Source organism: Pinus tabuliformis, chromosome 2_1, assembly GCF_031772625.1.
Source record: "Pinus tabuliformis cultivar Carrire ecotype Pingquan chromosome 2_1, CPIR1, whole genome shotgun sequence".
NCBI classification, from domain to species: Eukaryota; Viridiplantae; Streptophyta; class Pinopsida; order Pinales; family Pinaceae; genus Pinus; species Pinus tabuliformis.
This window is the reverse complement of record NC_142299.1, coordinates 600418383-600490471: the sequence shown is the minus strand read 5'-3', so window position 1 is coordinate 600490471 and position 72089 is coordinate 600418383. Positions and strand designations below refer to the sequence as shown.

Here is a 72089-nt window from a genome sequence, read left to right as displayed (position 1 = left end):
AGGATCTTTAGTTTTCCAATTAAATAGGTTATCAATGTGATTATTTAGAATATGGTCTGGCATCTAATCACGAAGTTAATGAGAAATATAATTCCCTTGGTATCTTAGTATTTCCCTGTTTTAACTTATCTTTCATTCACAAAGTAGCTAGCTTTGCATTTTCCTTTTCTCTAAAGCTTCTTATCTGGCATCTCTCGAACAAAATTAATGAGAAACGTATTTCTTTTGGTATCATGATTTCCCTATTGTATATTCTCTTCCATTCCCTTAGTACTCTGTCTTGTAGCCACTGATAGACCATGGACTTAGAAATTTGAAATGTTGACGAAATATGATTTCTTGTCCTTTGTTTAACCCTTTTGGTGTTCTTTTGGGACATTTTAGCTTCTTTGGCCATGTTCTATTAAAAGAGACTGACACTTACTATTAATCAGTGTATATAATATCGCCGATATTCGGAAATATCGCGATATTTTCGGGGAGACGAGATATCACCGAGAAAATATCGCGATATTTTGTCTCCCTGAAAATATCGCGATATTTCCGAAATATCGGCGATATCTCGGGGAAATATCGCGCGACGAGCTAAAATATCGCCGGGAGACAGAGAAAAATGCCGCCGCGGCTATAAAAGTGCAATTTTGTTTTTTTTTTTTTCAATCATTTTCATTTCTAATTGCTGGAGAAGGAAGGGGAGAGCTATGTGCTTGCTGCCAAGGAGGGTTTGAGTGTTGAATAGTGTTGACACCTAATCCGAAACGGATGAGGTGAAGCCGGACAGTCATCTAGAAGATGAACTGATCCGTTTTGTAAATGTATAAATAATAATAGTCTAATGAATAAAATCATCCAGTTGTTTCTTGCGCTCATTAATTTCTGAGCTAACCTGGCCTGACATGGTATCAGAGCACAGGTCCCAGAAATAACACCTGCCTCTGCCAGGTTTCTTCTGTCTCATGAAACCTCTGTCCTGAGACTGCGCCCTTTGTCATGAGCGCCTCTGGTCTGACACTGGAATGCGCTGAGCGTGGAATGCGCTGTTGAATGTCAGGCTCTGCGCCCTGAGCTTCAGTTTCCTTGCATGAGGACTCTGTATTGACGTTGGAGAATTTGCGTTGAGAGAGATTCGGATTGTGCAGAGGTCGACGAAGGCTGTGAGAGATAGAGCTCCATACGAATTTCTGAGATGAGGTAGGCGCTGCCTGTATCAGTCCATGGTCCCATTGTGTTGTGCGTTTTTTGCTGCGTTTTTTGCTACTATGAGTGTTCCAGCTGTTGGTGCCTCCACGCAGGAACCAGAAATACAAACCCGTCTCCATAACCCGTCTCCATTGATGCTCCATAACCCGTCTCCATTGAAGATTATTCGAAGGCTTTAAAAGCCTCCAAGACCGTCAAAGGAATCTGCCGTCTGCCAAAAGGAAATTGTGTTGTGCGTTTTTTGCTGCTTTGAGAAAAACTGCTACATGTGTTTGAACTACTGTGGTATTGCAAAGACTGGTATTCGCTGCATATTTTTTTTTGTAAAGACTGTGTGCAGATACCATTCCTCCACAGCGCACCGGATAGAGGCGCAGCGGTTACCACAGCAACAATAGGAGCAGCTCTTACTGCAACAATTTGAGGATTTTATCATTGGTTTACCGCTACAATCATGGCCATGTGAGAGCCCTTTTTTTCGATGGTGAAAGAAAAGTCACACCGATCATCTTCTCTGCACTTGCAGCTCACCGTCGACTCGTCACGATCATCTTCCTTACGATTGAGTATCCAGTAACCGGGTTACAATCCTTAGTCTTGTTCAAACATTCACACTATTTTAGTACACTATGAATTAACCGAGTTTGTATCCTCTGTTGCCCAGATTTATCCTACATCAGCCTCTCTCTGATATATGTATATCGAGGTACAAGTTGCATTGGTTTTTGGTTCTTATCCAGGTTGGTCCCATTTTTCCGAATCCACTTCAGCCTGGGTGATTTACGGCATTTGTTGAATCGGGTTCTAAATTCTTGCTATTCTACTCGGTTCACCACAGGGTAGGAGTCAAATATTGTAGCAGAGATACCTTGAGCGCCCTTTTTTTTTTCCTCAAAACATAATATTGTGGAAGTGATATAAAGAAATGTTGATGATATGCTGATGCAAATGTTAGAAGAAGAATAAAATGCATAAGGCTATGATATAAGGAATTTTTTTTACAGAAGTTTTTGGCAGAGATATTTTTTTCACAGAAGGATTTTTTTTACAGAAGTTTTTGGCAGAGATATTTTTTTTTACAGAATGCATTCAATCATTTCTATGGTCGGAATAGTTCTCACTGGCAAGGAGAACTATTCTGAATGGTCCCGGATGGTAAAACACACCCTTATCTACAATGAGCTGTGGAAAGGAGTGTGTGTCGGAGAAGAAGACAAAGACCCTGTGCAGCTCACATTAGACAAAGAACTCGCCATTTGGGAAAACAAGAACAACAAAGCCTTTGCATTGATCGCAGCATCTGTAAATGAGGAAGTAAGTCGTCATATTTCATCCTATTCCACTGCCTTTGAAGCTTTACAAAAGCTGAAAGAACTCTATGATACACATTCTGCACTTAAAGTTGTTCAGCTCATGATTAAACTCTTCACTCTTGAACTGAAAAATAATGATCCTCTTACTCTTGCATCTGAAATAAAGTCTATAGTGCATGATATTAAATCCACTAAGGTTGAGCTGGATATCTCTCTTATTGCCTTTCTCAAAGCACTCTATCCTACCTACTCTAATTATCTTGAGTCTTTACAAGCAAATGGAAACCTTAAAGATATAACCTTTGACTCTCTTGTGAAAAAGTTTGCTGAAAGAGAGAAAGCCTTTGGAAAGAAAACAGTCCCTGAATCTTCTGAAGAGACTGTTTGCCTTGCTCACAAAGAAAAGCATCCTGCTCAAGATTCTGCAAGAGGAAGAGGTGGACGAAGAGGAAGAGGAAGATACTTCAGAGGCAGGGGGGCAGACATTCCCAAGCAGAAAAGGCAGATCTGCATTGCATTTGCTGCAAACGAAATGGATCACATGATGCTTCTACATGCAAGCTACCATGGGACAAGGTTGAGTAGAGAAGAAACCAGCAGAAAGGTAAAACTGATGACTCAGACAAAGGTAAAGCACCTGAATCCGCTCACTATATTGAGGCACAATGTAACATTGGAGTAAATGAAGATTTGTTTAATGCTTCACTTGCTTCTTCGAAAAATGACTGGTTGCTTGATTCAGGAGCAACCTGTCATATGACTCATAGGAGAGATTTCTTTGAAGATTTCACTGACAATGTTGATGGAGCAGTATACTTTGCAGATCAGTCAAAAATCAAGCCATCAGGGCTTGGCACAATCAGGCTTAAACTGCCTGGTCTTCCAGACTTTCTTCTGGATCATGTTCTATATCTCCCACAGCTGAAGAGAAACTTGCTGTCCCTGGTCCACATCCGCCAGCAAGGTCACTCCATTCACATGTTTGATGGCAAGCTTGAGGTAAGAAAGGCATCTGACCACTCACTTGTCATGAGGGGTATAGAAGAAGAAAGACTCCTTAAACTGCAAGGAACCTCTGCTCATGCACAGCATTTCTCATATATTTCTCATCATGAAGAAGGTGCACTTCCATCAAGTTTATTATGGCATGCTAGATTTGGACATTTAAACTATGATAGTCTCCGCTTGTTGAAGAAAAATGGTGTTGCTGGTTTGCCTACAATTCCTAGAAAACATAAACAATGTGATGCTTGCATTCTAGGAAAGCACAACAAACAGTCTTTTCATGATTCACATTCAAGAGCACATAGGAAGCTTGAACTTATTCATTCAGATTTATGTGGTCCAATGCCTGTTTCTTCTGCAAATGGAAATAAATATATCATGACATTTATTGATGATTACACCAGAATGTGTTGGGTTTACTTATTGAAGAACAAATCTGATGCTTTTCAAACATTCAAGAATTTTCATAAGTGGATTGAAAATGATGCACAATCTCATATTGGGTCTATTCGCACTGATAATGGAAAAGAATATACATCAAATGAATTTGAACACTATCTTCGCCAACATGGGATTAAACATCAAACAACTGTGCCTTATAATCCTCAACAAAATGGTGTAGCTGAAAGAATGAACAGAACAATTTTGAATATGGTACGATCCATGCTTTTCTTCAAAAATGTAAAGACAATGTTTTGGGCTGATGCTGTTCTATGTGCTGCATATATAAAGAATAGATGTCCATCTAGTGCTATAAGAAACAAGACTCCTTATGAATTATGGTATGGACATGTTCCTTCGGTAAAACATCTCAGGATATTTGGTTCCACCTGTTATGCTTTAATACCAAAGGTACATAGAAACAAACTTGGTGCTAGAAGTCGTAAGTGTATCTTCCTGGGGTATTCAAACACATCTAAAGCATACCGCCTTTATGATGAAGTAAATAAAAAGTTTGTTTTATCTAGAGATGTCATCTTTCTTGAATCATCCAAATTTGACAGTGTTGTTGAGCGGCAACTTGATCGCTTGGATAGATTCACAAAACCGAAATCATTTCAAGAGTTTGATAATCAGATTCCACATCTTGAAGGGGGGATTCCTATACTAGATCAACATGTGGAATCTTCTTCTGAAAAACAATCTCCCCTGCATGACACTCCAACAACGGATGATGCTTTAAGTGATGTAATTGATAGAATTGGGAGACTCAATCTTGATTCAGACCCAACTCAATCAACAGAACAGCCTGGACCATCTCAGAAAGGTCCCCCAAAGTGGCTGACAAAGACACTTGAAAGTGTTCATCCTGATGAAATTGGAAAAACAGGAACCAGAAATTCAAACCGACAAGATGGAGGTGATGTAGATAACTCTAATTCACCTGTTGATATGGATGTTACTTATGATTGTGAATTGAACTTGTCTACAGATTTTGAACCAACTTCCTTCAAAGAAGCTGCTTCTCATGATGAATGGAAAGAAGCGATGCAGAAGGAGTATGATGCCCTCATAAAGAATGGCACTTGGAAGCTGGTTGATCCTCCATTTGGAACCAAACCAATTGGCTGCAAGTGGGTCTACAAGAACAAGTACAAAGCTGATGGCTCACTTGACAAGCACAAAGCCAGGCTTGTGGCAAAAGGTTTTGCACAGAAGGAAGGGGTCGATTATGAGGAAACTTTTGCTCCCACAGCAAAATGGGCCACCATCCGGACACTCTTTGCACTAGCTGCTCAAAACGGTTGGAAAGTCCATCAAATGGATGTAAAAACTGCATTCTTGAATGGAGATCTAAAAGAGAATGTTTTTATGTCCCAGCCTGAAGGATTTGCTGTGAAAGGACATGAACAGAAAGTATGCAAACTTGTGAAGTCCTTGTATGGCCTCAAACAAGCACCACGAGCCTGGTATGAAAAACTAACTGAGCATCTTCTGAAACTCAACTTCAAACATTTTGATCTTGATGATGCAACTTTATTTGTCAAGAAAGTTGGCAAAACAGTTGTATATCTTGTGGTATATGTAGATGATCTTTTAATGACAGGGAACAATGAAAGCTATATTGCATCCATAAAGAAAGAATTAGGAAATTTTTTTGAAATGACTGATTTGGGCTATGTTCATTACTATCTTGGCATTGAAGTAACCCAACATCCAAAGTCCATATTTCTTTCTCAAAAGAAATACATTGGAGATTTGTTAAACAGATTTGGCATGACAGAGTGCAATCCCCTTTCTACTCCAATGGAACAAAACTTGAAGCTCACATCTATTGAAGGAAAGGAATTTGAGGATGCAACAAAGTATAGACAGCTTGTAGGAAGTCTCATCTACCTCACTACTACCAGACCAGACATTTCATTTGCTGTTGGAATCCTCTCCAGGTTTATGCAAAAGCCTTGTGAGGGACATTGGTCTGCTGCAAAAAGAGTTCTAAGGTACTTGAAGGGAACTCAAGACCTTGGAATCAAGTATACACAGGTGGACGACTTCAACTTGATTGGATACTCTGATTCAGACTTCGATGGAGACAAAGAAACTGGGGTATCTACTTCAGGATATGCTATGAGTCTTGGATCGGGAGCTGTCTCCTGGAGATCACGCAAACAATCAGTACCAGCAGATTCCACAACAGAAGCAGAATACGTGGCAGCAGCTGAAGCAACGAAAGAAATTGTGTGGCTCAGGAAAATTCTTGAAGATTTGCAAGTAAAACAAATACAATCTACTCCACTCATGATTGATAACACCTCTGCAATAAAGTTGGCCAAGAACCCAAAGTTCCATGATCGTACTAAGCACATCAATACTATATATCATCTGATCCGACATCATGTTGAGGCCAAAACAATCCATCTCCGTCATTGTTCCACAAACGAGCAAATTGCAGACATCTTCACCAAAGCGCTTGGAAGAGAAAAGCTTGAAAGATTCAGAACGATGCTTGGACTCACCAACATCCCTTCAGATTAAGGGGGGGAATGTTGACACCTAATCCGAAACGGATGAGGTGAAGCCGGACAGTCATCTAGAAGATGATCTGATCCGTTTTGTAAATATATAAATAATAATAGTCTAATGAATATAATCATCCAGTTGTTTCTTGCGCTCATTAATTTCTTAGCTAACCTGGCCTGACAAATAGCTATTATCGCCACCAAAAACGAAGATTTTGTTGATCTAAGCTTGAAGAACAGTGAGACAATTTCATTTCTTCCATTAACAAGTATGTTCAAATAAACCCCTATGTTAATAAATTTTTTAATAGTTTTAGGATTATTCTTGCTTGCCTATTTGCCTACAATCATTTTGCTTTTTTTTTTTTTCCATTTGCTATGGTTTTCATGCCCATGAGCAAATGCAAGGGTTTTCTCCATATTTGGAGAGAAAACTCCATTTTTTTTTGAACTTTCAAATACACCCTCTTATTGTCATTTATGGTTTTTCGTTGAATTCACATTGCAAATAATGTAGCAAAAAAATTATTTTGTAAAATGATGTGGTTATTACTTATTAATTCCAATTTTTTTTTGGGTGCCCTAGGTTTGAGTTAGCTCACTACAAACTTCAAATATGCCAAAAGCCTTGGACCCATTTTGGGAGTATGGGGACCCTGATGGTTGGGACAAATCAGGCATATCTTACATGCAAATTGTGTGGGACCAGGATGACAGGAGGGGTTACACGACTGAAATACCATTTGGCTAGACTCACTGGACATGATGTTGGGATTTGTACAGTTTCTAGTCTGGAGCTTATACAAAAAGCTCGAGGCAATTGATGAAAAAGACAGAAAGAAGGAAGAGACAGAAATAAACAAGGTTGAATGTGCAGGTAGATCTTTCGGGATATTTTCTCCTGATTTTGATGTTGAGGGTAGTGGGAGGGGCTCCATAACTGGCACAGCATCACCTGCTACTACTAGTGTGAGGTCATCATTTTTTGTTCCATGAACAGGACATGGATCACAACCTAGCATAAAATCGCTTGTTAAAAAAAGAAAAAGCAAGAAGCAGATAGAGTCATGGGGAGGTGTCTTTTTTGGAGCGACTTCCCTCTCAGCATCACCAAAACCAATCCATTTTGGCAGCCAATGTGTGATGCTATTGCTATTGTGAGCCTAGGGTACAAAAGTGCTACCTATGAGGAGTTGCGGGGGCCAATTTTTCAAGCAGAAAAACAGGACATCAACTCTAGATTGGTGGAGTTGAAAAAAAATTGGATGCATAGTGATGTCTGATGGTTGGACAGATAGGAAGGGTAGGACCCTTTTAAATTTTTTGGTACATTGTCCTAAAGGTACCATGTTTATTAGATCGGTGAATGCATCAGAACATATCAAAGATGCAACAACGATATGTGAGTTGTTAGATGGGTTCATTCGGGAGATTGGTGTGCAGAATGTAGTGCAAGTCATAACAGACAACGCAGCTAATTATGTGTTTGCTGGCAAGATGCTTATGGAGAGGCATCACACATTGTTATGGACTCCGTGTAGAACACATTGTCTCGATTTGTTGCTTGAGGATATGGAGAAACTCTCCTTCATCAAGGAGGCAGTTGATATGGCTAGGAGCGTCCCCAAGTTTATTTATAACCATGCTTTTGTTCTTAGCCTCATGAGGAAGTTCACTAGAAATAAGGAGTTGCAGCATCTTGCAATCACACGTTTTGCCACAAACTGTATTACTCTTTATTCTTTGCTTCGATGTCAGTTCGAGTTGAAGCAAATGTTCGTGTCTGATGACTGGTGTAATTGTATATACATCAGGAGACAGGACAGGAAAGCCATTGCAAAAATGGTGTACTCTGAGACGTTTTGGTGTGGAGTAGAAGAAGCATGCTCAGTTAGTGAAGCTATAGTAAAGGTTCTCAGATTGGTAGATGGGGAGAAGCCTGCAATGGCTTATTTGTATGAGGCCATGGATAGGGCCAAGGAGGCCATTCGTTCTTATATGTAGACAAGGGTTCTGCTGGCCTTGATAGGCATATGATTTTATAGGATGTGATTGATAGTTTGTGGACAAGGATGCTTCATCGACCCATTCATGTAGCAGCACTCTTCCTCAACCCCGCATTTTCATACAAATGCGGCTTTGATTTTGATGGCGAGGTGATGGAAGGGCTCCATTCCTGTATTCATAGGATGGTACCTGATCTTGAGCTTTGTAGCAAAATCAATCGCGAGATACAGTGTTATCGGGATTGTGTTGACCTATTTGGCTTTGATGATGCTATTAGGGAAAGGACCCTCTTCATGCCATGTAAGTGACAAGTCATCACTCATTAGAAATTAGAATTTTCAATTTAGAATTTCTTTACTTATAATTCTATTTTTTTTTAATTCAATTATGTAACTTTTATTTGAAAGTTTAATTATGTTTTAAGTTTTTGAATTTTTTATTTCTTTATTTTGTTGTAGATATTTGGTGGCGAAGCTATGGTGCAAGGGCACCAAATTTGTAGAAATTGGCCATAAGAATCTTGAGTCAAACATGTAGCTCTTCAAAGTGTAAGCGCAATTGGAGTGTATTTGAGAAAATACACGTAAAAAAGCGCAACAGGCATAACTTTGAGCTCCAGCCTTCAATTGAGCAATTACATTTATTGTAATTTTTAATTTATGACCTTCAAGTGTCAAGAGTCAAAACTCGTTAGTTTTTTTGACACTCTTACAGGTTGGAGTTCGCAGGCCTCAATGATTTAATGTATGTGCATTCCAACATCCGACTTCGAGTGAGGCAAATAGAAGCACCAATGGATCCAGATGCCATTTCCTTAGACAATATTGATGTATTGTCTCAGTGGAGGGTGGCGTTTGAGGAGCCCATCTTGGAGGAGTCACCGTCATGGTTAGAGCCAGATGATCCATTAGAACAGGGGCAACAAGAAAAGGAGGACTCGGAGGAGGAGCAGCACTCAGAGGAGGAGGAGGAGGAGGACACTGTGGGAGCATCATCATCAACACCATCTGCTATAGATATAGGAGAGCACAGCTCCATACCTAGCATTCATTATTTCACATTAGGTGTAGAGGCAGGGTCAGGGCCTTCTACTACTAGGGGCAGGCTTGGCAAACAACCCATCATGTTTTCCCGTAAAAGGGGGAGAGGGCAGTGATTTCAGATAGATAGCTGCTAGTTTTATTTGTTATGCTACATATAACTCATGATGATGAGATACTTTTATATATGTGATATTATTTTGTATTGGTTCTCCACATTTGAGTCCTTGAATGGACAATTATCAGGGATCAGTAGGTTTTGGTATCGCCTTTGATGTATCATTTCTATTTGACATCATATACATCTGTGCTTTCTTCATATTTATGTGCCAATGTGTTTATTTCATGTTGTTATTGCTTTATATGTTTAAAAATATGAAAAAAATGAATATATTATGCATTTTTTATGCTTGCTGATATTTGCCAATATTTTCGCCGATATTGCTGCTAAGATGTTTTCTGGACCCTCGCTGATATTTTGCCAATACCGATATTTTCAACATTGCTATTAATGGCCATTGGCCATCTGTAATTGAAGGAAGCCATCAAGTATTGGCTACGCCAATTATATTTGTACGTGTAACAGCCCTAATTTTTTGAAATCAATAATTACTTTTTGGGTGTTCTATAAATTTGTGATCTTAATTACAGTGTAATAATTTATGGCTAGATAGCCTTAGGATAATGTGGAAGCCAATAACTATCATTAAAATGAAGGTTTTCAAAGGCCAATGACAATGGACACAATATTCTGGTCGAAGCATAAGTTCTTTAAAACTGTGACAAACTTCCCATTTGAATCATGTTCCTTATCTATTTGATCTTCTGCCTGCCAAACTTGCTTTATATAACTAATGATTTCTGGTACATGTTCATTGTTGATGTTTCTGCAGTACTTGATGCATTTATTCTTGTTTCTGATATCACAGCTGTAGGTTGATATGAATGAATTAGATTCCTAAACTGATAGGTGAAAGCAATTATGAGTTTTCATTGTGGATGCCAATGGATATTCATATTTGAGGACTGTGTTTACAGGGTGTACCCTATTCCTCAGTACAAAGAAACAATCGGAGATGGCATGTTGATACATACTATTCCAGTTGGCGAATTCAGGCAGGTTGGCTTCAACCACTTCCTACTTTTGTTTTAGATGCCAGTGTTTCGGTCAAGGTTTTATCTTCCTACCATTCTACAAATAATTTTGTCTTGCCTTTTCATAACAGTGAAGTCGATAAAAGGAGATGGACAGTTAACTGCTTGTGAGGTGATCCTTTTTCATTATGAAGACATAGGAATACCCAAAGTGTTCGTCAATTTTGCAGTCCACCATGGAATGTGGCCACATGTTCAGAAAATATGTGATGGACTGTATGCCTATAAAATGAAACAAATGTCAGGGGCTTCCTTATCACTGAGTGCATCCATGGCTCGAATTAATACAAAGATACCAACCAATTGCTTGGGGACCTTGGGATTATCCTTAGATAAGGAGGTAGTTCAAAGTTGGTCAAATACACAAAGAGTAAACAGATGGAAATGGATCATTGTTTCAGGAGTTGTGGTTCTGGCATGTGGGATTGATAGAGGAGTTTTCTGCAAGGCTTTAGTATTTGGAGTAGCAAGAAGGCTTAGACATCCTAAGAAAAAGATCCAGACATGAATAAATGATGAATTTTAAGGATGATGCCATTCTGTCTTAGTGCAACACTGTTGGAAGGAAAACAATGCAGACTTTATTTAAGATGATGAATAGATGCAGTTCAGAGGCCAATGACCAAGTTCATCTGGTGTTTCTGATGTGGAATGTTTATCAATATGATGTGTTCACATTTCTTATGAATTTGTTGAGTTTGGTTCATTGTATCCTACATATTTGCTTGCCGAATTGATGTTGCTACCTAAGTCAAAGCAGTGGTTGACAGTGTTTAGCTTTATGTGTTCTGAACTTATTAGTGGTATGATTGTTTTCTTTGTTGGCAGGTACAAGTTGAGGCATTTTTAACCAATTTATGCAATTTTAAGAGAGTCTATACATGGATTAATGAGTTCCCAACGATGGTGCAGCTCCCCATGTTATTTAGGGGCTTTTCTTGATATAACTTAGTGTTTATGAATACTCATTTCAAGGCAGCACATGATCCAAGTTCATCTAATCATGTTTTGTCATTATTAAAATTGTTTAATATGTAATGTGTGTCTGTATTTCATGACTCCTATTGCAAGGTTGTTTGGCAGGCAATCTTTCAGGCTGCTTGTGATTGAAGCCCCTGCAATAGAGTTACCTTCACAAATGATAAGATTGTTGGAACACTGAGAGAGGGGGGGTGAATCAGTGTTTCTTAGCAATTAGCACTTTATTAATTTTTTTTTCAGAGCATTAGTTAATCTTCAATTATTATTATTATTGTTCAGAAAGAGCATTAAACAGCGATGTAAAAATAGAGACAGTAGGCACAATATTTTTAGTGGAAAACCCCCACCGGGTCAAAAGCCAACGAACGTTTTTCTAATAAGTTCTTTAATTTTTAGCCCCAACAGAAAAGAAAACTACAACCTCTTAATTCTCTAGTTCCCACTGGAAAGATGCTCCAACGCCCTAGTTTTATGAGCAGTCAACTGGAAGGATGCCCCAACACCGTAGCGAGCCCCAACTCACTTTAGCACCACCCTACCACCCTGAAGTGTTTATAGGCCCCAACCTGAAGGTGACTTCATTCACCAGCCTCAAACCACCCTATAAAAACAAAAATAAAATAAAAGTGTGGACTCCCGTACTAGAGACAATGATCCATATTACAATGATATTTTTCAATGAATTTTCCTTCACTAACAAACAAATCTAAGCCCTAATCCCTTGTCTCGACAAACAAGAACCCTTGTCCAATAGCAACACAAGCCCTTATCCCAAAACAAATTTGCCTTCTTCAAACAAATTTAAGACCTAAACCCTTGTCTCGACAAACAAGAACCCTTGTCCAATAGCAACACAAGCCCTTATCCCAAAACAAATTTGCCGCCTTCAACTCTAGGCAATGATACAGACTCTATACCAAATTTACAATATTTTATACAACAACTTGTTCTCTGCCTTCGTTGTTGACTTGAAGTTGAAGATGAAATTGATGTGTCTGATCTTCTACAATACTGAGAGATGCCAAACTGTCCCACAACAATCTACCTTTATTGAAAAAACTGCGATTCTATATTGAACTTGTCCTTATCAATTTATTGTCGTAGAGATCACTGCACGGAGAGACTTCAATTCACTGTCTAATGAGTAGATGTTGTAGATGTCTTGTGCCTGCAATAAAATATATACCCAAGCAAACCCCAACTTCCAAAACAAAACAAAAATACCGTGTACCAAAAAAGCCTGCAACAAGATAGACACAGACGGAATACTGGAACCAAAAACCATACTAAAATAAATGACACAGACGGAATACTGGAACCAAAAACCATAGTAAAATAAATCTGAATAGTGCAGTATGCAATTAATCATATAACATAATTTTATTTTGAAGAGGAAATATGAAACTATATACTTGTAACATCCTTGAACGATTCACTACACAAAAGAGAAATTTACAAGCAAAGCTTACCTAAAAATAGATACTTAACTTTTCGGTCTCCACCTGCAACAAAAGAATAAAGAAGAACAAGTACTGTAAAATAAACTCAACTTGAAATGCAATCCTCAATTCAATGCTCCTTTCTCTGTTCTTGAAAAAGAAAATTGTAAGAAGACTGTCCTGTACGTCTCACTGTTTGCTTTGAGATTGTTGTAGGTTTCCTTCACTGCTTCTCTGTAGAATTGTATACTTGATCATCGTGCCATCATTGTTGTTGTATGTCCTCACTATTTGATGCTCGAGGCAGATGCAAGAATTTTTTTCAAGGTTTCTGCAGTTAGGTCAGCGTAATGAATTCATTAAGACTCCATCATAAGGATCTTTTGTATAAGTGTCAAGTCTTGTTCACATGGCACTGAAATTTAACCATGTATAAACAGAAGGATGCCCTAGGAGGGCTGCAAGCATTCACTGCTTTGCTGGTCCGAAACGATAAACATATGTTAATTGGTTATTGAAGGTCGAAGCCTTGTTATGCTCACGGTAAATAGAAGGCCGTGGTATAGTTTGATGTCTTGGTACTTCACTTTTCTTATTAGATATATATAAATCTGCTTTGAAAAATATTAACAGTGGCCTTTCCTTCTCGTTGTCATTCAAAAACCACTGACAACACTTATAGCCGCAGAAGAGAAACACTTTTTCTTGTTGAAGAGATTATGGCTTAAACTTGTTGAAGAACATACCTGTAAGTTATATTTCAGATTTTTCTATGGATGTTGACCTTCAACGTATGGTAGTAATGCATGGATCCAAACTTCACTTCTTTGCTCGGTAATTTCCAAGGAATAGAACAAACTAACTCTGTTCCTTTACCGAATTCTGCGTTGACACTCAAAAGGGTCAAAATTTCAGAGCAAAATGCTTCACAAAATAGTCATTAAGTTCTCTCTCTTGGAAGGAGATAAGTATCTCTTTTATAAGAGAGCCTTAAAGTTGAGCATTAGAGAATAGGGGGGCCTTCAAGGATTACACGTGAAAGTCTAGGAGTTTAGTGATAACTTAATGTATGCTTTGTGTCGCTGCTTGCGGCTGGTCTGGTCACAAACACTTAGTGAGAAAATCCCTTAACGCCACAAGGTGTAGTTGGTGGCAAAACTAAAAGATGTGGTTGTTATCTATTCCCAACTCTCTCTGTTAAAAGATCTCTCTTAGGTAAATTAAGGGGTTGGTCCCCAAATGAAAAATTAAGTTAAAAGGTGATGTGAGGTTTCTAGGGGATGTCAAACGTGAATTTGGATTATTTGAGATTATGAGCAAATATAATGAACAATATGAAATGAAATGTACTTAAATAACCATAAACACATAAATAAAAGATGAGCCTAAAAATCAAGGCCTTCAATATTGCTTCAAAATAAATAATGTTTTCTCTAGAAATGAAATGTTTCAAAGTGAAATACAATAACCTTGTCAATCAAATAGATGTTAGAGAAAGATGATATCACTTGCAAGATGAAACAAGCTAAAACTTCACTTTGCGAAATGATCAATATGGTACTTGCCCAAGTGAGATAATCAATTCAAAACATTTTCATCATGACAAGTATATAAATAATTTTCAAGAAAAATAGCTTGAAAAGTAAAGTGTGTTAATATGAAATTCACTTAACTAAGGTTAGATGCAATTATTTTGATTAATTTTAAGCTAGATTCTTAATCTAAGTGAGAGATCTTTCTTTTGAACTCTTGCCAAAGGATAAAAATTGAGGTGACGGTAAAAAAGAGGGGTTGAGGACATGACGGTGTCATTAACGATACCCTTCCTTGTTGAATTTTCTAAGTTTACTTAGTTAGAAACTCTCCATGCACTTTATCTAATTTATTCCTACCTACTCGTTATTTTACTTAACAAGTTATTTGCAATGTAAATAATGAAAATAAACACTAGTGCATGCTCAACATATTACAGATCAACAACTAAAGGAAACATAAACAATCGCACCATATGACACCATTATTTTTAGACCAATGTCCCCGGAAAAATCCAATGTGGGAAAACCGGTGCAACCATCTAAGGGTTTTCTTATTAAGCAATATCAGAGTATAATCTAGGTGCCGAAACTGGCCTACCCAACAAAGAATTTCCTTGGCAGTAATACCTATTAGTTTCTGATAAATCTCCTCACTGAAACCCAGGATAAATCTTTCGGCAGCTACTCAGTACAAATCTGCCTCAGAAACCCCAGTGTCAACCTCTCTTTGGACTGCTTCAGCCCCTCTCTGACCAGCGCTGGCCTTGCGTCACCCCGGATGGGTCTGTGTCAGCCTTAGGAGGCCCTGTGTCAGCCCTCTGGCCCTCTGCGCCAGCAACGCTGGCCTCCTTGAGGCTCTGCACAGCTCCCGACTGCCTCTGTGTGGCCTTGCATGAGCGCTAGCTAGCTCTGCGTCACTCTCCTCGGCTATTGCGCTGCTCTCCTAGCACTATCTCTGTCTCTCTGTCTCTCTATACTCAAATGCCCTCAGCTGCATCACGCGATCACTAATTCTATCTCTTTTAGCAAACTGTGTTCCAGAGAATAGAATGGCTGACCACTCTAGTGCCTTTTCCAAGTGACCCTCAAGCCTCCTCTTATACTTTTCCTGTTGACATATCAACGACCGAGATTAAGTCCCTAATCAACAACAAATATTACATTTGGCTTGATCCATGTCTTTTGGACCATTCTAACATAGTTTCATATTAATCCACATTAATATTTTATTTTCCTTAAGTTTAGACTTAGGGACTCCATTAAAAATAGTAATTATTTTAATATCTCTTGAACTGCTTAGAATATGCCCAAACCCTTTCTGGGTATTGGATATCTCATGTGTCCCAACCATTCCACCAAATTTCGTGGCTAGAGCATGTTAGTGTCAGTATCTTCACACTTCCATCAGTGATCAAATTGCTCTTTTGCATGCATATTAGGTGTCTCATCCGATCAGCTGCATTCCATTAGGTCATGGATCAACTGATGGTAGTGGCTTCATGTCAATTTTCCTCATGACATTCACCTGCTGACCTGTTTTCACATTTTTTTAGGTCATTTACTATCATCCTGCTTCATTTCATTTACAAAAATCAGTTTTAGGGTTTTAGTCTCATTAGGTCTAGGGTTTGTCATCATGGTCATCCAAAATTGAATAAAAGGTCAGCAGGCACATGAGGAGAATTAATAAGTTCATAGAATCATAAATTCACTGTTGATATGCTCAATAAATATTTTTTACCTCAAAACTCTGTTTTGAGGTGAAAACAAAGTTTTTCCATTTTATGTACAAATTTAATGTAATTTAAGTGTTTCTATATGTAATAAGTTCAGTAGTTGCTTTTGGTCACCTTGCCAACTCTAGCCACTGCAAAAATAAAAGCACTAATGCATTAGTCCATCAAATGGTCAAGAAAAGTCAAATTTCAAATGACAAACTGAGTTTTTGAGAAAAAGTGACTAAGACTTTATAAAAATGGGTTTGCAATGAGGAAAAATTAAAGTGCATCCATTTATAAAGTGAATTGATGTTATTCATCCATTTCATTGTGTAAAACATCAAGTGAAGAGCCAAAATCGCGATTTGGAGGGAAATTGAGCAAAGGAGGAAGAAAACCCTGTTTTTGCAACAAGTTTGCCTGGCGCTGCACATCAGAGGGTTGGCGTTGTGCATCAGACCAACGCTGCACATCAGAGAGTTTCTGCCAGTATAAAAATACATAGGCGTTGCGCATCAGGCAGGCATTGCGCATTGGCCAGGGAGGTTCCAAAATCACTCGACTTCATCCTAAACTCTCCCAAATGTTGCATTTCACTCATTCAAGTAATTTTTTCATCGATCTTGAGCTAAATTTAGTCTTCTTTACATTTTCTTCATAAGTTTTGCTTCTTAAAATCAAAACCCTAGCTTGCCTTCATACATTTCCATCTCATTGCAAAATTTTCACTGCATTACAAAACCAATACCTTTTTTCCCTTTTCCACACTTCATTGCCCTAAATCTACCCATTAATTCCATTTTCCCTTTCCCATTCCCCTAAGAAAACTAACTCCCTTCATCAAACCCTAAGTCCCTCATAAGTCAAAACCCTAATTTCCTAAATCTGTCCCTTCATTCCCCTACTCCACTTCACATTTGCAAAATCTCTTCATACTCATCTTCTTTGTTCTCACCCATTGTCATTGTGCACCATACCATCATCACATCACATCCCTAAGACAAGCATCATGGCAAGAAGCAGTGAATCAAGTTTTGAAGAGGAAACACTTAGTGATGGCTCAAGGGAAAGAAATGTGCAGCCCAGGAGACCTCACAAGGGTGGACAAATTATTAGGGAGGAACCTATTAGCATGACTGAACTCCTTGCTTGCCCTCTAGCCACCACATGTTTCAAATATCAGTCTTGTTTTGAGTTTTGTGAAATGGTCGAGAGGGTCAAATATCACCATGAGTTAGTAAGACAGTTTGTCATAAACATGGAAACTAATGTGGTGCATTTTGCTGGGATCAATTTCACTCTTTCACCAACTATCATTGCAGAAGCTACAAGAATGCCAGATGTAGGGGAAAAGTGGAACAGAAGGAAGAATATCAGTAAACAACATTATGAACCTTATATCAAGGCCAAATACCATGGTAAACTTAGCAGAGCGTTTCCTTTTAAATTCTTGGAGGACTGGTATGTTCCACTCATGAAGCTTATCATCAAATACTTTACATGTGAGGGTAGGTTCTCCAGACTTTATGCCTACCACATCAGATTTCTTATGCACTTCACCAGGGTCAAAATGATGAGCATTCCTTATTTCATATGTAAAAACATAGAGAATATGACAGTGATTGCAAAAAGAAAATCATTTCCACAGCAGCTCAATAGTATTTATCATTTTTCTGTCATCAAAATTGTTGTTTTGCATCAGCTCACTTAGTTGGGAGTATCATGGGAAACCTTCATTGCCCATGAATGCTTCAAGGGGCCTCAAATATTTTCAAATCCTCAAGAGGAAGGTGAACCTTTTGGGAAACAAAAAGAGCCTGAAAGTAAAACAGAAGAGGCTCATGTTCCCGCGTTTGTTACTTATGAAAGAGGAACTAGGATACTTTTTACAGCTTCCAAATGAGTACTATCTCCACCAGGGGTGGAAGGGGTCTCGTTTTCTTCACCATACCACAAGCAAATGTTATCTTCACCGGGGGTGAAAGGGGTTTTGCTTTCTTCTCCAGCTAAACAGGTACAGGGCAGAGATAAAGGAAAGCAACAGGAGCATGAAGAGGGCCTTACTGAAGGGCAAGACAGGGATTTTGTTTCGGTTGAGGAAGATGCCATTGATTTGGGCTCTCAAAGCTCAAGACTCAAGGATATGATTATCAAAGAGGAGGAGGCTGAAATACAAGCCTTATCACTTGACCTTGAGAGAGCCAAATGGATCATCAACCTTCTTGAGCAGGAGAACAAGCAACTGGAAGATAAGCAAGCTATTATGGAGTTGCAAACAATTAGAGAAAATAGGCAAGTGGCAAAGAGACGAAAAATCAAAATGACATCCCTTAAGCAAGAAATTGAGGCTGATCGAAAATCATGGTTGGAGAGGATGAACATCCACCTTGAGAAGATGCTTGAGAAAGCTAACAAAGAAAAGAAAATGTTGCGCCATATGGCTTATCATTACTTAGCTCGGAATAAAATTTGCAAGACAAGGATAAACAACCTAAAAGCTAAGCTAAAGAGAACTTTGAGGGCCAAAATGGAACAAGATAAACTTAAAATTTTGGCTGAAGTTTCATTAGCTCAACAAAGCAGTTAGTAAGCTTGCCTCTTACCAAATTTGAAGAAGTTTTGGGAAATTTTTGTCATTTCACAATTTTATAATTGAAAACACTGGAATTTTCAGCTGGTGGCGGTGCGCATTGAGTTGGCTTAGTATTTTGCAAAATGGTTTGCATTTTTGGATTCCTCATGGAAAAATAATGAAACCCATAAAGTTTCATAAAATTTGGAGAAGATCTGGGTCACCTAAAGGGCAAAACACACCTAAAAAATGCCCTCTCTGCCACTTTTTGGACCCACAGGAACCAGTCTTGGGAGAAACGATTTTTGAAGGGTCAAATCAACTCTAAATCAGAAAATTCAAAGTGTTTTGGAAACTAGACAGGCAGAGCTTTCCAACAAGCTATCTTGGGCCTGATTTGGTGAAGTGGAAGGCCTCCAAAAGCAGCCTTGAAGTGGCGTTGCGCATCAAGCAAATTTTTGCCAATTTTGCCTAAAAACTCATAAATTCGCCCAGTTTGACCATCAGTTGACTTTTTCTTTTTTTCTTAGTAAATTTGTAATGGTTAATGATGTAATATGATGAAAAATGACTTGAGGGGGTAGATACATCAGTTAGAGGTGGTTTGAGGTTGAATGAATCAGTTTCCATAGTTTTAGAGGCAAGTTGTTCCATTGCCTATGTTCTAGTTCCTAGTTTAGATGTTGTTGAAATAGCTCATTGACTCATGGATTCGACCCCTGATGGCTAGCATAGGTGGTGTGAAGCCTATATTATGTATTTTCTTAGTCATTTGTAAAGGTTGGACTCTTGTGGATGCTTTGAGCTTCATTGTAAATCACTTCTGCAGTTTGGCAAGGAAATGAACCAGGGTTTTGCAGTGTTTTGTGGGATTCTTGTGGTAATGTGTCTTGGCATTGTTTCTTCCTTTGTTATTTAGTTTCTCTTATGTGTATATGTGCCAACATCTAGCTTTTTCTTCATAACTAAATGAATCAAGATAAATAGGTGGAATCCATTGATATTCAGTGCTCTGCCTTGAGGTTTTATTTAGTTTTTAATGTTTTCTATTGTTTGAAGAGGACTCATGAACCTTGCATGCCCTCTCCAACTGCCCATTGATTTTAGACTTACCATCACACCCAATTCAAAGTGCCAAAACACCTACCTACCACACCCCACAGAACCTCCTACAAATCTGAGTTGATTTCCTGGACCCAAAGTTGCCTTCTTCACTTGATCCAACAACCAACCATTAAAATCAAACAAAATCTTCTGACCTAATATACCTAGCCTAAAATCAGCATTTATTTTCAGTCATCTCAAGCCCTAGTTTCCATATTCTAATTGAGATTGACAAGGAGAGAGCCCTCTCCCGACTTGCTAGGGATAGCTACCAGGTTAAGCGTGGTTTGATGTTATCCTAGATCTACCTTCTTTAAGCCTGAGGTAGATTTAGGCTCTAACAGAGCACATCCGATGCTACCCCAAATCAACACTCCCTCTTAGCGAGGACTGTGCTCTAGCAATACTCCTCACTGAGTATTACTCTGATCATCCGACATCGGTCCCTGCGCTGATATTGGGCCTGCTGCCCACCATCCTCTGCACTGTTGTATCCTGTACTGCTGCCCATGGTTCTGCCATTGCCACTGCCACTATTGCATCTATACGACACCTCCCACTGCATCCGTGTTGCTGTTGGTCCTTTCTCCCAGCACTGCATCTACACTGCACCTACTCTCGTCATGCTGTATCGTGTTGCCCTCTGCTGCACTGCAACTCAGTTACTAAGAAGTAAGTAACTGATCTCCCAACTTTGACCTCCCTGTTGGGCTAGAGACACCCACTGATGTTGAACCTCCCTTTGTTGCTGACAAGTGCTCCCTCTTTGACCTTTGTGCTGCTGCAACAACTCCCTGTATCTCGCACCATTGCACACCTCTCTGTGCCATCTTGCATTGGTGCAACACTCTTGTGCCTCTCGCACTGTTGCAACCTGCTAGCCTCATGCTGTCTTGAGACTCCTGCACTGTAGCTCTCTTTGCTGCTCCATCTACATCCGTCTCTACCCGACTCAACTAGTCCTACTACTCCTCTTCAGGTCTCTCGTAGCAAGGTCTAATTTAAGAGGTTGGGTACCTTGAGGATCATGCCCCTCATCGCCTGTAGTTCGCTTGATTGTAGCTCGATGTCTCCCCACTTCCGCTCAAGTGGTGCGTGTGCACTCATGGCACAGTCATCGTCTGTCAAAACTTCCTTCTCTGCCCGTGATGGTGCTGCTTTAGTCTCAGAAGACTCTCCCTTACTCTTCTTCCTTGGACACTGTGTCGCATAATGACCCCGCTCCCCACAGTGGAAGCACTTAATCTTGGAGAGATCTTTCTTCTTTCGCTTTTCCTGCTTTCCCTCAGATGCTAGGGCAACATCTTCTTCCTCTTGCTTGACTTTGATCCCCTTATTGCTGCTACTCGTATTCAACTGCTCCCTGATCTCTTCTTGGTGAAGAGCTGCCCACATCTCGTCCCAAGGTGGGAGAGTCCCTCTGCCCAGTATACTCTGAAAAAATACCTCCCAGTCTTCTGAGACAACATTCAGGGTTGTCCTCACAATCAACTCCTAATCCGGTGTCGCTTCTATGGCAGTCAACTCATCTCGGATCTCATTTAGTCCTTCGAGGAAGGTGTTAATCGGTTCTCCCTTCTTCATCTGATACGACCTCAACTGATTCTCAAGTAGCATTCCTCTCTTCACAAAAGTATGCTGGTACAATTTCTTGAGAGCCTCCCACATCTCAAATGTCGTTTCCTTATCGGCTATGTGTGGTAGTACATGATCCTTGACCCCATCAAGAATGATGTTCTTGGCCCTCGCCATTGCCTCCTCGTACTTGTCGTTATCATTGGGGTCGACTAGAACAACTATTGCCTTCAAGGTGTAGTTCTTGACACGATTTCTGTCAAGTACGGATAAGATTCTAGCCTTCCAGACTGCGAATTTTGACGCTCCGTCCATTCTATCCTAGTCTCTTACTCCATGTAGTGCTATGATGCTCCTTTACTTCCCTCCTGGAAGTTCTCTGTTCGAATCCTCTGAGTCTCTACTTCCCGTTTGGAAGTACTATTCTGGACTCCCTTTGAGTCCTGATTTCCCTCCTGGAAATCCTTCTGCCGCTGTCGAGATGCCCCCTACTCTAATCCTCTTGTGCAACCACACCACTAATCCGGGTTCCTCGGCTAGAAACCCTCAGTAACAACTCCTCTTGGCCTTGCTTTGTTAGGTACTGTTCTAACTACAGTACCTCACCAGCTCCACTCTGCAATATTCCCATAGCCTTTTAAACCCTAGCAACTTGAAGTTGAGAGCTTCCAGGCTACGCGCAATCTTGGCACCAGCAACCCGGCCTCCTTAGCCAACTGTGTCAGCCCTTCCAGCAACTGCATGGCTCTACGTGAGGCCCCCATTTCCTTCCTTAGCCTCTGTGCTGCCTCTTTCCGGCTCACCTTTGATGATGCAGGCACTGCGTCACCTTTCCCTTGTTGCTGCTCTGCTAGAAACAACTTATGTCACCTCGAGACAGTTGTTTTCTGTTGTTATTGCTCCGCTCAGATGATGTCCTTAGTCCTCCTATGATCTACAATCACGCTCTGATACCATGTTCAAGTTTCTAAGTTTACTTAGTTAGAAACCCTCCATGCACTTTATCTTATTTATTCCTACCTACTTGTTATTCTACTTAACAAGTTATTTATAATGTAAATATTGAAAATAAACACTAGTGCATGCTCAAGATATTACAGATCAACAACTAAAGGGAACATAAACAATCACACCATATGACACCATTATTTTTGGACTAATGTTCCCCGAAAAACCCAATGTGGGAAAACCGGTGCAGCTATTTGAGGGTTTTCTTATTAAGTAATATCAGAGTACAATCTGGGTGTCAAAACTGACCTACCCAATAGAGAATTTCCTTGGCAGTAATACTTCTCAGTTTCTGACTAAATTTCCTGGCTGAAACCTTGGATAAATCTTTCGACAGCTACTCAGCACAAATCTACCCTAGAAACCCCAACATCAGCCTCTCTCTAGACTGTGTCAGCCCCTCTTTGCCCAGTGCTGGCCCTGTGTCACCCCGGATAGGTCTGCGTCAGCCTTAGGAGGCTCTGCGTCAGCCCTCTGGCACTCTGCGTCAGCAATGCTAACCTCTTTGAGGCTTTGCGTAACTCCCTGCTGCCCCTGCATGGCCCTGGCTAGCTCTGCATCACTCTCTCCGGCTACTTCGTTGCCCTCCTGACACTATCTCTATCTCACTATACTCAAATGCCCCTCAACTGCATCTTCCGATCACTAATTTTGTCTCTCTTAGCAAACCGCGCTCTATAGAATATAATGGTTGATCACTCTGGTGTCTTTTCCAAGTGACCCTCAAACCTCCTCTTATACTTTTCCTGTTGACATATCAACGGTTGAGATTAAGTCCCTAATCAACGGCTAAGATTAGATCTAGCTTGATCCATGCCTTTTGGACCATTCTAACACAGTTTCATATTAATCCACATTAATATTTTATTTTCCCTAAGCTTAGACTTAAGGACTCTATTAAAAATATTAATGATTTTAATATTTCCTGAACTGTTTAGAATCTGCTCAAACCCTTTCTAGGTATTGGAGATCTCATGTTTCCCAACCTCTCCACTAAATTTCGTGGCTAGAGCACATCTGATGCTACTCCAAATCAACATTTTCCGCAGTCTTACAAGCCAACATGTGTCTTCATTCATACAAGGGGACAAGTCACTTCCATAACTGCAGGGTCATACACACTTTACCTTACTTCGTACTAGTTGGAAGAATTTTCCAAGAAAGTATTTTATCTATAATGTCTATTAAGCAAGCTAATGCTTGGAGGTAAATTAGAAATGCAAGCTAATCTAAAGTGCTTAAATGAAATGCAAGTATGTTTTTTCAAAGAAATATTAAATTCGCAATGTTTCAAAGTAAGAAAATGGTGCTCAACAATATATTGCAAATATAACTTTCAAATGGCGATTAGCTTGTAAGTAAATTAGAATGATGTTATCAATTTGTTTGAGAAACAAAGTTGTTTCATGTAGAGAATAGAATGCTCCAATACTCAAGATAACAATGTAGCATTTAGAAATGAAGCATGAACTCAAGTATACATGAAACAATTTGTTACACTAAATGGAAATTAATTAGTAAACAAAATTAAATTTTGCTAGAAATTAAAATCTTTGCATGTGAAGAGTAGATTGATCAAAGTAAAGTGCTTGTAGCTCAAAGAAACATGTAAAATAGAGAATGAAAAACCTTAAGTTCAATTGTAGCAAACTTATCTTAAACAAAATAAAAATGTGATGAGTGAGGTTGTGTAAATTCCAAAATTAAGCATGCAAAATAAAATATGATGATGAGGTTGTGTAAATTTTAAGCATCCAATTAAAATGGAAACCAAGAGAATGTAAAAGTTAATCCACCTACATATTTCTCTCCCTAAATGGAGAGAGGATGCCATGGGTAAAACCCAAGCTCCCACAAGAAAAATATATCTTTTGTTATTTTTTTACAATGAGAAGACCCCTTAATGGGCTTCCCCAATAAAGGAGAAATTTACAAGGTAGAGATCCTTAGGAACTAGTGTCTCCTTTCGAGAAGTGGCAACCACAATGGTAATGGACAACACTTGAAATCTGAAAATTACAAGGATCAAAAGGCCCACAATCAAGCTAGTCTATTGTTGTCCCAAAATGCCCACGACCTCCTTGAATTCAATGCTCAAATGCTCTTGAGGTCCTACAAAAAATGGTTAGAGTTTCAAACTTTAGCTTCTTCAATCCTATCAACACAAAGGGTGAGCACAGTCGATAACTAAATTTGAATTTTCTGCAAAACCCACACTTAAACATAGTGTAAAAGAAAGATGAATGTTAACAAATATTATCTACAGATATTCTACAAAATTTATTTCTTTCCTTGCCTAATCTCTAACATGCTCTTCAATATAAAACTAAAATCGTTATTAGCACAAGAAATTGAGACAGATCATTTTAAATGAAATTGGATTTTGAAACAAAAGCTAAAAGACAAGGATCGCCGCAACACAAAATCGTAAGACTAGTCCTTGAGAGATAACAAATGTGGGTTCTTCAATGAACTTGCTCAAGAGTGGGATGATTCCTCCAAGAATTTTCCCTCATGTTTGAGGCTTGATCCAATATATGTCTTTACTCAACTTCAAATACACAGTAGATCCACATGGCTTAAAATAAGTACAATGATAAAAAGATCTTAGAGATTTATTAGAAAATCAACTAAAACTTTCTCTATCTGGAGAAAACTCTCAAAACTGAATGTCAATGTGAGATAGCTACACATTAACAAATCTTTAAAAGCATAATGAAAACTAATGAACACAATAGCATAAGTAGAAAATGAAACACAATGATCAAGATGTTACCATGCTCAAGAAAAACAACACCTCATATGTGAACCACAGTCTTTCATTGCAATAGAGCATGCGTGTACATAAGAGCAAATCTTTCCCAAGCACAATAGTTCATTTTCAATATGGATAACATAGTTTTAAAACTCAAACTCAAACTCAGAATTAACAGAGGGTCAACTCTGATGTTGAAAATAGCAACAAGAAATGCTAAAAATAGTATTGCTATAAATAGCATTTCAGGATATACTCCAACTCTGTTGAAAATAGCAAAAAATATAACTGCTAAAAATAGCATTGCTATAAATAGTATTTCGGGATAGATTCCAATTTTAATTAGTCCCTGAATTAAAATTCGAATTTAGTATCACCAGTTGTTTGAAAAATAATTCATTAATTCATCTTGAGTTAATTAGTTGGAGAAAATCAAACATGAAGTCTTTGTGAAGACATGCAACAGTTATCCCTTTGATTGAGGAAGTTATCCCTTAATTAAGGAGATAAAGATGAGTTGTATTTGAGTTGTAATTAGTTATCTCAGTTAACTGAGTTAAGTCCAGTTAAATTAGTTCCAAACATTTGGAGGAACTAATTGTGAGTTGAGTCGGTTAATGCATGCATGCATGCAACTAGTGTTATCTAGATAACTGAATATTATCTCATAAATAACTCATGCATGTCAGTTCCGAGAAAGACCCAGTTGAGATTAAAGGAAGGGACAATGTACTATCAGTTGGAGGATTTTTCCTATAAATGAAACTCATCCATGCAGAAGGAATTATCTCTTTCAGGATTACGCAGTTATTTCAGAGGTCTGAGCATGTGTGAGGGATTATTGCACACAGGTGGCAGCTTGAGGATCCAAGAGAAATTGCGCAAGGAAATAGGAGGCTTGGAGGACTGAAGGAAGGCATATGTGTTGTTTGTTCTGTCTATGAGTAGCAGTGAGGGATTGTACTGAGGGTTGGATAGCTTATGAGCTAAAGCTTTATGTAATTCTGAGATATTTTCACTTGTATGATAATACAAATAGCGGGGTTTTTAGCTGAGGCTTTCCCCAGAGTATTCATCTGTGATTGAATCTTCTTCTATATTATATGTGTTTTATTTGATCTTTCTTATAATTAATTAAGCTTCTGCAAGTTTGATTGTAGAAGTAGATTAAGTATTTTGCTTTAGTACATTGCATAATCAGTGTGATCTATGGTGAAATTTCTACTTCTGATTCGGTGTCGAATCGGATTAGTTGATTCCAATGACTCGGTCTTTATAAAAAGTCCATTAAATATTTAATTTTAATGAAAATCATATTTTTAAAGATTTTCGTTCATGTTTCCAAACTCAAAGCATTATAATAATAGAGAGAAGACAACACTTGATCCAAGCATGCTCATGAATATATCTATTATATCAAAATGGCACCGAGTGCACTTTCCAATACATGTAATATATACAGATCAGAACAAAAACACACAACTAAAGTTGCTCCAAAGATCGCCCAAGAACCTCCTCAATGCTGCTCCAAAAACCAACTCCAACTGCTCACAAATTCTCACATAAATGCAATGAGATAGTTGTGAGGAAATATGAGGGTGTTGAGTCACCTTTATAGGCATGAGAGAAGGGTAGAGGGGTCAGGAAATAGTTTAAAAAAAATGATTTCAAGTCCGCCCAACCCTCCTTTTTTCCCATTGCCAAGACTGACTGATTTGAGTCAGGCTTGGTCGGTCCATTACCAAACGGGTTGAATTGGTGACTAACTCAGTGAGTTTGGTAACAGACCGATCATCGAACTGGATAATTGACCTAGTCGGTCCGAGCAGGGGTATGGCTCGGTCAACGAGGCTAATTATGAGTCAAACCGACTTAGTTTTAAAACTATGATGGATATATAGTGAGAGCTCATGGCTCTATTATATAGAAGTTTGGGATTCAATCCCAAGGAAAATGGTGACAATTCCAAAGCAAATGGGTGACAATTCCAATGCTCCTTCGTGCAAATTCAAATTTTTCAAGTGGCATCAAGAATCTCTTAAGCAAAATCAAATTCTATGATGAATGACGAGTGTAGAATGGTAGGGACCCATGTGGGGACAATTTCCCACAAAATTTTCTACCAAGTATTCTCCCAAATCCCTCCAAATGTACATTAACTCTACAAATTCGAATTTTCCAAGTAAGCTACTTCCTCATTTATTGCCAGAGATTTGATTTCCTTGAGTGGGTCATGTATTTATGATGCAAGGTGCCAAATCATGATCCACTTGTCCTTTGACTCATTCCTTTGACTTGAGATAATTTCCAAGTCATTCTATGTCATTTTGTCACATGGAGCTACTTATTTTTCTCTGTTTAATTTATTTCTAGTTTAATTTATTGCCGGATTTCCCAGTAAACTTAGGAAAAGTGGGTTTTGAGAGTCTAGAACACATTTTTAACCCATCAAAGTATGTTATAGTAGAAAGTTGAGGATGATAGGTGTAATTTTGATCACACATACCCCATACAACTTCTCCATACATCATTTATTACATTTCATATACAAAATTTATTCCAATTTCCACTTTCCGAGAAATTTTAAAAATTAAAACATGACCCCCTAGACCTAATCAAATTCCACGAAAATTTATGAGATCTAGTATGGTAATATACAATGACTCTAGACATTAAGACTCACCTAATACCTCACCATCAAGCTGCACTTTAGCTTCGGGGTTATACTAGGAGGAAAAAACTCAATTAACTATTAAGTCTTCATAAAGATGTGATAATTAACCAAGTGAAAAAAACCTCCTAGGGTAAACTCACATGATAAAAAGGTCCCAATTTATTTAGGTTCATTACATGACTTGACTCATCATACTAGTATGACTTTTACATTACCCTAGTAGGGTTTGTGGAATTTGAGTACAACTGAAAAATATGAGGAGAAGAAGCTACAGTTTAAAAACTCTAATGATAATAAGAAATCTGATGGAACATTGAGGCCTTTGACATATCCTTAGGCAGGGAGTCTTCAAAAAAATCTCTAGGTGCCACTCTAATGGTCAACATTTGGCTCCATATGGGGATGTGTGCTAGATAGAAAGTAATAGCAAGCAAGGACCTAAAATCTGCATCCACCAACACAAGACATATAATTAGTAGCCTCCATTCAAAATATCATCATATAATATGAAATACAAAAATGACGAAGTACATGAATGAAAATTTATTCTAAGAGCATAAATGACAATTTATTAAAAAATGAAACTACTTAATAAAAATGACAAAGTATAGAGTTAAATATAATACAAAGATGCCCCATGGTATTAGATGTCTTCGATGAAATCCATCTTGAGAACTTGTCTAATCAACGATAGATCTATAGGTTATTTCTTTGACGTGCCCTGTCCAATTCTAACTATCTTGGGATTTTGACTTGCTCCAATGTTAACCTGTTTGTGGCCATCAAATATACCAAGCCTCTTTCTTTTCCCTTTTCGACTATTGATTTGTTAAGGCTTGATCCTGCTCAAAACTGGTGATTTATTTTTTTTCATTTTTTTTTTCACTTTTTTATTTTCTTCTTGGTTAACTATGATGATGATGATGATGCAATTACTGTCAACCCCTCTTCCTTGTCTTGAGAATGTTCTGATGGAAGATTCGAAGTACCTAAGCTTTTGGTTTTATGTCTAAATTCTTCATTTTGATTTTTCTCTATTAGGTGGGGATGGGGAGGCAAAGGAGAGGATACTGCCTCACTTCCTAGCTTTTATGACCCATAGATAATCTCATTGTTGGGTTTCCTTGGATCCTCGACATACCATCTTTTATCTAACTCCCGGTAAAGTTAGACAAAGGTACTATCTGACATGGGGATGGTGGCATATGATAGGTCCATCTAAAGGCTACCACCTATAGTTGAGGACCATTTTCTTGATAGGATCATTCCACATGAATCAGGAACATCTATAACAACGATATCCATATTCATTATTCTATATAGGTATGCAACTAGGAAAACCTGTAAATCTTTAATTATCCCACACACTTCAATTTTTTTAGAATCCATTGAACATATGTTGTGATAGGGTCTGAATACCGTTAATTCCAATTGCTCCATGACTTTCCTAATCATGAAATTTGATGAATCCCTTGAATCAAGCATGCATTTGTGTAATGGATGATCATTCACTATCAAAGAAACATAAAATGGTAGATGATCTTCGTTCCCCACATAACAATTCATACCTTTCAATATAATTTTTTCATCTTCTAGTTCATCATTAATCTTTTCTTACTTTGAGTAACATCAATGGCACTTAGTAACTTTTCCCTTTGAGATGATCTCGTTAAAAGCTTTGTCATTGGGATAGAAACCGTTGCATTATTTAACTAATTGCCCAAGTCAAAATTTAGTTATGAGGTAGGAGGAGAAAATTTTCTGTGATTATTCCAGTTTTGAATATCCCTTCTTCGATAAGTCATTCCTTTGTGTTTTCCATAGCAATAATCTATCCAGATGTAGGCTTTTCCCAAAAAATCTTAGTGACATTATAAAAATTTGCAATCATGTTGTCAACCCCAAGATTAATAGACCTATGGTTAATATTTTGATTTCTTTCAATGGTGTATACTTGATCTTCCATGGAGAACATATTGATTTGACCACTTGTTCCTACATGTTCATCTCTTAACATGCTACCATCCATGATTCTCTTTACATATGGGCATGTGGTCTCTTCATGAAACTCATCACATGGCATACAAAAAGGGGGAATCTGATCTACCATGTTGGTGGACTATAATGGATTTGGAGGCTTACAATCTTGTGGAGGGCCCTTATTCTTTTGCCATCTATCATTTAGCCTAGGTTGGAATCTTTGCACTTGTGATGTTTCCATGGCCACCAACCTATTTTGCATGGCTTGCATTTCCTTAGTGCAATTTTCTTCCATAGCCTTGATGAGTTGAGTTAATTCTTTGATATGACCATGTGTATTTTCTTCGTTGGCCTTCCCTTTGGAGTCATGTGACTTTGATGACCCTTTATTAAAGCTAGGAATTTCAGACTTTCTCGATTCATGCCTATCCTTTTCCATCTTCAAGTCTTCAATTTGAGCTGCACCCAAATTTGTAGGCTCCTTTCTCCTTAACTCATAGGTAGTGTCAACACCAAAAGCATCCAAATATGAGCACAAAAGAAATTTGTCAAGAGGCTTAATAGCAGCAGGTATGCTTTTCACTAAATCATTAAATCTCTTATTGAATTTCTCCGTGGTTTCATTCTCATTTTTCTTCATATTTCTAATAGCATTGATCAAGTGCCTATTATCTTTTTTCTTTCCAAATTTCTACATAAAAGTAGCAATGATAGATCTAAATTAGTCATAAGGGTTAGTGGGCTGCTCAGTGAATCAATCAAGAAAATTCTCTTCTAAGGAAAGGACAAAGAGTCTCATCTTTACATCCTCTTGGTTAGTAGTGTTACACCACCTAAAAATGCAAACATTGGAGTTCTTCACATGTGATGTAGCACTAATGGCATTATTACCTTGAAAGGAAGAAAACTTTTCAGTGGCGTTGTTAGGGATATTGTGAGGATAGCTTTTTATGTTAGTAAAATTACAATGAGCAAAAAGATCATTCATGATGCTTGGCTCTACTTGTTTTTGAAAAAAAATGGATATCAGAAATAGCCTCTTGCCCAAGATTAGCAAGAGTTCTACTATGAGAGAGTCTATTCAACCTCTCTCTAAACTCTCTCTAAAAACCCTTTCATACTCAAGGGTGGGGATAAGTAGACCACTTGGATGCCTCCTAGTAGAAACTCTTGTAGAATTTTAATTAAGTGGAGTGGCCACTTGAGCAAGAATCTAATCTTAAAGTCCAACGCAAAAACCAAAAAATAATGTTGATTTTCCAGGTACAAGATAACTTGTCCTCGACAACGATGCCAAAATAATGTTGTCGCCGCCTGTTACACACACCTAAGTTAGTGAAAAAATCCCTTAACCCCACAAGGTGTGGTTGGTGGCAAAACTAAGAGATGAGACTATCACCTATTCCCAACTCTCTTCACTTAAGCTCTCTTCTGGGTAAGCTAAGGGGGGTGGTCCCTAAATGAAAAGCTAAGTTAAAAGGTGATGTGAGGTTTCTAGGAGATGTCAAAGGTGAATTTGGATTACTTGAGATTATGAGCAAATATAATGAGCAATATGAAATGAGATGTACTTAAATAACCATCAACACATAAATAAAATATGAACATATAAAACCAGTTCCTTCAATATTGCTTCAAAATAAATAATGCTTGCTCTAGAAATGAAATGTTTCAAAATGAAACACAAGTAACCCTATAAATCAAATAGATGATATCACTTGCAAGATGAAACAAGCTAAAACTTCACTTTGCAAAATGAACAATATGGTACTTGCCCAAGTGAGATAATCAATTCAAAACATTTTCATCATGACAAGTATATAAATAATTTGCAAGTAAAATAGCTTGAAAAGTAAAGCATGTTAATATGAAATGCACTTAACTAAGGTTAGATGCAATTATATTGGTTAATTTTAAGCTAGATGCCTAATCTAAGTGAAATATTTTTCTTTTGAACTCTAGCCAAAGGGTAAAAAAATTGGGTGACGGTAAGAAAGAGGGGCTGAAGACATGACGGTGTCGTTAATGATACCCTTCCATTTAGTCTTACGAGCCAACATGTGCCTTCATTCCTACAAGGGGACAAGCCACCTTCATAACTGCATGCTCACACACTCTTTACCTTACTTCGTACTAGTTGGAAGATTTTTCCGAGAAATTCTTTTCCCTATTATGTCTATCAATCAAGCTTATGTTTGGAGGTAAATTAGAAATGAAAACTAATCTAAAATACTTAAATGAAATGCAAGTAAGTTCTCCCTTAGAAATATTAAATTTGCAATGCTTCAAAGTTAGGAAACAGTGCTCAACAATATATTGAAAATATAACTTCCAAATGGAGATTAGCTTGTAAGTAAATTAGAATGATGCAATAAAATGTTTTGAATTAGACAATAAAATGCTCCAATACTCAAGATAACAATGTAGCATTTAGAAATGAAGCATGAACTCAAGTATACATGAAACAATTCGTTACACTAAATAGAAATTAATTAGTAAACAAAATTAAAGCTTGCTAGAAATTAAAATGCTTGCATGCGAAGAGTAAATTGCTCAAAGTAAAGTGTTTGTAGCTCAAAGCAATATATAAGATAGAGAATGCAAAACCTTAAGTTGAATTGTAGCAAACTTATCTTAAACAAAATAAAAATGTGATGAGTGAAATTGTGTAAATTCCCAAATTAAGCATGCAAAATAAAATATGATGATGAGGTTGTGTAAATTTTAAGCATGCAATTAAAATAGAAATCAAGAGAATACAAAAGTTAATCCACCCACATATTTCTCTCCCTAAATGGAGAGAGGGGATGCCTTGGGTAAAATCCAAGCTCCCACTAGAAAACTAGATTTTTTATTAGCATTTTTACAATGAGTAGAAGGCTCCTTAATGGGATGCCCCAAAGAAGAAGGAGAAATTTACAAGGTAGAGGTCCTTAGGAACTAGCGTCTCCTCCCAAGAAGTGGCAACCACAATGGCCAATGGACAACACTTGAAATCTGAAAATTACAAGGACCAAAATGCCTATGGCCAAGCTAGTCTACTAGTGTCCCAAAATGTCCATGACCTCCTTGAAGTCATTCTCAAATGCTCTTGAGGTCCTACAACAAATGGTTAGATTTTCAAACTTTAGATTCCTCAATCCTGTCAACACGAAGGATGAGCACAATCCATAAAGAAATCTAATTTCTTTTCAAAACCCACACTCAAACTTAGTGTAAAACAAAGAGGAATGTTAGCAAATATTATCTATAGATATTCTACAAAATTTAGACTAAGGAATTGAAGAAGAACTCATTTCCTTGCCTAATCTCCAACATGCTCTTCAATAGAAAAACAAAATCGTTATTAGCAAAAGAAATTGAGACAAATCATTTTAAATGAGATTGGATTTTGAAACACAAGCTAAAAGCCAAGGATCCCCACAATACAAAATCGTAAGATGGGGCCTTAGGAGATGAGAAATGTAAATTCTTCAATGAAATTTTTCAAGAGTGGGATGGTTCCTCCAAGAATTTCCCCTCATGCTTAAGGCTTGATCCAAGATATGTCTCTACACAACTTCAAATACACATTAGATCCACATGGGTTAAAATAAATATGATGATAAATAAATATTAGAGATTTATTGGAAAATTAACTAAAACTTTTTCTATCTAGAGAAAACTCTCAAAACCAAATGCCAATGTGATATAGATACCCATTAACAAATCTCTAAAAACATAATGGAAACTAATGAAAACAATAACATAAGTAGGAAATGAAACACAATAATCGAGATATTACCACGCTCAATAACAACACCACCTCATATGTGAACCCCAAAGTTTTTGATTGCAATAGAACATGTGTGTACATAAGAGCAGAGCTTTCCCAAGAATAATATCCATTTTCAATATGGATACATAGTGAGAGCTCATGGATCTATTATATAGAAGTTTGGGAGTCAATCCCAAAACAAATGGTCATAATCCCAAAGCAAATGGATGACAATCTCAATGCTCCTTCATGCAAATTCGAATTTCCCAAGTGGCATCAAGATTCCCTCAAGCAAAAGCAAATTCCATGATAAAATGACAAGTGTAGAAGGGTAGGGACCCATGTGGGGACATTTTCCCACAGAATTTGCTGCCAAATATTCTCCCAAATCCTCCCAAATGTGCATTAACTCCACAAATTTGAATTTTCCAAGTAAGCAGCTTCCTCATTTATTGCCAAAAATTCGATTTCCTTGAGTGGGCCATGTAGTTATGATGCAACGTGCCAAATAATCCTCCACTTTTCCTTTGACTTGAGATAATTTCCAAGTCATTCCATGTCATTTTGTCACATGCAGCTATTTATTTTTCTTCATTTAATTTATTGCTAGATTTCCTACTAAATTTAGGAAAAATGGGTTTTGAAGGTCTAAAATGCATTTTTAACCCCTCAAAGTGTGTCATAGTAGAAATCCGAGGGTGATAGGTGTAATTTTTATCACACATACCCTATACAAATTTTCTAGACATCACTTATTATATTTCATATACAAAATTTATTCCAATTTCCACCTTGCAGGAAATTATAAAAAATAAAAAATGACTTCATATACCTAATCAAATTCCACGAATTTTTTTGTGTGATCTAGTATGGTAATATATAGTGAACCTAGACATTAGGACTCATCCAAGGCCTCACCATCAAGCCGCACTCGGACTTTGGGGTTATGCTTGGAGGAAAAAACTCAGTTAATTATTAAGTTCTTGTAAGGATATGATAATTAACTAAGTGAAAAACACCTCCCAACGTAAACTCACTTGATGACAATGTCCCAACTTACCTAGGCCTATTACATGACTCAACTCCTCATACTACTATCACTTTTACATTGTCCCTGTAGGGCTTGTGGAATTTGAGTACAACATAAAAAGATGAGAAGAAAAAGCTAGAGTTTAAAAACTCTGATGATAATAAGAACTCTAATGGTACATTGAGGCCTCTGACATATCCTTGGGCATGGGTCTTCAAAAAAACCTATAGGTGCCACTCTAGTGGTCAACACCTTGTATACAAAGTAAAGAGGATTGTTGGCCTTTAGGTGGTATTTTTTCTCTTTTAAGTAGTAAGAGCCACATCCTATGGATGGAGATATATAATGATACCCTAACTAAATTAATGTTATGTCAAAAATCGATAAGAACCCTTTAATTATTAGTAAATAATAATAATTGACTCTTAAGGATCATATTTAAATTGAAATCAATGTACATATGGTCCTACCTAGCTGTGAAGTCAATGCTTGATTTATTGTCTTTAGTTCTTGAAGATATTCAACTTATACACGATGATATTGCAAAGAGAATCATCGTCATATATTGACAATCGTAGGTGAATAAGGTGTCATGTCACTACCGCTGGGGTTTTAGCCCACAAAATTGGGTCTTCAACTTCAAACTCAATTTTCTCTCAAACCAGAAGGAACCACAGGGCATACCATATATCAACAGAAACATTTCATCGAGGAAAATATATCTAGAAGGATCATGACATGAGATTCCATGAATTGTCATGTCAAATTTTCCATCGAAGATCGAGTTAGCTCCTGGTGTTGCTTGGGTTGACATCAATGACAACCACCTATCAACAAAGTGTTGGCATTATGGCTAAAGTGTTGTCCTTGATGGCAACCCATTCAGGTGATAGATCACAGTACTTCAAGTCAGCAGCAGAGATTGATGATCAGCTATCAAATATTGAAGAAAATAAGGGGTACGCAGGTACACCTTACATAAGGTGCGTACACACAGGTCAGTGTTACATAAAGTGCGTACATACCCGCAGTTATGCCGTTCAGGAGGTGCGTACCCCCAGTGCACACATTTCAAGGCAAAGAAATTCACATGTGGGGTTTTCTTATGTTTTACTCTTGGTATTTAGCCGACGGTATTGTGTTATTATGGTGTCGGCCCGTGGTATTGATCCATGATTTAAGGAAGAGCTTTCCTATATAAAGCAAAGGAGATCATTTGGCTTGAGCATGTTTTTGGTTGAATATCTTATGAGGGCTAGATCTGAAATATTATGATCTCTTGGGAGTATGTCTAGATCTAAATAAGGCGAATCTACTGATGGATTGAGATCTCTTCGGCGCATGTTCAGATCTGTAGATCTGATTGTCTGGGTTATTTCTGAAGTCTTGAAATCATCTATGCCCGAAGGTACGCAGGTACAGTGAAAGAAAAGTGCGTACATACGCAGGAACGAAGCGTTTCAGGTGCGCCGGTACGCAGGCACAGAAGGGTTGCAGGTGCGGAGGTCCGCAGGCAGTTCAATAGACTCAGAGCGAGGTACGCAGGTGAGCAGTTGACTACAGTGCGTACGTAAGCAGGCGAGCAGTTGAGCAGGGTGCGTACATAAGCAGGCGAGCAGTTGAGCAGGGTGCGTACGTAAGCAGGCGAGCAGTTGAGCAGGGTGCTTACTGTAAGCAGGCAGTACATGGGTGAAGCTGCTTACTTCTCTTAAAATCTTTGTTTATCATTGCTGTGTTCTGGGTTTGGTCCTATTATTGTTGATCTGGTTACTACAGTTGATTGGGTGATTCTCTTGTACTTGATGATCATTTGATGCTTATGGATCCAGTTTGAAAATTTATGAAAAGTGGTCCTTGTAAGAAAAGAAGTAGGGGGTTGTAGCTCCCTTCCAGGAGAGACTGGAAAACGAGAGAGAGTTGTAGCTCTCTGCAGGTTGCAGCCTGCGTATTGGTAAAGGACTGCACCAGTACAAAACCATTGTAAAAGGAGTTTCTAATTTGAAAGAAGATAGAGACATATTGCAGCAGGTGGTTTTCACCCACATTGGGTTTCCACCTTACATCTTGTGTTCTTTGGTATGACTATCTGTTTTCTTTGTTCATGCTCATTATTTTATGGTACTGACATGCAAAACTAATTCAAAGAACAAATAAGGAAGATTTATTAAAAGAATTAGATAATACTGATTCACCCCCCCTCTCAGTATTATTTCCAACAATTGGTATCAGAGCAGGTCCTTCAGAGAAGCTTGATCGCTTGAAGGTAGATCGTTCATCATGAGCAACTACGAGAGAGAAGCATCAATCAGGCCACCGGTTTTTGATGGGGAAAACTTCAATTATTGGAAGGTAAGAGTTACTGCCTATCTTCAATCTCTTGGTACAGAAGTTTGGGACATCGTAGAGACAGGCTACACTTTTCCTTCAGCTACTCCTACAGATGCAGCCGAGAAAAAGAAGTATGAAACAAATGCGAAAGCAGTCAGTACTCTATTAGGATGTATATCTCAATCAGAATTCATGAAGGTAATGCACTATAAATCCGCAAAAGAGATGTGGGACAAAATTGTCACGAGCTATGAAGGAGATGAACAGGTAAAGCGTGCTAAACTTCAAACTCTCAGAATTCAGTATGAGACTCTCAAAATGTATAATGATGAAAGTGTGGCTAACTATTTTCTTCGGGTAGATGAGGTTGTTAATTGTATGAAAAATTTGGGTGAAGAAATAAAAGAGGCTATTGTGGTTGAAAAGGTTCTAAGATCATTGTCCCCCAAGTTTGAATCTAAAGTATCTGCAATAGAAGAAAAAGAAAATCTACGAATTCTTATTATGTCTCAGCTACATGGAATTCTAACTGCTTATGAAATGAGAAAGGGAGGTCCATCAGACAGAAGAGAAGCTGCTTTCAAGGCATCAGGCAAAGGAGATTATTATGAAGCAAGCCACGTCCCAGAAGAAGAGGAAGAAGAATCAAATTTTGTCAGAAATCTTCAAAGGGGTTCTGGAAGGTTCAGAGGTAAGTTACCTTTTAAATGCTTTGCTTGTGGAAGAGTAGGTCATTATGCTGCAAAATGTCCTTATAAGGATAAAGGAAAGGAACCTGCTAGATGGAACAAGAAACAGAACGCAAATAAGAAAAGCTACTACACTCATGAAGATAGTGATGGTCTATCAAATAGTGATGAAGATGAACAAGGTAATGAATATAAGTTGTTAATGGCATTTGAAGATGATGATTATATGGATGCTATAGATGTGGATAACCTTTATGATGAAATTACTAGACTCAAGAGATGTATAGAAGAAAAGAACATGATCATTGATACTCTACAATTTCAAATTGATGAAAAGGAAAAACATCTTGAAAAATTAGAAGGTGAAATTGTTGGTCTTAGAAAAGAGATTGAGAAAACAAAAGCTATTAATCTCAAGTTTTTCAAAGGATCTGAAACTTTGGATGAGATTATCAATGTGCAGCGGTCTCCACTAAACAAGACAGGTCTGGGCTATAATGGAGAAACTTCTCAAGCATCCACCTCAAAAAGTTATCTTGATGCAGCAAGAAGAAATGAGCAAAAGCACAATGAAGATCATCAGGTAAAGCAGGGACGAATTACAAACAGAAACTATCAGGGGCAATCCATCTTAAGGGTGAACAAAAGCTACAACCAGCCACAGGTAAAATCTTCTCAATTTGGTTCAAGAATAGATGACAATAGAAATTACAATCAATTGGCTGGTAGATTCGATAACCGCAGAAGTTTCTTCAATGGACAATGCTTTTCTTGCCATAACTTTGGTCACAAAGCAGCTCAATGTGTTGCATATAAAACAATCATGACTAGGGAAGCTCAAAAACAAAGAAGTATGACCGGGATTACAAAAAGGACCTATAACAACTTTTCGGTTCTTGAAAATGAAGTTGAATGTTCTATTTGCAATAACTTTGGTCATGAAGACTTTGAATGCAGGAGCAGGTTTCAGCAGAAAAAGGAACAAGCCTCAAGCACCAAAACATGGAGAATAAAGGAACCACAAACAGAAAGATGTGGGATAGCATTTTATGCAGAGGGACAGGAAAATCTATGGTACATTGACAGTGGATGTTCGAAGCATATGACAGGTGATAAAGAAAAACTTGAGTCATATTCTGCTCTAGAAAAAGGAAAGAAAGTCTCTTTTGGAAATGATACTCCTGCAACTATAAAAGGAAAAGGCATTGCTCAGTTAAAAGAAAAGGTCAAGGCTGGAAATGTTTTGTATGTTGATGGATTGAAGCATAATCTTCTAAGTGTCAGCCAGATGTGTGATCAAAGAACCGAGGTTATATTCAGATCAAATGGATGTCTTGTTCGTGATCTTGATACAGGTAAAACAGTGATCAAAGGCAAAAGAACTCCAAATAATCTGTACATATTTGAAGAAGGACAACAACAATGCTATCTGAGCAAGGATGATGAGCACTGGTTATGGCATCGGAGGTTGGGACATCTAAGCTTTTCACAAATAAGGAAAGCATGCAAATATCAGGCAGTTCGCGATCTTCCAGATATCAAAATTCCTGACAACACCATATGCAAATCATGTCAGTTTGGAAAACAAACCAGAACTAACTTTCCAGAGAAAGAAGGCTCAGCTAGCATGCCTCTTGAGCTAGTTCATACAGATACATGCGGTCCTTTCAGGAAAAGAACACCTCGAGGAGAAGAATACTTGATATTATTCATTGACGATTTCTCCAGGTTTGTCTGGTTAGGAATTATGAAGCACAAAGATGAAGCATTCGAAAAATTCAAATCCTTCAAAGCCTTGGTTGAAAATGAATCAGATCACAAAATTAAGTGCCTCAGATCCGACAGAGGTGGGGAATTTACTTCAAATGAATTTTTCGATTTCTGTGAAGAACATGGGATAAGAAGAGAATTCTCTACAGCAAGAACCCCTCAGCAAAATGGAGTTGTGGAAAGAATGAACAGAACAGTCCAACAAATGGCTCGTGCTATGCTTGATGAGTCAGGAACTCCCGCAACTTTCTGGGGTGAAGCTGCACATGCTGCGGTTGTTATTCTCAACAAAACAAATGTCCGGGTGAACAACACTCAAACTCCTCATGAGCTCTGGAGTGGTAGGACTCCTTCGGTAAAGCACTTCAAAATCTTTGGGAGCAAATGCTATATCAAGAATATTGATGAGCAGCTTGGCAAACTTGAACCTAGAGCAGATGAAGGCATTCTTCTTGGTTACTCTCCACATAGCAAAGCATACAAATGCTACAATAAAAGACTTGGCAGAATTGTTAACAGCATTGATGTAGTGGTTGATGAGAAGGGATACATTCCTAGGCAAGTACATCATGAAGACATCGAAGAAGATGAAGGCTACCCCCAACGACAGAATGATGAAGAAGAAGAACCTCAAGAAGAACCTCAAGAAGAACTAGAGGAGCAAACAAGAATAGAAGAAAAGACTCCATCCAGATATGTTCAGAAGAATCATCCAGAATCTCAGATTATGGGGCAGAAAGAAGCAGGTGTACAAACAAGAAGAACAGTTGCATAAGCTTCAAGCTATTTGGCATTACTCTCCTCTACTGAACCACAAAATGTGAAAGAGGCATGCAAAGATGAATGTTGGGTGAAAGCAATGGATGAAGAACTTGAGCAGATTGAAAAGAACAACACTTGGGAGCTGGTTCCTAGACCAAAGGATAAGAATGTTATCGGAACAAAATGGGTCTTCAAAAATAAATTGAATGAAAATGGAGAAGTAATTAGAAACAAAGCCAGACTTGTTTGTAAAGGGTATGCGCAGCAAGAAGGAATAGACTTTGAAGAAACCTTTGCTCTTGTTGCAAGACTTGAGGCCATCCGAATTTTCCTTGCTCTCTCAAGTTTTCAAAACTTCAAAGTATTTCAAATGGACGTGAAATCAGCCTTTCTGAATGGAGACTTGGAAGAAGAAGTATACATTGAACAGCCAGATGGGTTCATTCTTGGAAATGATCCAAATCTTGTATGCAGATTGAAAAAGGCTCTCTATGGTCTCAAACAATCTCCAAGGGCTTGGTACTACCGTTTGGACAAATATCTTCATCAACAAGGTTTTTCAAAAGGATCAGCAGATAGCAATCTTTATATAAAAGTTGAAAATGACAAATTGCTAATACTTGTTGTGTATGTAGATGACATTATTTTTGGGAGCAATGAAGAAGCTATGAGTCAAAGCTTTGCCTTGGTCATGCAGAAAGAATTTGAAATGTCCTTGCTAGGAGAACTGACATATTTCCTTGGTTTGCAAATCCAACAAAAAGAAGGAGGAATATTTTTATCTCAAACCAAGTATCTCAAACAGATTTTGAAGAAATATGGTATGGAAGATGCAAAACCAGTATGTACACCCATGGTCACAGGATGTAGCCTCAGTGCAAATGATGAATCTGCAGCAGTACATCAACCAACCTACAGATCTATGATTGGAAGTTTACTTTATTTGACAGGTACCCGACCGGACATCATGCATGCAGTTGGAATAGTTGGAAGATTTCAGGCAAATCCGAAGGAGACTCATCTTCAGGCAGTGAAGAGAATTTTCAAATATCTTCAAGGGACTCAAAATTATGGCTTATTGTATCCTAGAGATACAGATCTTACACTTCATGCTTATACAGATGCAGATTGGGCCGGAAGCGTGGATGACAGGAAAAGCACAAGTGGTGGTGCGTTCTTTATGGGTTCCAGACTGGTATCTTGGTTCAGCAAGAAACAGAGTTCAATTGCCTTGTCTACAGTTGAAGCGGAATATGTTGCTGCTGCATCTTGTTGCACCCAACTCCTTTGGATGATGCAGACTTTGCAGGATTTTCAAATCACTTGTACACCACCTATCCCCATCTTATGTGATAACACAAGTGCAATCAGCATCTCAAAGAATCCGGTTATGCATTCAAAAACCAAGCACATACCAATCAAGTATCATTTTCTCCGGGAACAAGTGCTTGAACAGAAGGTCAAGTTGGAGTATGTTCCTTCTAAGGAACAAGTTGCTGATATTCTCACCAAACCATTGCCCAGGGACACTTTTGAATACCTCAGGCAAAAGCTGGGGGTTGTTGATGCATCATCTTATTGTTGAACCTCTTCTCATTGATGGTACAGGTTCAGGGGGAGCATATAATGCATTGTTGGCATTATGGAGGATGTGCAGAAAGAGATCTTGGAAGTAGCTGCAATATGTCTCTATCTCTTTCATGGTGGATTATGGTTCTTCGTTGCAGATCTGGTTCATATTCAGGGGGAGCATGTTCTTAGGGGGAGCATAACCCTTTGCCCTTGATGTCAAAGGGGGAGAATGAAGCTGAAGTTTTGAGGTTGCCATCAAGTCCAAAGGGGGAGATTGTTGGCATTATGGCTAAAGTGTTGTCCTTGATGGCAACCCATTCAGGTGATAGATCACAGTACTTCAAGTCAGCAGCAGAGATTGATGATCAGCTATCAAATATTGAAGAAAATAAGGGGTACGCAGGTACACCTTACATAAGGTGCGTACACGCAGGTCAGTGTTACATAAAGTGCGTACATACCCGCAGTTATCTCGTTCAGGAGGTGCGTACCCCCAGTGCACACATTTCAAGGCAAAGAAATTCACATGTGGGGTTTTCTTATGTTTTACTCTTGGTATTTAGCCGACGGTATTGTGTTATTATGGTGTCGGCCCGTGGTATTGATCCATGATTTAAGGAAGAGCTTTCCTATATAAAGCAAAGGAGATCATTTGGCTTGAGCATGTTTTTGGTTGAATATCTTATGAGGGCTAGATCTGAAATATTATGATCTCTTGGGAGTATGTTTAGATCTAAATAAGGCGAATCTACTGATGGATTGAGATCTCTTCGACGCATGTTCAGATCTGTAGATCTGACTGTCTGGGTTATTTCTGAATTCTTGAAATCATCTATGCCCGAAGGTACGCAGGTACAATGAAAGAAAAGTGCGTACATACGCAGGCACGAAGCGTTTCAGGTACGCCGGTACGCAGGCACAGAAGGGTTGCAGGTGCGGAGGTCCGCAGGCAGTTCAATAGACTCAGAGCGAGGTACGCAGGTGAGCAGTTGACTACAGTGCGTACGTAAGCAGGCGAGCAGTTGAGCAGGGTGCGTACATAAGCAGGCGAGCAGTTGAGCAGGGTGCTTACTGTAAGCAGGCATTACATGGGTGAAGCTGCTTACTTCTCTTAAAATCTTTGTTTATCATTGCTGTGTTCTGGGTTTGGTCCTATTATTGTTGATCTGGTTACTACAGTTGATTGGGTGATTCTCTTGTACTTGATGATCATTTGATGCTTATGGATCCAGTTTGAAAATTTATGAAAAATGGTCCTTGTAAGAAAAGAAGTAGGGGGTTGTAGCTCCCTTCCAGGAGAGACTGGAAAACGAGAGAGAGTTGTAGCTCTCTGCAGGTTGCAGCCTGCGTATTGGTAAAGGACTGCACCAGTACAAAACCATTGTAAAAGGAGTTTCTAATTTGAAAGAAGATAGAGACATATTGCAGCAGGTGGTTTTCACCCACATTGGGTTTCCACCTTACATCTTGTGTTCTTTGGTATGACTATCTGTTTTCTTTGTTCATGCTCATTATTTTATGGTACTGACATGCAAAACTAATTCAAAGAACAAATAAGGAAGATTTATTAAAAGAATTAGATAATACTGATTCACCCCCCCTCTCAGTATTATTTCCAACACAAAGATTGGAGAGAAGTCTCTACTTAATTCACTCATTTATTGCTTTATGCACATTTCTATATAAATTTGATTGTTATGGAAATGTAAAAATAAAGTTATAATTGGAAATGTTGGATTATATATTGAAATGAACCTCGAGGAGTTTCAAAATGAGCTATAAAGTTCTATATTATTTTGAGTTTGTGCAAGGTCCAATAGATTGGGACAAAATGTGTAGGGACTTTTTTCCATTTTCAGGAGTTGAGGAAACAAAGCATTATTCTTCATTTGCTCAATAGTTGCTAGTAATCCAGGGATTTAGATTGTCCATGATATAATCCATTAACAAGCATTATTTTGTTATATACAACCCCACACAGAAGATGGAAAAGTCACACGAAATCCCTAGTTCACTCTGCCATTTTCAGAGAAAAATTGTCCACTGGTGTTGTTAAAAATATGCAACTGCGGTCAAATTCCACTTTGGACAATTCACTTGATGGAGATACTGACTGCATTGAATTCATCTTTTTGAGAGGACCAAAATCAACCTAAAGATCACTCAAATCGAATAAGGGAAAGTATACTTATGAAGAAAATCCCTCATGTGCACATTTGTCAAGGTCGGCCCTAAAGAAAAGTGGACCAGCTTGAAAGGCTATAAATACAAGTGCCCACTACCTCATTTGGACACAATAATGAGACACTCTTCTATCTTGTTTTTGGCTCACACAGATTTGAGGTGTGTTTGTGGAGGATCTAGTTAGGTCTGAGCTGAAATTGCAAGGTCTGAAGCTCGCATCTCTGATTTAGGGTTTTGGGCCCCAGTCGCAGGCACTAAACAAGAAGGATTCGACTATCGTTGCACGCATATAAGCTCATCCATGCAATGGGATCCTTCCAATTGCACAGAAAACTCTCCATCCATGTGACTGGGGGTTTAGGGTTTCTGCAGTCCAGATTTTACCCCAGTCGTTCGCATGCCAAGATTAAGGGAGTGACTAAGAAAGCTATAGTTGCTCGTATGACACCTCCTCCATGCTACCAAGATCTAAAAGATGAAATCTCAGTCTTCCAAATATTTCTCTTAGTGACCGCAGGGTTCAACAATTGGGTGCAGACAGTGACTATTCATTTCAGTCTTCAGAATTAGATTTTTGAGCATAAGCTTTGTTGGGTTCATTTATGAATGTTGTAGTTGTTTTGCTGGTTAGTTTCATAGATGAAGATATGGATAATTGTACTTTCTTTTTCTGAATCATTTGATGACAATCTAAAAAGTATAATTTGCAAGGGTTTTCCCCATATTGGGTTTTTCCTTGGTCTTCGATCAATCCTAGTGTCTCTATGTGTGAATGCTTTTATTCTATTGTTCCTTTATGTTCCACTGAATTGATGATGATGATATTGTTCTTTCTACATAGTTGCATATGTTGTTGAATAATGATATATATATGAATAATGTTATGATTTTATGGATGAACCTAATGTGTTAATGAAGAAATGCAATTATCAAAGAAAAGAACAATATAGCTCTATGAAAAAATCAACAAGTGTATCGGTGGTGGGCCAATTTTGAAGCTACTTTTTGGCTTCAATTTTAAACAGTGGATTTTGAAATCCCAAAATGGAAAACAAATCAATAGTAAATGTTAAAAATGACAAGGAAATTTCAAATTTTGTGGAAACAAATCATTTGGGCCAAGTCAAAATTACTTTAGCTAACAAAACATGAAAGTGGATTTGGGTAAATGCAAAACAATATCGAGGCATTTTAAAGCGCAGGCTTGCCCACTTTAATTGGGAACAAAGAAGAAGAAAACAGTCCCAGAGAAAGAAAACAAATAAGAGCAGCAAAAATAAAGAAGAGCCAGTAATTTATAGTCCCACATCTACACATTTTACTTGGTCATAAGATCTATATTTCCAAGAACTAATGAAGGCCAGGGCAAGGCTGGAAATTTTGAAAGCCAAAGAACAGGAAAGAGACCGCAAAATTTCCAAGAAAATCAATGTTTAATGGAAGGTAATAGAATTTTAAAAGAGAAAGTAACAATGTTACAATATGCTTTAAAGGAAGGAAAACGAGAATGGGAAACTTGAAGGTAGCATGGCGAACCAGGATTGAATCAATGGTAGCAAACAAGGATGTGATAATCTCTAAAACAACTCAGGTAGATACATAAATAGTCCAACAAGTAGTCCTTTCCAAAAAGAAGTCAAAAGAGAACAAGAGGACATACATTCCAAAAGAAATCAAAACTAGAGTTGAGGACACTAATGGTTACAAGATAGAGGAAAAGGAAGATGTAAGTTCTCGTAGATCGCAGGAAAGAGAACACAAAGAAAAGATAGGGACACAAACTTTATTATCAAGGGAATAAAAAACTATGGAAAGAATGAAAGAACTTTCAATTTGACAAGGGACTTTTTGAAAGAGAAATTACAGTGGAGAGGGAAAATTTTCCAAGCAAGGAGGGTGAGAAAGATATGTGAAGAGAGGCCTCGACCCATAAATTTCATCATGGAAACTGTGCAAGACAAACACCATATCTTAAGCAAAAATAAACTCTTGAAATTCTCACACCTTCCTAGATGAAGATTTAACTAGAAAGAAACAAGAAGAGATAAGAGAAAAAGTGGGGAAGTTAGAGCAATAAGAAACAAGGGTAAAAGAGCATGGTTGTACAATGGTAAAGAAGTTATTGTAGTGTTGTGCCTCATGGAAAAATAGGGCAACAGGTTGGAAGTAAATAAAAAACAGGTAATTTTATAATAGGGAGGAAAACAATAGGATCAACATGGATAAAAAGGGGTGAAGACTCAAATTTGAGTCTTGTGTGCCAAACCATGTAGAAATCAAATCCTACCCAGGTCTACCTAAGTCTAGTTTGTTGGAACTATAGAGGTTACCCTTGGAGGAGGGAACCTCGGATAGGGCCTATTATAGAAGGTAGAGACATAATTTGTCACACAAACTCATGAGCATGATGGTTGAAAAACTCCTATGTTTTTCAGATATTTGAAGTTAGCAGTTTGGAACGAGGCAGAAGAAAATGGCAAAGGGTATGGAGGAATACTTGTTTTAGTGAAAGAAAAAGAAGGCTATCATATTCAGTTAGTGAAAGAAGATACAAATAAACAATATTTATAGTTTAAAATAAGAAAGAATGAGAACCACATAAGAATTGCAACATGTTATTTTGCGCCTCAAGTATCAAAAACTTACAAAAATAAGGGGTTGGACAACAAAGATCCGTATGCAGCTTTAAAGCAAGATATTGCTGCATATTCTTAGTAGGGAGAAGTTATTTTAGTGGGAGATTTCAATTCTAGAACAACAAATCAACAAGCTAGTATTGTTTGTTGCAAAGAGAATCACAATCCTATTTGGCTCATTGAAGAGGAGAATCTTCAATGGTTGATATGTTCAGAAGATGACAAAGTTAGTAATCATTTTGGAGAGGAGTTGCTTACATTGTGTGGTGCTTTCAACTTAATTATCTGCAATGGTCTAGATAGATGGAAAAAGTCTAGGAACTTCACTTGCAACACATACAATGGGGCAAGTGTCGTTGACTATGTTATTTGTTCACAAAGCTTAATAGAAAGGATAGATGAAGTTAAGATTGGAGAGCATATTTGGGACTTAAAATCAGATCATAACCCAATTTATATAAAGCTATCTTGGTTAGAAGAAAGATAACATAGGAGGAAAACCCAATGTTCTCGACAATCAACATCAAGAGGAAACATTCTTTCAACACAAGAAAATTGCACTATCTTCAAAACAATGCTCGGGAGATCAATTTAGAAGGAGAAAATTGGTCCCCAAAGCCTCAACAATCATGAGTTAACAAATATAATTCATGGTGCACTTGAGAAGAGAAAAAAGGAAGAAGAAGAGGAAATTAGAATCAAGTTGTTTTCCTGTGAATGCTTGGTTCGATGAGGAATGCAAAATGGCAAGGAGAACCTTGAAAAAGGCAGGCAAGGAGAAGATGAATGCAAAGTTATATAAGCATATTTTTAAAATGAAAAAAAAATGAGTTCATGCAAACAAGGCGAGAAGAGTTAATATAACTAGGCAAGAATAACTCAAAGTTTTTTTGGCAGTAACTTCAACCAAGGAAGAAGCAAATTGAAAATAATATTACAGTCAATTAGTGTTTTGACTATGAAAGACAACTCTATGAAAAAGCATTAGAGGTTGAGCTTCCTCCCAAGATCAACACAACTACAAAGCTTTTCACATTACAAAAGGTGGAGGCAGGAATTAAAAAGTTGAAAATAGGGAAGGCAAAGGACTTGGTTGAACTTCAAGCAGAATATCTAAAGTGGGGAATGAACATTCTGGCACCGCACATCATGGAAATATTCAAAAACGTAATTTGGAAAGGATTCCCAAGAGATTGGACAACTAGTCTAGCAATCCCCCTTTTCAAAAGTGGAAACATTAATAATCATTCCAACTATAGAACCATTATGATAAATCCTTTTCTTGCAAAGTTTTCTGTGACATGGTAGAAAATAGAATTAGTAAGTGGGAAAAAGTAAATGAAAAGAGGGCAAAAGGGCAAGCGGGTTTTAGGCCGAAAGCATTCTACAATAGATCATGGTATTTCGCTGAGAAACATTATTGAAAAGGTTTGAGGGGACAAAGAAGAAGTATTTTGCTGACCAAAAAGGGCCGCATTTGACACGGTCCCTTGAGATAAGTTGTGGCATAGAATGGAAGAACTTGAAATTCCTTTGCAATATACAGTTGTTGTCCATAGGCTTTATGAAGAGGTGAAAGTCAAAATTAGAACTTTTGCAGGCATTTCAGAAAGTTTTAGAAGTGATATCGAAGTCAAGCAAAGCTGGCCTTTATCCCCTACCATTTTTGGTTTATATATTGAGAAATTGGAAGAGTGGCTAAAGCTCCAAGGTGGGAATGGTGTTCGGTTGGGGGAGTTTGTGATAAAGCTTCTTTTATATGTTGATGATATTGTATTGATTGATAAATCGGCCAATGGATATTAGATGCACCTATATGCTCTTGAGCATTTTTGTAAAGCAGTGGGGATACAAATCAATACCACTAAGACCAAAATAATGGTTTTCTCTAATAAAAGGAAGCAAAGCTAGCACAAATTCTTCTTTGAAGGCAACATTCTTGAAGAAGTAAATGAATACAAGTACTTCGGGATCGATTTCAACAACAAGCTTAATTGGGAGGTTTGTAGAAATAAGATCATTTTAGGAGGGTGGAAAACATTATATGCACTTCAAAATAGATGTAGAGAGGCAAAGTTATGGGATTGGAAAATGATTAAAGTCCTTTTTGGACTCCTAGTTTGTCCAGTGATATTATATGGGTGTGAACTGTGGGCTAGCATCATCCCTGTTTCAAAATGGAAACAAATTGAGACAATCCAAAAACACTTGATCATGAGCAAGTTCAAAATAAAAAGTTCAGTTCCTTATAAGATAATGTTGAGTGAAACAGGAGAAACTCCCATTAAAGCAATTGCAATGGTGCATCTTATAAGGTATCTAAAAAGAAATGAGAAAATGGGAGTAGGTAGATGGGTGAAAATTATCTTCAATGAAGGCATGAGTGAAAGAAAGAAATCATGGATGAGACAAAACAACAAATGGATGCAAAAATGGAATATTTACCTCAATGCATGTCTCAAAAATAGCAAGAGGTTAAATAATTTTGTTATGGATAAGTTTCGTAAGCATATATAGGGAAAAGAGTTGGGTAGAAAGAAGAAGTAGTATGTTCAGGAATTTAACCCCACTTGTGATCTCCAACAAAAAGAGTACATTGGAGCTAGCATTCCTGGAAAGAAAAGATTCTTATTGCTCAATTAAGAACTAACTCACATCAGCTTCGGTATGAAACAAGGCAATGGAAGAGACCTAAAGAAGTTTGGGAAGAATGGGTGTGTAATTTTTGCATTTTTGGGGCAGTGATATTGGAAAAGCATTTCAATTTGGAATTTGATGCTTTCAGGGACATCAGGGACAAGTATAACAGTGTGTTAGCATCAATTCCTTGGCATTGTCTTTTCAATGAGGGCACTGGTAGAAGGTTGGGTCAGCTCATCATCAATTTGAGTAAGAAAATGACTAAATTGCAAAAGAAAAAAAGCAGGGAGGCTAGTAGTCCCATAGGCTATTTTTAGTCTCGTGGATGTTAAAATATCATTCATTCATTCATTCATATTTGTGATCTCATGATTCATATCTTGACAACATTAACAATTTTATGAGTTCGGGTGAACAATATGAAGGAAAGATCACAAAATTCCTTAGAAATAGGTTGATACATTTATGTGGATAATTTTTATTAAATACGTATCTCAATATGCTTCCGTGCTTCTTTCTGGTAATGTAAGAACAATTATATACACATGGAAGGCAAATTTTCCTTCACAAGACTAATGGTCAATTATTGCCTTATCTTTACTTTGTGATGGCTTTATTGTGCCTGCTTCTACCTCTATTTTATGTACAACTATTCTCTTACGCGCCTATATGAGCCCGTACTTGGTCGTCTTTGCATGGTTCATGGGATGTCTAATTTCATTTGAAGCACTATTGGGGTTAAACAGGGTTGTCCATTATCCCCTACCCTGTTCGGGATCTATAGTGATGAGTTGGAGGCTTTTCTACACGAGCATATCCAGGACACTGATGGTTGCCTTCTTCACCAGGTCATGATATCTATTTTACTCTTTGTTGACGACGTGGTCCTCCTCTCCTCATCTTTAGAAGGATTACAGAGACAATTGGATGCCTTAGCTTTGTTTTGCGATCTTCGACAGTTGACGGTCAACCTGGGTAAAACCAAGGTTATGATCATCAATGGGGTGAAGAAAAATTCATACGTTCACTTTCTATTCAGAGGGGAGGAGGTTGAGATCACCAGTTCGTATATGTACTTGGGGGTGCAATTCGCAGGTCCCCGCTTCAGTTTGCGACTAGCTTTTCAGCCTTGGATCAACAAAGGATATGAATCCCTAGCCCTTCTTGAGAGACAGTGCTTTCGACATTACTTCCAAGACACCTCGTCCAAGATGAGCCTCATGGATACCTTGATTCATCCCATTGTTCTATATCGCTCAGAGATTTTGGGACTATATTTACTTGAGTCGGATTGGGCTTCAGTTGAGAGTGTCCAGACTCTTCTTGTCCTCGGCATCATTAGATGCAAACAGACAATATCTTAACACATTATCCTTGCAGAGTTTGGAGCTCAACCCTTTTGGCTTGAGACAGTCTTCAGTTTGGTTTCATTCTTGCATTGTGTCCGGGGATTTGCAGACTCAATAAAGAGTAGGGATCGTTACCCTTACTTGGCATATTTTTCTTCTGAGAATATTGCTCGTTCTACTCCATCGGGCGGGGCTAGATGTTGGTTTATAGGAGTTTCAGATCTCTTAGAGTTAGTGGGCATTCAATTGGATCATCTCCGTCCTTTCTAATATTCCTTAGATGTTCCTGGTCACCTTCTACCTACTAGATAAGAGTTGAACAAGATCATAAGGGAGGACATCTACAGGAAGTTAGTCTAGGTCACTTGGGTCAATCCTCTGGGAGGGTTGCACCCAAAGATGGCCTTCTACGTTGAGCACTTCTTGGAGTTGAGAGATGGGCTCATTATTCGACCCCAGTACACATTTCACCATTGGATGCAGGCTCTTCACAATCCTCTAGGCTAGTTCAGAGTAGGTTCTCATAGACTTCAGGTAGATATGAACCACCAGATTGATAGGCCAGGTAAAAAAAAATATAAATTAATTTCTTGATAGAAAAATATGCTGACAAATAATTTTATATCTATGTTACCTGTGATCAAGGTTTTCCAGATGACAACAAGGTTGTGGGGATGACTCTCCACCCAACCGTAGGCTCAATTGTGCAAGGATTCTGCTACAACTGGCCACCCCCGAGCCTCAATCAACGTACTACTGCCAGTGCTCCTAAGTCTTAGTATACCATTCTCCCAAGAGAATGAAAGATAGAATCTCGGAATGATAGAATGCCGGAAAAAAATTGCCTCTCATCTTCCTCGCCCTCTATTAAATAGAAGTCTCATGCAACTTTCTTTTGATTTCTTTCTTTTTGATAGTTTCCTTTTCTTGTTTTATTTCCTTCTTTTTGATAGTTTCCTTTTCTTGTTTTATTTCCTTCTTTTTGATAGTTTCCTTATTCTTATCTAGAGCTTTAGTATGGTTATTACTATTTTATTTATTTATTTTCTTTGTATATATTTTTAATCTTATTTATTATTTAACATTTATGATTTATTATTTTTATTATTATTAAGTGATTTATTTATTATTATTTATAATTTATTTTATTAATTATTATTTTTGTATTATTTATTATTTTTATTTATTATTAAGGGGAGGGATATTACATACTCTCCCACTTTAAGGAACTTCGTCCCGAAGTTAAGTTGAATTATTTATTATTTAATTTACTTCATGTTGCCAACACCCTCTGCTGAACTAGTATAACCAGCAGGCATCGAAAGTCCCCAACACCCTGGGAAATCTCAAGGAATCTCTGTCCTTTTTCCCACTTTCGGCACCAAGCTAAGCCTGACCCGGTCTGTATCCTAGTCCAAGGCTGGCCCCAAGGCTCGCGCCTGACTCAGACCTCATCTGCCCCAAGGCAGGCATCCGGTCCGGTACTCAATGACCCCGGGCATCTCGCAAGGCTGGCCCACTCCCTCCACAACTACTAAGGCGCACAGCCCCAGGCATTGAAGTCCTTTACATCCCTTCCAGACTTCGGCATCCCAATCCAATAATAGGCACCTAGCCTAGAACATCAGGCACTTGGCCTCCTCAAGATGATCCCATAGCTCTTCAAGAGCTATCCATCAAGAGCTATACACAAGACAAAGGAACCACTGGCATATGTAGTGTTGATTGAGTTTGTCCCCAGCCCATATGATGTTACTTATTCTCCCTCGTGCGTATGGGCTCGCACGAGATCATCAAATAAACCGGCCCTCTCGGCCCATTGTGGAGTCCTGTCAATCATCATACTTCAACATGCAACCAATGCATTAGATATACCATCATAGTATCATAGAAATTGCATTCATCATAGTTAATCGCAAATACATGCTTCATCTCAAGAAATACTATCATAAGTTATAACATCAACATCAAATACCTATTCATCATGTAGTAAATGAATATGTTAATATACTTCGACATAACATCATAATCATAAGGATACATCATCACTATAAGAACACATGTGCATCATTATTCCCTTACCATTATACTCAACATCTTAACAGTTCATTAAACTAAACAGAAATCATAGTGTATGTATCATAAATTTATTTAAAAAAGGTTAGATTTGTATTTATTTCTCTCAAATTTAGTTTCACTAAATTTTTACAAATAATATAATTGAAAAAAATAATTTATTATTTTTCTCAAAAATTTTACTTAGAAGTCACAAGAGTTGAAACCAGCTCTGATACCACATGTAACAATAAAAAAAAATATAAACTAATTTCTTGATAGAAAAATATGCTGACAAATAATTTTATATCTATGTTACCTGTGATCAAGGTTTGCCAAATGACAAAAGGTTGTGGGGACGACTCTCCACCCAACTGTAGGCTCAATTGTGCAAGGATTCTACTACAACTGGCCATCCCCGAGCCTCAATCAATGTACTACTGCAAGTGCTCCTAAGTCTTAGTATACCATTCTCTCAAGAGAATGAAAGATAGAATCTCGGAATGATAGAATGCTGGAAAAAAATTGCCTCTCATCTTCCTCGTCCTTTATTAAATAGAAGTCTTATGCAACTTTCTTTTGATTTCTTTCTTTTTGATAGTTTCCTTTTCTTGTTTTATTTCCTTCTTTTTGATAGTTTCCTTTTCTCGTTTTATTTCCTTCTTTTTGATAGTTTCCTTATTCTTATCTAGAGCTTTAGTATGGTTATTACTATTTTTTATTTATTTATTTATTTATTTTCTTTGTATATATTTTTAATCTTATTTATTATTTAACATTTATGATTTATTATTTTTATTATTATTAAGTGATTTATTTATTATTATTTATAATTTATTTTATTAATTATTATTTTGTATTATTTATTATTTATTATTTATATTTATTATTAAGGGGAGGGATATTACAGTCCAGGTCACTTGGGTCAATCCTCTGGGAGGGTTGCACCCAAAGATGGCCTTCTATGTTGAGCACTTCTTGGAGTTGAGAGATGGGCTCATTATTCGACCCCAATACACATTTCACCATTGGATGCATGCTCTTCACAATCCTCTAGGCTAGTTCAGAGTAAGTTCTCATAGACTTCAGGTAGATATGAACCACCAGATTGATAGGCCAGGTAGAATCTGCCAGGTATGTGATTTACAGGAAGTAGAGACCGAGGTGCATTTCATTTTTGGATGCCCTATCTACTACGAGATCAGAGGAAGGTTCCATTGCTTGTTCAGAGAGTCTCAAACGCTCACAGATTTTTTCAAATATCTCGATCAGAGATGTTTGGCCCTATATATGCAGGAGGCTCTTAGGTTCCAAGCACATATTATTCAACCTCCCATCAGACCAGACCCCACACAAAGGATCACAACATTTCTCAGGGTACTACCTTTAGAGAGGGTCACAAAGAGAACGATTGATACCGTTTCATATCCAGACTCTAAAGCAGTGAGGATTCATGGGACCTCACCCTGCCACTCGAGACCCCAATAGCTAAACCGTCTCAGATCTATCCTTGGGAGACAGAATAGGTCCTTGAGACCTCAGCAGTGCACAAAGTCCTCCAAAAAACGAGTTAGTGGACAATCCGTACTTCCCACTGACCCTTCATCAAGCGAGCAAACTTTGTGGAATTTTTTCCAGTGCTCTTCAGTCAGTCTCCGATGTTAGGAGAGATGGGTCTGATCTTCTTCGTTAGGGCATCCCATACATTGTATCTTTTATATTCCTACATTGTACCTTTTATGTTCATGCATTGTATTTTTTATAGGAGACCATTTGGTTCTCCCGTATTTTATGGACATCATTGTACTCAATAGTCCCTTTGACCTACTTTGTGGCCATTATTTGGACATAAATATAATTATCTGATCTTATCTTTACTTGTGATAGGTTTGTTGTGCCTGCCTCTACCTCGGTTGTAAAGATGGTGCCTTTGAAACAATCATTTCCCCAACCCCACTATTTCAATGGTTTGTTTATTGGTAAGTGCTTCAAAAAAAACATGGCATGAGGGACTGCATTATAAAAACTGTGTTTCCTTCCACTTAAGTGCAAGTTCAAAAGGCACCTATTCCATCAAAATCCGCTGGTACTTGTGCCTCCCGTCAAGTTCACTAATAAGGCCATGGCTAGTTTGTAGTGTTGTGCTATGACTGTACTTTCTACTTGAATACAATGGCCATCGTTCCAAGCTCTCAACATTGATGCTAAATAGAAAATTAATATTTTGCTGACAACAAATTATGTTCAGGCATAAACGATCATCAATTGTTGAAATTGTAAAGCCTGGGAACAAACGGATCGAGTAGCAAAGCCGTCGGGTAGTCGACCCCAAGATCCTAATTGATCCAACAACTCCAAATCATTTTAAACTTCATGAAACAAAATGTCAACAATGTAGGGAAAAAACCAAATCTGCAACGGTGGTCCGAGGACCGAATGAACCCAAAAAACAAAGTGAGAAAGCAATCGGCCCTACATATCCCAATTGGTCTAGTAATCCATATATCACAAGGTTGGGCTTCATGCCAAGGTAACACGGTTAAATGATTTTCAAGAAAAGAAATGCCCAACACCAAAGCATTGTACACCGAATTAACCTAATAACATTTCTTCTAAGAAATGATGGTACATATGATGGCTAAATTGTTGTGGTATTTAATACATTGACATAAATTAGAAGTGAAAATTAGTACCAAAAAAGATGTAGTGTCAAACTATGATGAATCAACTCAGTGATTGCTAAATTGATTCGACAATTATTAATTCTATTGGAAAAGATATAAGGCCAAATGGTTGGATGTTGCAATGGAGGGTGAGCATGGCGATATTGTGCATGGGGGAGGTATAGTTGTGTAGGAAGAGGGACAAGTTGGTATAGTCGCATGCACGGGCAAGGGTAAGCAGAGAATGACGTGCGGTGCGATTTATGGGTAGAGGAGTATTATAGATGGACATCTAACCTGTACGAATCGACGTCTAGGTTGAGTAGATTGGCATGATGAATGAGCTTTTGACAGGGGAAGCTCATGGGGTTCATCTAATGATCTAGAGAATATTTACCACATGAGAAGCAAGTCAGAAGATCGTTCTTCCCTGGAATACATTGCTTTCAATGGTTCAGATATGATGGATCCATGCGAGCTATGGTTAGCTAGGTTTTGAGAGTTAAGGGTTTATTTGAACAAGGAGCCACTGCAGTGGCGGTAGTCCCTGCCGGGGTCTGCAGGGAATTGCAGAACTTGGAAAAGTTGGCCTGGTGGAAATTGTTCCAAGTCTGGAAAGGATGGGAGGCAGAGGTCAAGGAATAAATGGAGTGAACCACAAATAAGTAATTCATATAAGTCGCTGAAGGCAGGCAGGTACTCTCAGCTGTAAATCATTTCACAGTGGATGCAAATATTACATAGTAACAAAATAGCTATGGGGCCAGTTTGTTGACTGGCCTACATGCTGCAGAGCAGTGACCATTTGCATCCATCTGTCCAGGTATGACAAGAACAATTATGAACTTAAAGAAGTTTTATTTGAATGAAGATGCTAAACAGAAATGCAGAAAATCATTTAGGAACAGGGTTTGGAGATACAAAGTGATCCCTTTCAATAATGCTCAACCACAAATAAACATTCTGTTCAATCTTGACTGAAAAATTAATTGCCTAGACTGAAAAATATCTTTAAATCTTAAAAACAATAATTCATATAAATTGATGTTTAAACCTTAAAACCAGTGATTCATATAAGTCGCTCAAGGCAGGTAGGTACTCTCACCCGTAAATCATTTCACAGTGGATGCAAATATTACATAGTAACAAAATAGCTATGGGGCCAGTTTGTTGACTGGACTATGTTAGAAGCACTTCTTGTTGCATGAGTTGCATCAGCAACAACAATTCCTATGTCTGCCTTTTTTAGCCTGCAATTGTTTAACAATCTCGTACTTATGCTCTGCAATGACCAGTCAAAATTAGGAAGGATATGGAATCAAACACTAATTAAGGAAATGAAAAAATAAAAGTATCTGAAAAACACAGAAGTAAAAGATAATTGTTGCTCACCAGGGAAAACACGAGCAAAACCATCAGCCTTCTCTATCAGTTCATCAACTGGCAAAGCTGCAATTGATTCATCTTTGTCCTGACCTCGTAAAGAGGATGATGGATACATGTTTGTACCCATGTCCAGTCGGCAACCTGTCTCCTTGGCAATAGCCAATTGATCTCCTGATGAACATTTGCAAGTAAATAGTTAAATGTTGGCTCGTTGCATTACAAATACAGTAGTGAAACTGATGACAACATAACCTCACCATACCTGTGATCATTTTGACATTTACACCAAGATTAAGAGCCCTTGTGATTGTTTCAGCACTGTCATGGCATGGGGGATCAAAAAGAGGCATCAATCCACTAAAATGTCAGGGCCCTCCTGGACTCTCCTTCCTACCCTTTGGAACTTGCTGCAAAGATTTTGAGATAGATATAAAGACATATATAATCAACAAGAAGAACTTACTGGGAAGATTCAGTCCACAGATAAAGCAAAAGAAGCCATATTATTAACCTGATATGCAACTGCAAGAGAGCGAAGTCCTCGTTCAGCAAAGTTGTCAATAACTGTATGAACTCGCCGGTCAATTTGTGGCTTATTATGTGCGAGGTTAAGAATCTAGCAGAAGGTATTTGGTCATTTCAGTTTTAATAGAATGTGTACAAATAAGTTTTGAAGCACTTTCTAAACAATACAACCCATTACCAAGTCTAATGAAGAAGGTCAAACTTCCAAAGAACAATACTTGCTCTGGAGCACGTTTACTAACTTGATGCATTTTCCCTTCATTGTCAATATAAGTGAGAGCTTTCCTCTTGTCAGTTGGATTAAAAGGAAGAAAATGGACCTCTTGAATGGCCACCCGCGCCTTTTAGATGCATGGATGTTAAAAGCCACAACAAAAGATACAAATCAGTAAAATAAGCATAGGCCTGCTTATCAACTAAAATTTAATATGATGACATAAAAAAAATACTTACCTCCTTAGGATCCGTAAGCATCGCAACAATTGCTGCATCAATGGCATCTTGATTCTCTGTTCTGGATGCTCTTATAGCCATCAGGACAACAACATCCTTGTCATATCCTTTCGTGAAAACCTATTCATGAAAACAATTAGTAATTGATACTTGTTTGAAGGAAACTAACAGTACTGGATCATCCAATATTACCACGGACCCTAACTAGCCAATTTGGTACAACTGCAGTATCACCAAAAATTATGTATTTATGAAATAAGAGAAAGGACAAAAAAAGAATCAGAAGTCCAGAATAAATACCAACCTTTTGGAAGTGGCCAAGTTGGTTTGTACTGTTGACAATATGTGCTGGTTTACCAAAAAAGTTATGGACCCCAGTAGCAATGACAACACATTCAAGTTCACCCTGTTTGCAAGTAGAGCCAGAATAAACCCCATTGCCAGGACCCTTTGTTACTAGTAATGACTGATCACTGAGGGTAGACTACACACATTCAAAAATATTGTCATAAAACGTGGCTCAGGAAAAGTACCAAAACAGTCGAAGTTAATCCCAGAAACCATATAAAAGCATACCGAAAATTCCAGCACTTGTAATCAGAAATAAGAAGTAAAGAAAAGGATTGGATTAAGACCTGATCAATCTTTAAAGGATCTCCTTCAAGAAGACGTGCATGCGCAGGAACAATATCTCTAAGTTTGATGCTGATTATGTCACCAGGAACAAGCACTGCTGCATCTTCTTCATTCCATTGTCCATCTCTGAGAACTTGTTAAGTTCAAAGTCTTAAGTCATTGGCCAATGAATTTAAAACTGCAGCACCCATGATCATAAGAGGATTCTGAACATCCAATTGCATGCTTCCCCATAAAACCAAGGATAGAAAACTGAAAATATGGGGGCTGCCACTCGTACAAAAGATAGTGAGCAGACCTTGCTCTTTGGAGCCAGCCGAGTCATCAGTGCTGCAGCAGCATTGCCAGCATTGTTTTCCTCTATGAAAATTATGGTAGAGTTTATAACAAGCAATGTTAGAATACCATCAAAATCTTGCCAGTCAGGAGGTTTTCCCTGCAAAGATACAATTTACATGATTAAAGCCTCAACTAAAAAGAGTGGATAGGGTATGCCCTGACTGATACTGGCTACAAGAGAGAAATATTATGACACGGTAGAACAAGAAGCCATCTTCTTTTCCGATAATATGCACAGGAACCATAAGGATGAAGTAATACTGTGAACTACTAAAAATACAATAGAGGGGAACGATATCCAATGGGAGAGACCAAATGCCACACTACTATTTACTATCAAACGAACACAGAAAACACAAAATTAGCAACAGTACTAGCAAATATTATTAATGATGAAAAAACAAAAGAATAACCATGACCAATTTGCCAAAAAAATACAATTATCAGAAGGAATGGCCACAGTTTAAAGATATGTGTTTAGTTCATGGATTGATCAATGGGGGTATATTATGCAAGCATGTTGAAGAGTCAAGACAGGCAGACAGACATGTTTGATAAACTGAATGTACACGTTGTAGGTCCGACTAGGAAAAGCCCTTGCAGAGAAGAAAACACCATAAAAAAAAATAGAACATTTAAAAGCAAAAACATGATATTTGTGGTGTAAATAGCCAAGAGTTTTCAAAAACAGAGAAAATATGGGCCATGCATTTGAACGTTAATCTCTAAAAATGGGGATTTGAGCTAGCCGAGCGAAGCCAGGAACTTCTCGTTTTTTGAATTCGAAATTCGAATTAATTTAGAAATAGAGATTTGACCTGAGTGATACATTTCACCCTTTGGTGTTTTTATATCGAAATTGGAATTAATGAAAATCAGAGTTATCCATCTATGGACATGGATCCCATCCCTTTTCACAAGTCGTTGTACTTGATGCAGTTACGCAGATCACTCCAGATTTAGTGCAAACGTAGTTAATGTAGGTAGGGCACCAGCGTGAGAGGAATCTGAGAAATCTGTTGAAGTTAACTAGAGAAATGTATACCAGTCATTCTCTACATCACTACTCAGCTCGACATTTGCAAATTCTGTGGAAGTTAGCAAAAATGTATATCGGCCATTCTCTCCTTCGCGCTTTGTAGATTGGAAACCATGTGAGCACTCTTCATATTGTAAATTGGAAACCATGTCAGCACTCTTCAGATCTATGGCATATTCAGATGGTGTCTGGGATAAATTCTTTCCTGGTAGTGCTACCAGATTTTACCCAAAGCAGTCACCCTGTAGCATTCGCTTCGAAAATATAACTCTACGTTTGACTTTGGATCACATCTGTTTAATAACATGCAAAAAATTTAAGCAAATTGTACAGTTAACAATAAACAGAAACATAGGTAAAATAAAATAATACCAAATGCAATACAAACCTCTGTGGTGCCTTGAGGGCAATGTACGGAGCTGTCCGCTGATTAGCAAAGCTCTCTTATCATAGCTAGTTATCAGTAGATTTTGTATAGCACTATGCCATAATTCCATCTTCAAACAACATAAATTCATTTTAAAGTCCATATAGTTTGGTGCTATTTATAAAGTTTACCTGGTATGGTAACATATTGCTTCTAAGTAGTTTGCAGTACTTAATTTAATAGAGGAAAGTGCCATAGTACAACAAATTAAATAAATTATTAATAATTAATAGATCTATACAGGGAAAATAAATTATTAATACTTAATAGATCTATCCTAGGTATGGATTATTTAGGTTTAGCTATTAAAGCAGATATTAAGCTATTAATACTTTGATATATTTAGCTACTAAATCAGCTATTGATACTTGGGACATCTATGCATTTCGATTTTGTAGTGAGATGAACGTACCATTACAACTGTTCACCAGGGTTCCAATTCCCTATAATCCAACCCAACGTGTATAGCAGAGTAGCAAAGAGAGAGGAGGCTAGGTTGAAAGTGCTAAATAGTTTGGTGGAATCTGGCAGTTAAGCCCATGGAAGTTCATTTTTGCAATGTAGCATTTCAGTGTATGTATCTGAAACTAGGGAAAATTGGGAAAAAAAACAAATAAGAGATGCCACCTCCAGAACTTCATAGCTTTCAGGCATAACATAGGAAGAAACAGAAATGAGTAACCGATTCAATATACAATTTGTCATTTAACTTCACTGGATAATAAGCACCATGTTTAATCAATCTATGGAACCTTTGGTGTTCGCATTCAGCAGCCGTAGATACAAAATTATTGCTCATCTGATGTTGCATTTGCTGTATTCAACGATATAATTTAAACCAAACACGGTACTTTTTAAGATGGAGCAAAAATATAAATACAAAAGGTGGCAAGACAATGTCTGATTGTCAAGCTTCAAGCATGTTGCAGAATGCCTTCCATTTGAAATACAGGACAGAAACAGAAACAGTACAAACACACATGCATAAAGACTTTCCAGCCTTCTTTCCTGAACCGTTACCTACATTACCCAAGAAACAAAAACTAACAAAACAAGATGGCTTACAACAAGCTCATTATGACTAAAATTTGAACCGACAACAGAAATTTAAAATCTTCTCTTCTCGGTTTGAAGTAGCAATGGAATTTAAAATATTGAAAGTACATTTTCTTCGTAAATGAGTGGAAATTGCAAGTTAAATAGTTCTATTACAGTAAGACCATAATATGAAGAAACATATTCATATCACTTTTGCATTTGTTGTGTACGTGAAGGCCGCCATGTTCCTGGATTTTGTAATCTGTATAACAAATAGTTAGTTATAATAAAATGATAACATTGTGAATTGAAGAGAGGACATATTTGAGACAAAAGATGTTAAGGCATATGTTGATGTACCTTCCATTTGTTAGTTGACATGTAATAGCTCACTATCTTCATTGAGTGTGAACTTGCTCTGAATTTTGAAGTCACGTAACATGTAAACAGTGGTAGCTTTCTGTTGCAAATATGTCTCATATGACATTGCTTTTAAATCAGGAAGTAAGTCATGTAATAAGGGCTGCCTGATAATGCACTGGACAAAGTTATTTGTAATGGATTCTATTACAACATTTATACAATGCTTGTAGATGAAAGGGCAATTATCATTGCATTGTGAACAGAAAATTGTTCCATTGGTTATCACTATGGATGAATTCACTGGGGAGTTACAAATTGCACAAACAGGTTCGAAAGGAGTTGAATATGGATTTGTTGCCATCAGAATACCTTCGACCTGTTTATAAAATATTCAAACGTTAATTTACATTATTACATGGCAAATGCAAAGCTAGTAAAAACACCATTATTGTTATACTTACAACATAGGTAGATGTAGTTAGTTTTCTGAGATTGTTCAGTGCATCTGTGTTAAGTTCAGTCATGAACGTTGACTTTGATGCCCTGAATATTGTTTCTTTTGTGTTTACCTTTTTTGTTAAATTTTTGAAAAGGATGAGGGGGAAGTCTCCTTTCTGCAATTGTTTTTCCATTGAAAGGAAAAATTGTTCATATGTGTCAAACAGTTGCAACTGCAAAAGAGAAATTGTTATCTATTGAAAAATACGAAAAGTAATATGCAAATACATTGTTCGTATGTGTTGAAAAATTGCAAGTGCAAGAGACAAATTACAATAACTATAGACAAATTACAATAACTATATATTGAAGTGATGCATGTTATCTACTGAAAATTAGGAATAAGTAACATGCAAATACATACAGTTGCATTGTCATTTTCAGAATCTCCATCTTTGATATGGAGTATGTAATGCAATCCAACCCGTTTGGCAAGTGTAACGGCTGCAGCGATTGTGCCAATTGGGTACATTTCTTTTTTGTTTGCAAATTGCCTAATGGTTGTATTGGGAATGAAGCAATATTCTTTGCAAACTTCAGGTACAGTTTCTATGATACTTGATTCATTAAGAAAAATTATTTTGTCACAGTCACCGCGATCATAAACAGTTTTAGGCAATATCCTGAAATTTGTAATTGAGATGCTGTTGCCTTGCAAAATTTTCTGTTCATGTCGCTCCACTAAATGTGCAGGTACAGTTAACGTTATAGTCATCATTCCTTGAGCATCTGTCAAATCAGCTCGTAATATTTGACGTGATTTGTTTGCTTTATCAAGGAATGCAGTATAGACAACCATTATGTCTCCAACAAATAGCTGCCCAATTCTACGACTATTGAGATCTTCAATTGATACTTTAATTGGCAGTATCTGTTTTTGCCTATTAAAATTGCTTAGTTAGAAATTGCTATAAACATTTCTACAATGCTATGTTTCTCCTAAAAACTGAATAAGTATAAATAGATTAGAGTGTTGTGTTTCATATGCATACCTTTTTGATGTATCATTTTGTACATTTGTTGAATCAAGTTTTGTTGTGATTGTTTCACTTGGACTAACACAAGTAAATGCACATTTCAATATGATGTGGATATTATCACATGTATTTTGTGATAAGCAATCAATAAAGAAATTATGATATGTAACCTGTACATGTCTTCTTGCTGCATTGTCTGGGGGGACTTACTACTAGTGCTTTCTCCACTCGTCCAAGATTTTCTAATTTATATACATTTAAATATACATATGTAAAAAGAGAAGGCATATATAATAAACATTAATATTTTAAATAGAAAATAGCATATTTGTATAGTTGTCATACACATACCTTTTCAAAACAAGTGGTTGGCTTGCCTTTTCTAATTGAGTTATGCGCTCTATTTCTTCAATTGTTTGTTTTCCTTTTTCAGGATTTATGCTATGTTATAGAATAGCAACATATATTTAGTTCAATTTGAAAGAGCATATAGAAGTAAAAAGTGAACAAGAACATTAAAACCATAGAACCATACATATGTAAAAATAGAATGCATATATAGTAAACATTAATATTCTAAATACAAATTGGCATATTTGTATAGTTGTCATAGACATACCTTAGTAAACATTAATATTCTAAATACAAATTAGCATATTTGTATAGTTGTCATAGACATACCTTTGCAAAACAAGTGGTTGGCTTGCCCTTTCTAATTGGGTTATGCATTCTATTTCTTCAATTGTTTCTTTTCCTCTTTGAAGATTTATGCTATGTTATAGAATAGTAAGATATATTTAGTGCAAATTAGAAGTAAAAAGTGAACAAGAACATTAAAACCATAGAACCATACATATGTAAAAATAGAATGCATATATAGTAAACATTAATATTCTAAATACAAATTAGCATATTTGTATAGTTCTCATAGACATACCTTTGCAAAACAAGTGGTTGGCTTGCCCTTTCTAATTGGGTTATGCATTCTATTTCTTCAATTGTTTCTTTTCCTCTTTCAAGATTTATGCTATGTTATAGAATAGTAAGACATATTTAGTGCAAATTAAAAGAACATATAAAAGTAAAAGTTGAACAAGAACAGAAGATCCATAGGAAAGGAAAGGCAAGAAGAATATACTCTGTTTGTTTATGTTCCATGTTGTTGTTCTTTTTTCTTGGTCGTTCTGTTCAATTGAAAAAGGTTTTACTGGCACAATCTGCATTCATAAATAGATGAGGTCATATCTGCAAATTTATGATAGGATGCTTGTGTTGCTTAATTGAAAAGGGTGTCTTTGGCATAATTTGCATTGATGAATACACGACCTCATATATGTAAATGTACGATAGAATGCATAGTATGTATGGTGTTATCATTTGGTTTAGTACAAAAAGAATATTGTAATATGCTTTAGTAAAATAGAAATGGTAAAAACAATGAGGTATTGCAAAAATGTCAAAATTTGCAATTTTGTAAACTGTTTCATGTGTATATCATAGCTGAAGGACAAGAGATATTGTATCATGGTCAGACCAATATGTATCCAATATGAAAATTCTATATTTTATATTAGCTAGATTTGCCCAAACATGGTCAATGAATGATTTATGCATGGTATTAGTTTTGTCAATAAGGAAATGAAGATTGTAGTTTTCCATGTAGGTTTCTAGCTGCTTTGTTTTTTGATTGCAATGTACCATATCAATATTGAAGTCCCCTAATATAACTATGATATTGTTTAGATCTAAGTGGCATAAAGCTTTTGCAATGACATTCAAAATATTGTTTAGATTTGCATGTGGCGATGCATATATATTGAGTATTGCAATTTGTAATGCGTGAACTTTTATTTTTGCGAGCAATGCTTCTACAAATTGCTCTTCAAAATGGGTATGTTCAAGGATAATGATATTTTTCTTTATCAATATCATTACTCCATGCTTAATGCAACTTGAGATGCAATTGAAAATTTTGAAATATTCATTTTCCATACACAATGACATATGTGTTTCTTGTAAGCATAAGATATCAGATTGCATTGTGTCATAATCATTGCATACGTCAGTAAGATGTGCATGAAGATTACGAGTGTTCAATGAAAGAATAAAGATGGATCGCAATGATTGTATTGATGAAGAGTCATATTCTAATTGCCATTTTGCAGTGGTTTGCAAACGTTGCATTTCACAATTTACTTTTTGCTTAACCTTAAAATTATTGTGTTTAAGAGGATTAAGCAAATACAATGATTCTATGTTTCTGACACGTGATAGTGCTGTGTATACTAGGCCATGCACTTGTACTCCAGTAGGGTCGAATGCAAGCCTATCCAAGGTTAAGCCTTGTGATCTATGTATTGTGCGTGCACATGCAAGTTGAATTGGAAATTGTTTCCGTATTTTCAATTGGGCCATCTTTGATGTGATAGGCATTGCTTTTGATATTCGCAGTATTGGTGTCCAATCATGTGCTATGTCTAAAGTATACAAATGAGCTAGTTTTCTAGATTGTCGATGACCAATATTAGGGTCGTGGAACTTAATCCATAGAACATCGACCTTATCTGTATGGGTATATGCTTTAACTATTCCATCTGCACCATTCACTAGCCCATCTGGTGCATCATAATTGCAAGCATACATTTCAACTAACATGTTCAACTTTATCAGAAGGTGCGAAGGCAAAATAGCTGTATGTTGATGGGTTGGGAAATTGCCGTTATTCTCCTCATTTTCATCAATTGCATTAATTAAAATTTAGGCATTAGCATTAACATTTTCTTGTTATGCATTGCAACATCTTTGTTTTTGTAAAATAAATAGGGAAATGTCGGATCATTTGGTACAGGGCGCATGCAACTTGTATTCATATATGTTATATCATCAGATGTTTGACAATTTGTTCGCATTCTATTTAACACTGATATGAATCTCTTATTTGTTTGTCGCATAGTCATATGCAATTGGAAGCACTTGACATTATCCTTCCAGAAATCATGTGTTATTGTTTGATTGTTGATTCTTGGTTGTTCAAAAATAAGAGAGTCTTGAATAGGTTGTGCTTGATAGAAATCACCACAAAATATGATGTCAATGTTGCCAAAGTATTTGGTTTGGACATGTTTTATGTTTCTGAATCTACTGTCAATAGAATATAAGAACCGACTACCAATCATCGAGACCTCATCTATGAAAGCTAGCTGCAATTCTTGATATAGCTTTGATAAGTTGTCCAATACTTCTTTGCTGAGTGGGAACAATTGAGACTTGTTAAAAGGCATTAGCAATGCAGAATGGATTGTTGTTCCACCTGCATTATATGCAGCTTTTCCTGTGTATGCTAATATTAGACCTTTTGGTTTCATAGGATCAGTTGTGTTTTGTGAATCATAAATTCGTATAAGCATTTGGAAAATTGCTTTTGCTGTGAGTGTTTTACCTACGCCTGCTCCACCTGTAATAAAAAGGTAAATTGGTTCCTTGGGGTTTTTTTTTTTTTTAATTGCAACGTCTTTTACAATTGCTTGTTGCTCTTTGTTCAACATTCTTCTAAGTTTGTAATACTCATTGTTCTCCATTAAAAATGGATGGGCAGTAATTTGAAATCCAAGATTGATTTTTTTCTTCATTTCAAACTGTTTTGGAAATTGCAAGTCCGATTGCAAATCATATTCCTCATAATGGGAACTGTTCTCTTGGTTTCGCATATTCATTTGGTTAGTATTCAAAGAACTAATTTGCTCATTTGTTGCAGTCTCTAAATCACCCCATGTTGGATTGATGTTATATGTAAATTTGGCTTCATTGGCTTGAATTGTTTTTTCATGTAATGTATATGCAGAGAGCCATGTAGACAATTCTTGTTTCAATGTATTTTCACAATTTTCAAATGGCATATATAATAATAATTTCTCTCGGCAGAAGTTTTCAATATCATTGTGTTTGTTATATTTGACAAATCGTATAACATTTGGTTTTTTCCTTTTAGATATGGGTGTGCCATCTTTCCTGTAATTTGATACAAATTCTGCAAGGCAGATTTTGCTAATGGAACTTGGGCGTCCAATGTAGTAGTCAATAATGGAATGGCACATAACATCTTCTGAATCATCAGGTTCTTGTTTCAAAAGAATAGGCGGTTTAAGCATAAATGTGCGTTCATCAACTGGAGATGTGTTTACAAATATACATTCCCTTGAACTACAACTCAATGGCAATGAAAGTGCTATATGCACTGCTTGTTGAGCTGACATTTGCTGTAGATTGAGTAATGTATTTCCAAGTTTACGAATCATTTGCATAGCATCAATTTCATTTTTCTGATGCTCTTTGCGTATTCTTCTAAATGCATTTGTCATAGACTTGTCAATTTTGGTCATATATGAACTACAATATGATGCTGCGGCATATGCATTTAGCACAAATTGTGCATCTGTATTTGCATTCCATAAAGTAGGCATAGCCTTCGCAAAACTGTTATTCCAAATGTGAGAAGGTTTTCGTTTCAGGAAAATTGTTGGTTGCTTTATTGTATGTTGTAATAGTTCTATGTACTCACTTTCTAGTAGTCCTATTTCTAGGAGGAAATTGTCATGGGTTATTGAATCATTGTAGTTTGTTTGCTCCAAGAATGCGAAAAGTGATATTGATTTCTCTACGATTTTTTTATTTTGTGCATTGGTTGGCTCGATGATCATTGTTGATTTCATTGGTGGCATGGGGAAGTTGTATCTGCAGTTTGAATTTTTTCGCTTCTTACAACTTCTTGTATGGTGATGTTTATGCAATTTAGCAACATCTGGGTCCAAATGATCTGTATTACAAGTTATGTAATTGTCAAGAAACTTCTCAATTTCTGAATTGCTTTGTTTTCCATATATTGGAGCATTCTCTATCCATAACAGTCCATGTTCATGTTCAGTTCCTCTATTTTGGAATTCTGTTACGAAATAGTAATCAGATATTTTTCCAAAGAATGTAGTATCTTGACATATCAATCGCTTTACAGCATTAATTCTATGTCTATAGTACTGGCTACATGTGACTGGATATTTTCTTATAAGGTAGTCAATGTCATCATCTTCTAATATATCAATAGCATTTTTATTTGCTTTATTTCTAAACAATGTGACGAGTGTATCTACTAATGGTTTCCATCGATGTTCTGCACTTGTAAATGTCACAAAGAAAGTTGGAGGCCCCAATTGTCGTATCATTGCAAATATGTTTTTCTTAATTTGTTCCAAATGATCAGAAGATATGCGAATGTTTTTGAAATCTATGTATCCAATATCAGATTTCAATAACTTTTCCAAATTTGCTCGATACTTGACATCTTTTGCTAATATTTTCTTACCTTTTAGTTGTCCTTTTCTTATTCGTACCCATATGCAAGAAAGCACTTTATCAATTATTATTCGCATTGTCTTGAAAAACAAATTTGTTGTATGATATGAGAAGTCACCACTTGCTTGTAACAATTCCCATTGTACAATTTTTTGGTAACTAAACCTATTTGTGATGTCATGATCACGTGCGTCGCCATAAAATAATGTTGGAAAGTTCATTTCTTCTGCATATTTGTCCTTGAAAATCCCCAGTGGTCGTTGTCCTTCAGCAGGTGCCAGTTCAATAATCTTGTCTTGCAAATCGTAGATGCGTTGTGACTCTATTAATCCATGCACCAATGTTTCAGTAGGTGTTTCGTTATTTGCATCACTGTCTGTATCACTTTCATTGTCGCTGTTTGAATTTTGTACAATGTATTCATTATTCTCTTGTAAAACATGGGCCCAATTCTCATTTATACAAATGTTCTCAGCTTTATAAAGACTTCTAGAACATAGTTCGTTCAATGCTTTCATGACAATAATTGGACGTACTTTACCTGTTTGGTATGCATTTTTGTATTGCAATCGTCTTTTTAATGCAACTGCAATTGTCATTGTATCACTTAGATATTGTGGCAATGCTTTTTGCACAACGTCCATATGAACTGGTACATTGATAATTGATCCTGTTAAGCCAATTTGTGATCGCCTATATCCCCATTGTCTGATTTGTGCAAATGCAATTCTCAATGACACAAGTCTTTCTTCTAGATCTGAAAGTGTATTTACAGTTGGCAATGGAATGTTACGTCTTATTTGTTCAGGTGTTGCAAATTGTGGTAGCTTTCCATTCTTGAGTGCTTTTTTGCAAGGAACACATATGTTTTCATTGCTGAAGGTCCTATTGTTCAATGTCAAATTCATATGCTTTTCTTGCAACTCTATAGTGAAGAATCTAATATTTTTTGCAAAATGCAATCTGGTACAAACTGCACATGTATTCCTAGGCGTGTCTTCGACTTTTTCCATATAAATCTGTACTGCATCTTTCTTGCTTGTCATTCTTGACTTCTTATTAGAAAATGCTTTTTTGCATATGTCATTGCATTTGCGTTTTGTACGTATGAATTGCTTTAGTTTGTGATAATTGAGCCTACGATGCTTAGTTGGCTGCATTTGTTCTAAATGAGATGCTATCTCAAATGCAATATTATTGTTAAAATGTACTTGAGATATACATTGTTGTTTTTCTAGTATATGCTTATGATGCAATTGATTACAATCCTCTTTTGCTTCCATGTACACTTGTTGAGAATTGTGAACATATTTTTGTATCATTGCGTGGTAGTGAATATGTGATGTATCTGTCCTGAATGACATGATGTTAACAATATGATTGCATGTCGAATAAGCAGAACTGTAACTGACAAAGTTATTAGCAACAGAGGACCATACCTGGATATTGACTTTGAATATCACAGATATCCATTGCAAACAGAATGGTCCGCCTTCTACCTGTCCTTTCTCATATGGCATTGCCATATTTATGAGATATTGTTGCCAGTTGTTATTCATTGCATAGTGTATCACATCAACTACTAGGTATTGTTCTAAACAATGTAATGCATCTCGATTCTTATGCATAAGTGCATTGCAAAAAGATTGCACAATGTAAAGTCGCAAACACTGTGCATCGAATTCTGTTGCCACTAAATAGAAAATTGCATTAAAGAGACTGTCACCACAATTAGATGTCATTTGCTTTGCGATTGTTAATTCATTTAAAAGCATATTATCTGCAATATGCATCCAGTGGCTTTCAATATCTTTGCAAATAGGTGACAGGTAGATATTAGACTGGCTGCAAATGCATATTGGAAACTTTTGGTAAACCAATGGTTCATAATGACCACTAACAGGATTTGCATCATGAAAGAGAATGCAATATGGAATTGTATTTTCATGTTGATTAAAAAGCAAATATCTTGTTTTTCTTGTCAATGACCAAACTGCAATTGATATATCTAGCCATTTAGCTAACCAACGTATGCAAAAGGTATCACCCCATAAACCTCGGTCAGACTCCTTTATATTTGTAGATGCAGAACAACGCATTTTATGAAGATATGTACCAATATCATTAATACCATGTAACTCGTATAGGAAGTCAGGTGCTAGTTCATACTCATATGACTCTATTGCTTCAACATCATTGTTGTTTAAGCAAAAAAGAAAGTGTTCTATTAACCCATTTCGCAGTTCATTTGAAGTATAACGAAAATGTAGAAGCATTTCGAATGAGTCAAATAGACAATCTCCTACAGTATATGAAAATGCATTTAGTCTAAAAAGACCATTTCTTTTTAATACAATATCAATGTTGTCAGGCAAAATGCATTGCAATCTGAATTTGTAACTGTCAACATCTATTATTTCTTCCATCATTTGCAATTGCTTACCAGAGTTGCCTTCTGCAATTGTCTTCTACAGCTTTGCAAAAAATATTGATCAAATTAGCAAAAAGTGAAGATGATTGTTTCGAACAAAATATATATATTAAAAAAATAGGCTCTTGCATTATGTTGCCAAACAAATATCAAATTTCTAGCAACAAGTCATATTTATAAATAACAAAGAAATTGGAAATGGAAACAGTGGAAAGACATAATGAAAAAATGCAGCATAACTTTAAGAATATTTCTGCAAGTTAACAAAAGGAAGCAGTGGAAAGACAAAATGAAAAAATGCACCATAACTTTAAGAATATTTCTGAAAGTTAACATTATTGTTGATTGCATTTGTGAAATAAAATAACAATAGATTGTCTATTGAAATCTATATTTTACTAGTTAAACATGTTGCCCAATGTTGTATATTGCCTTTATAACATCACTTGGATTGTCATGAGTTATGAGCACTGAAAAATAAGCGATAGAACAACAGGAATTTGAGAAGCTTCAAGAAAAGATGTGAGATGTGAGTTAGCTAACATGCTTGCTTTTAATTTTTGACGATTGACCAAACAGAACAATATAGGAACTGTTCGTATGCTTTAATTTGCAAATTACAAAGGAAACAAAATAACATAAACTTGATGAGCGGATACCTTAACATTAACAGAGAGTTAACCTGTTGTGTGAAATTAAGAAAAAACATACCAGAAATTAACAGTATTGAGAATCATATATCCTGAAAACAAAAATCTTGAACCTCAAAAACCTAATCTGAATGTTGACAGATTACTAATATTCATGGCAAAAACCTAATCCGAATGAAAAAGAGTTTCTGAAAAATAATATTGTTTGTCATTCTGCAAACAATTTGAGGGCATAATTGGTACAGGCATCAGACAATCACAGCATGATCTGTAAAGATTTGGCAGCCTGGAATTTTGCCCAACTATAATTCCCCTGTAATCGTGGCACACAACAAATCCCGTCCATAACAACCACAGATCTGAACCAGAAACGACGGAGCCTAGGCACAGAAAGAAAGTTTTGTTTACAGTGATGCATTATGTGATGCCAAAGAGAGAAATGTTGTCACTGGATTTATTTTTCAGCACGAAAAAAACTGTATAATTGTAGTCATGGGAGGAAGTCGAACCATAAAACTCAGTATA

At 37.1% G+C, this 72089-nt stretch overlaps 1 protein-coding gene and 1 pseudogene across 1 annotated transcript in view; one reads left to right on the top strand and one right to left on the bottom strand.

The window, feature by feature from the left end:
- The window catches only part of LOC149201894 (uncharacterized), a 106927-nt gene extending 95081 nt beyond the window's left edge, over positions 1–11846 (top strand). Inside the window, exons 5-6 of the mRNA XM_089399852.1 lie at positions 10564–10645; positions 10752–11846. Coding sequence (XP_089255978.1) covers positions 10564–10645; positions 10752–11188 — 519 coding nt within the window. The 3' untranslated portion in view covers positions 11189–11846. The remainder of the gene's footprint in view (positions 1–10563; positions 10646–10751) is intronic.
- Positions 11847–30160: 18314 nt separating this feature from the next.
- LOC149201893 (plasma membrane ATPase 1-like) lies at positions 30161–59983 on the bottom strand (annotated as a pseudogene).
- Positions 59984–72089: the final 12106 nt, after the last annotated feature.